We start from the raw sequence: 72,089 nt of genomic DNA, 5'->3' as shown, positions 1-72,089 counted from the left end.
TTGTGGCCTACCTCTTTGGCAAGCAAGTTGTGTGCGCAGCACCACACCTCAAAGGCATATTATCTATTAGAAACAGAAGGCTTTGTTTATTTTGTAAGATGTTAGAAATCTCTGTTTTCTCCATGACTTGACATTTTATGGCTGGGAGAGTTGCATATGAAGAAAGAAAAAGGCTGACCCAAGGAATCGAAGACAATTGAAGAGTGAGATAAGTTTTACTTCCAGAACTGAGGGAAGATCTACTGTAATCTATATACCCCACAAGGGTTGGGTTAATAACATGCTATCAAAAAACCGAGGCGAATCCCTACTTCGGCGGTGGTTCATACCGTACACCGCTTATCATCGATTCATGAACCAAACACCGTTTCATCCATTAACTATGTGTTCACGACATTGGGATTAAAGTGTTATGGTCATATTTACTATATTATTATTGTTACTATTACGAAAACAATACTACTGAAACGACACACCACTGTATTAAGAAACCTGGGCTTAATTTGTCTGAAGCGAACCGAAGGTGAGGCATAAAGCCTAAGGCCTATACGTACCGTTTTGTTGGAAGAGCCGTAACGCCTATGCTTTTGATATTTGATGATCGTTTGAACAATCGGTTTGTTTGTGTTTCACACTGAATTTAAAACGTAAAGGTAGAGCATGGTGATTGTGATACATGACAGGTTCGACGATATGTTTGGCCTGACCGAAATTGGAATCAAAATGCCAGAGTGTGGAGAGTCAGCCACCCTATCGCCGTAATGACATCAGACGTAATCACTTCACCCTGTCATGTGATCAGATCCTCAGCTCTGATTGGTATACGTTTGAGGGGAAATACATAGACGGACAAACATTGTTCTCGATGGCTTTGCCCTATTGGCTGCGCTGTAAAAATCTGTCACTGTTCTAACGTGTGAATCAGTGATGGGATTTTGCCTAAACTTGGTATAAGTGTATATTATGATGCAAAGATGAACTGATTCTATTTTAGCATCAAATGTCAGATGTGAGGTGATTTTGTGATTTTGGTGAGGTCAGAGGTCATGTAAGGTAAAAATGTGATACTTGAGAGCAGCTGAAAAACCACCTTCCGAGGCCATTTTACCCTGCAGAGCAGGCGTTGGCCTTTTTCGGGCACCATGGTCCCATTTTTGAAGCAATGTTTTACGGCCGGATGCCCTTCCTGCCACCAACCCTGTCAGTCGACTCTTGCGACACACAAGGAATTACCAGTGAACTTGTACTCATTTTGCCGACCTCGGAAAGATGACGGGCTGAGTCAACCCCCTTGGCGTTAATTCAGCGATCAACCGGGATTCGAACCCATGATCCTCAGATCCCAAGCTGGCACCCAAACCACTAAGCCAACACCAGGACTTGAGCGCAGCTGAATGGATTTAAATCAAACTTTGTACATGTATGTATTATGTTGCAATAATATGGGTGGAGGCATATCGGTCGATGTCATGACGTCGGAGAGTGTCGTTCTTGTTGTCATTAGCATTAATAAGACAAGCGTGGGACGCGTTGCTGACGTCGCCACTTTTTTTTTTTTTTTTGTATGCAAGATCGAGGCTCGTAAAAGAGCTGACATTAATCACACAAAGATAAACTGACACATAAAACACAAACTAAGGGGAGCGGGAGACAAGATTGGGAGAGAGGGGGAAGGACACAAACACAACATTTGAGAGCAGGGACATCGAGAGAAATGTGGGAGGGAGAGGGCTTGGGGGAAGGTGGGAGAGGTAGAAAACATATGGACACTGCAAGGACTTCCAGAAAGTAGTTGGAATTTCCCAAAAAAAAAAGAAGAAGTGGATCTGGGGTGAATTAGCGGGGGTAGAAAAGATCAAGGTTTAGGATGGGGGAAGATAAGAGATGGTGGTGAACAGCTGTTTTAAAGACCTGGAGGGAGGGGTGGGATTGAAGGGAGTGAGGGAATTTGTTCCAGAGGCGGGAGGAAAGAGGAATGAAAGAGTGAAAGTGAGCAGAGAGTCTTGATTTTGGCAGTTTAACCATAAGAGGGTTGCAAGCAGATCTTGTGCGACCTGTAGGAATATTTGGGGGACAGAGCCCAGAGAGAGCTGGGGGAGCGAGGCCGGAGAGGAGTCGGTAGAAGACAGAAAGTCCACCAACCTGCCTGCGGTGAGTAAGCGAAAGGCCCTCGGAGTTAGCTTCATCGCGGGAGATTCCAATGATTCTGAAAGCTTTGGTTTCAACATCGTGAAGCTGAGCGAGGTGAGAGGCAGGAGCACCGACCTGGAAGAGAACAGTATTCCATTGAGCTGCGAATGAAAGCCTTGTATGTGGTGAGGAGCTCAGGTGTGCCAAGGAAGGACTTGGCACGACGGAGGATGCCCAGTCGGCGACTGGCTTTGGAGGCCAGATTTGAAATGTGGAAAATGTGGCCTTGCAATTCAGTATAAACAAGTTCTGTGACTTTTAAGATAAAAACTGGGTTCGTGATGAAGACCAGATCGTGGCCCACTCCAATCAGCTTGGGAAGGAGGATTTGGATCACAGAGAGTACAATTCTCAGTGATTGTGGAGAATACAGTTATATCGTAAAGCATATGTGTACTGAATCAAATAGGATTGATTCCAGTGTCAAAAAAAAGAAAGTGTACATTCATTAGATTTCCCTCGGGAACAGCATTCCTTCAGTGTCATTGCCAAGTGATAATCTAGTTTTTCCCGTGGGATGCGACGTGCACAACCTTGTACAAACTCAACACTTATTAATAATAGCTTCAGAACTATTCTTACAGGCTTATACGCTTGCTAATAATTAAATGTTTGTTCTATGGACTAAATCATTTGATATGTGAGTTAACGTTTTAAATCCTTTTCAAAAGTATCATGAAATCCGAGATGGTCCTTTGGAGAAAAAATGTTTTGTGATTTTAATTATCAGCTCACCAGGTGTGGACAAAGTTAGGGAGGCTGGTCTGACCTTGACAAGTGTTCAGTGATAACAAGTTTGAGAAGTTGTCGAGTCGAAACTTAAGCCAAACTCTGGAACTGATCCGAGCAGGCAGGTTGCCCCAACAACCATTTGCCTTTAGACTAATTTATGACCTGTCAGTTCGAAAGCACTGAGTAAATAGTTGCTCGGCTAGAAAGTTCGATAGAACACAATTAAAGCTGATTACTATTTGTATTAATGGAGCTCAAACATGCAATTAAAACTTAAGGGTTTGCAACAACAGGTCGAGGCTCAAGTAAATCCATTCAATTACACAAATTACGTATGCAAACAATTAATTTTCTTCAACAGTTGCCATGAGATATCTTACAGTCGTTGATGTGAGCTGCCGAGCCTGGGTTTGAATCCCAACTCAGCTATGAACTGTCATTCCGGTGTTTCAATGGCCGTGTGATTCATCAATGTGTGTGCCGTCCCTCGGGTGGACGTAAAACTTTTCATCCTTATGCCGGAATTAGTTGGTGGACATTAAAGATCCCATGGTGTCCTTCACAAAGAGGAGGCAAACTATCGCTGGCACCCAAAGCACATTTCAAATTCGTGCCCGAGCTTCCTGAGCCGGAGTGGTGACGTTACCAGCATTGTGGCCAAGCATCTCCTCTGACGAGGCTATGGAACATGAATATGATGATGCTGATAATTATCGAGTTGATGTGAAATAATCATTTAAACATGGCTTTGTTATTCCTGTTTTATTTCAGAAGCATTGTTGTGAAGCTCTGTTTTTGCTTTTGTTTTCAGTTCAGGAAGTGGGAGATTATCTACAAAATTGGAGAAGGAAGTACTGGATTTGTTTACAAAGCAAAGAAAGTCAACTCAGCAAAAGTGGTACGAGCTTGTGGTACACGTACTCTGTCTTCATTTCACTTTTTGGGGGAGGGAACAGCACACGGGAGAGCGAGATAGAACACAGATGGCAGTGTAGAGGGACATGCCCGAGAGACACATGGAAGAAGGAAGAATGAGAGCTGAGGGATCAGGAAATTCTCCTGCATCTGAATGTGTGTTCTCTCTTTCTGATGAGATGAACGATGCTTTTTCTTTTGCACCTCAATGTTTTGTTCTTCTTCCAATTTCTACCACTCGACTAGATTCACTTGTGGTGTGTTGATGTAATCGTTTACCTCTTCCCCTTTTTATTTCCCGTCTGTGTGAAGTTGTTCCTTTCTCTCATTTAGCTCCAACGTTCACTTCAGTATAAACAGAAATAATAATTGTACATCACGACACACCAACATCATTTGTTCTACTCATTTTCCTGCATTGTAGCTGAGATTTTATAATACGATCTCTTGTCCCCTCTTTCAGGTTGCTTTGAAGAAGGCAAGATCTTTGAAATATTCAATGGAAGTAAGTTTGTGTTTATGTGGAGATGGTGGTGTTTTAACTGCTGAAGTAAGAACACAGTTAAACCCCTGAACTGTCCTGGCAGAAGTTTTGTCTGTGATACATCTTTGTCTCTTGGCCCCTGAGGCTGTGCGTCTCTGTGTGTGAGTTACAATCTTGTGGTTATTGTGATGATGTAACTTAACTTTTATCCAGCTGGTAGAAGGAATTTGTATGATTTTCTCTTTCTCTTTTCTTCTTTTTTAATTTTTATATATTTTTTGCAGCTCTGGCATGAAGCTTCGATATTGAACGTGCTAAATCACCCAAACATTAGTAAGTGTGGATTTCACTCAAACTTAATGAAGTTTGAATGTTATTTTATCAAAAGTATCATGATATATATGCTTAGAATGGAATACACCTCTTTCTATCAACTTCATTGACTTCAAGAAGGAATTCGATCGTGTTCATCGAGCAAGCCTGTGGAAGATGCTGAGATCTTATAGAATTCCACAGAAGATGATCACTCCAATAAGCAAATTCACTGATCACTTCGATGAACTCCATATGCAAAATATTTATTTATATATAAATAGACTCACAGCTGTAATTGCTGTCAAAGGTGTTTCCACCAAGTATTAGCTCAGGGGGGTGGACACTCATCCACATCTCAAGAGGGTGGTAGATGGGATGCTAGTTTAACCTCCCTCCGTGGGACGGCACAATTATTGAACCACCCTGCCTGTGAAACACCGGGATCATAGTTTATAGCTGGGCCGAGTTTCCAAATGGGCGAGACGGCCACGAGGCGAGTCTGTGTACATCGAGAGCTCCAGGCCATCGTGTCAGCCCCCTTTTGGATTGCTCGTTCTTAAATAGAAATATCGCTTGCACGCTATCATGTCCTGCATTGTCGTGGCGACCTATCCAGGATGATTCCTCCCACCACCTTCAGTGTTGTAGTCGAGTCCACCTGGTCTGATTCCGAATCTGAGTCTGAGTCCAAGCTGTCCGAGTCTAAGCAATCCGAGGCCAATTCCTGTTCTTTTTTTCTTGTGCTTTGGACCTGGCTCTGGTTACAAAGGACTCGGATGACAAATTTGGTGACTAGAAGCTATCTGTTTCGATTTTCCAACCTCCGAACTGGACCATGCACACTCGTGCAGGTAAAGTTGTTGTACTGTGCATTTCTTGGCACAAATGTCCCAGCTGAGGTATTTCATTTATTTTGCATCCTGCAAGTGCATGTAACCACTCGTTCTTCTCTGCAACATCCCCTGCACTCCGTGGTGACATTAAAAATTGATTTTGATGCCAGGAAATTTCTGAGGCCGAAATGGGATGGTTCTTCTTTATCATCTGAAGAAAATTGAAAATTACTTGCAATAAAATGATCACCATTAAAATTCCTATGTCAGAGAGAGTTGAATAACTCGTCTTAGAGAATAAATATACAAATTGAGATTGAAATGCAATTCTATTTACTTCAAAGGCCTCCAAAATTTACCTCAAATACCAAGAAGCACACTTGAGCCATTGAGTCTGGGTGCAGAACCTTGTACTTCACCGATAGCAGGGTAATGGATGAAAGAGGACGACGGTTGAAGGAATAATGAGCGAGAAGGGGGAAGAGGACACAGACGCTGAACAAGCCGAATAAGGATGGTTTTTAGCGAGGATGGGAATCGTTGTTGTTTCGTTTACAGCCTGTGGCTGTTGGTTGCATCATCTTCCAGAAGTGAAGCTGTGCTGCTGATGCGGTGCCTCTGTTACCAGTAGGCCGGTACTCATTTCGCAACTACGGAAGGATAACATGGTGAGTAAACCGTCCTGGTGGTATTTCAGGGGCATGATGTGGGCTCAATTTCAACACCAGAAGATCTTCAACCAATCACCTTCACGGTGAAGCCAACACCAAGCTTCATGAGGCCTGGTGATGGTGATTGACTATGTGAGGAAAGAACAACGAACTGCTGAGCGCAAGATGTAAAAGTAACAAAACAGGCACTCAAATTGTGTGGTGATGTGCCCACGATACGAACAAAAGTGGTCAACAACCGAAGAGAAGAAGAGTAACTGGAAACCGGATCCTCTTATCAGTTCTTTGCTTTTCTCTTTCATTTGCTTTTGTGTAATTAATAATGAGATTCCAACACACTGGAAATCAAATGTTCTCTGCCACCCGAATATTGTGTGTTTGCCAAATGTCTTGTTACCGGAATAATTATAATCAGTTCTTTGCCTGAACCTAAATCTACTCGATACCGATTGTGATCCGTACAAACACGACCCAGATAACTCCCCCCCCCATCCTCCCCCACCCCCACCTGCTGTTCCCATTTGTATACTGGTCTCAACACTTCCTGCACTGACCTGTGCTTATTTAATCGATGTACTTATGATTGGTGCGGTTCTGCCCAAATGTTTACAGTCAAGATCATGAATGGTGATGGCGAAAGGAGGATGTTGAGGCTCACCTGTTGACGACTTGTCATCACTCGCAATGTACATGTTTGTCATGTCGTTTAAAGGTGTTTGACTTTGGATGAGTTTTTCATGCCATATTAACTTGTGCTCCACCATCTTGTTTCCTTTCAGTGAAGTTGATCGACGTCCCAACGAAAGATCCATACAATGAACGCACAGTCCTCGTTATGGAGTATGTAGAAGCAGGTGAGGATTTTGATGTCATTTTGCTGAAAATCCACTGTTTGTGTCTGTCAAGTCAAGTTTTACTTTGGCAGCTAAATGATTTAGTCATTAGAAAACATGAATTATGATGTTCTGATTGTTGGACCATCTCATTCAGTTCTGACAAATCTCAGTTTCACCGTCACTCCGGCACAATTGTCAAAAACAACCAACTGATCTATTTTCCTGGTCAGACACAGGAAGTGAGTGGTTCGGTTTCTTGACTTTATAGGCTTCACCATCAGCCATGATGTGGATCACATATCAAAGCTGTCTTCCAAACTGAGCTGCGGTTTCCATCATTCCAAATAATTCCTTGAACTCACAGCCGACAAGGTGTCTGTGTTGGTCAATGGAGACGTCGTGAGAGCTTTATATTCCACAGGATCCAGTAAACCCGTTTGTGATTGTGCAACCTCTCATTTCGGGGAAGAGATGGCAGCATCACAAACTGATTTGGTTTCTGTTAAATAAGAAGCTCTCAACATTATTGTCATGTTATGTGATGAGGCTGAAACACATTGCCAGTTTCTCACGTGACAGACAGAGCGGCTCATCTCATTTATGCGGCCTGTCAAAAGATAGAGAGTCTTGGAAGATACTGATAAGTCTCCTACTCCTTCACTACACAAGTTCCTCCAGTAATCCCCTCCTGGTTAAACTCAAAGTGCACACTTTCCACACACACTTGATGGTTCCTCTTTTCTCCCATTTGTGTAACTGCCCTCTGGAAGCTGTTCAATCACATTCTCCCCTCCAAGAGTTATTGCAGGTGGTGCACCAACATCTCGTGTCACCCTCTATCCTTTCCTAAATATTTTGTCTTTGCCCATGAACCCTCTTATCATTCTATCCTTCACTTCCAGTGTCTTGTGTTAACCCCCTCCACCCCCTCCCCCACCCCCACTCTCTCTCTCCCTCCCTCTCTCTCTCTCTCTCTCTCTCTCTCTCCCTCTCTCTCTCTCTCTCTCTCTCTACCTCACCCACCCCCCCACCCCCATTCTCTCTCTCTCTCTCTACCTCACCCACCCCCCCACCCCCACTCTCTCTCTCCTTCCCTCTCTCTCTCTCTCTCTCTACCTCACCCACCCCCCACCCCCACTCTCTCTCTCTCTCTCTACCTCACCCACCCCTCTTCCTATTCATTTATTCCCCTACTTGTATCCAGCTGTGGCCCTCCATCACGTTGCTCTTCAATGACCTTTGAGTTTGCAAGCAAATTTTTATCTTTATCATTTTGTGTGTATTTTATCAATGAAACATTCAAATCTTCAAAAGCAAAATAACTTTTCCTCTCCTCCTGTTTTCTCAGAAATGCAAAATTCTTCACTCTGCAGACCTGGATAAAACCACAAACTGGTCAAACAAGTGGAACATGTCTTTCAATCCTGGCATATCTCACACTCTCACTTTGTCTCTCCAAAAATACCGCTACACAATCCTCCCATCTACTTGCTCAACAATCCTCTCAAATAAGTTCTGTCACTCAAGGTTTTAGGTCTCACTATCTGCCAAGATCTTTTTTGGCAAAACCACATTTCCAAGCTGGTCTCTAAAGCCAGTCACCGACTGGGCATCCTATGTCGTGAGAGGTCCTTTTTCGGCACCTCTGAGCTCCTCACCATGTTCAAAGCTTTCATCCGCAGCTCAATGGAATACTGCTCTCCCCTCTGGCCTGTGCTCCTGCCTCACACCTATCTCGGCTTCACGCTGTTGAATCCAAATGTTTCAGAATCATTGGTGTCTCCAGCGATGAAGCTGATTCTGAGGGCCTATCACTCGCTCACCGCAGGCAGGTTGGTGGTCTTTCTGTCTTCTATCGACTCTTCTCTGGCCTATCTCACCCAGCTCTGTTGGTGCTCTGCCCCCCAAATATTGCTGTAGGAGAGGCACAAGACCTGCCAGCAACCCTCTTCTGGTGAAACGACCAAAATCAAGACTCTCTGCTCACCTTCACTCTTTCATTCCTCTTTTCTTTCACCTCTGGAACGAACTCCCACACTCTATTCAATCCCACTTATCCCTCCAGGTCTTCAAAACAGGTGTTCACCACCATCTCTTGTCTTACCCCATCCAATACCTTGATCTTTTCTACCCCCGATAAAACACTCCAAATCGGACTCTTTGAATCTCTAACTTATTTCCTGTAATTCCTAGTAGTGTTCATTTGCGTTATACACGGTATCCTCACCCCTCTCCCCCCCCCACCCCCCATGCCTCCCTCCTCCCCCAGTCCTCTCCCTTCCACAGATCTACCGCCGTCCTTGTTCTCTGCTGTTTTTGCGCTTGTGTGCTTCCCTCTCCCCCTCTTGTCTCCCGCTCCCTTCATTGTATGTTTTATGTGTCTGTGCATATTTTCATGTTTTATGTGTTTGCTCTACACGAGCCTCGATTCTGTACACACACTTTTTTTATTTCATTGTTTTGCCCTTGTATGTTTCTGTCTGCTGTGTACAGGTTCACTCGCTTCCCAAATTCATTTTCTGAGGAGATTTACAGAAAGAAAGCTGTGGTTTCCCATGAAACAGGTGAGCAGAAGTTGGTTACCATTTGGAGCAGAGGTTGGAGCAGAAGTTGGTGAAATGCCCATGGTCCTCATTTCACCCTCATTGGAATGTTTATGTCGTGGTTTGAAATATGACAGAAATATGACAGAATTCTGCCTGACACTGCAATGAAAACCATTTTTGGTGCAACAAAACACTTGAGAGCACACACACACTTGGAAGAGGTAGAGCACACATAATGTGTGTGTGTGTCTTGCACAATGTGTGTCTTGGTAATGTGTGTCTTGTGTGTCTTGCACACACACACTTGGAAGCACACAAACACTTGAGAGCACACAACATTTAAGAGCAGGGAGATGTGTGGGAGGGAGAGGGCTTGGGGGGAGGAGGCGTGGGAGGGGGGTGGGGGGGGGGGGGGGGGTGGGAGAAGTATAAAACACAAGGACACCAAGGACTTCCAAGACAGAAGTTGGTATTTCAAAAAAGTGAAATTGGGGTGAAATTAGTGGGGATAGAAAAGATCAAGGTTTTGGATGGGGGAAGATAAGAGATGATGGTGAACAGCTGTTTAAAAGACCTGGAGGGTGGAGTGGGATTGAAGAGAGTGAGGGAGTTTGTTCCAGAGGCGGGAGAAAAGAGGAGTGAAGGTTAGCAGAGAGTCTTGATTTTGGCAGTTTAACCATAAGAGGGTTGCAGGCAGATCTTGTGCGACCTGTAGGAATATTTGCGGGACAAAGCCCAGAGAGAGCTGGGGGGGCAAGGCCAGAGAGGAGTCGGTATAAGACGGAAAGACCACCAACCTGCCTGCGGTGAGTGAGTGAGTGAGAGGCCCTTGGAGTTAGCTTCATCGCGGGAGTTTCCAATGATTCTGAATGCTTTGGTTTCAACAGCGTGAAGACAAGCTAGGTGTGAGGCAGGAGCACCAGCCCAGAGTGGAGAGCAGTATTCCATTGAGCTGCGGATGAAAGCCTTGTATGTGGTGAGGAGCTCAGGTGTGCCAAGGAAGGACTTCGCACGACGGAGGATGCCCAGTCGTCGACTGGCTTTGGAGGCCAGATTTGAAATGTGGTTTTCCCAGGAAAGATCATGGCAGATAGTGAGACCCAAAAGCTTGAATGACAGAACTTCTTGGAGAGGATTATTCAGAAAGTGGATGGGAGGGTTGTCCAGTCGGTCTTTTCGGAGAGACATCGTAAGAGTGTGAGATTTGTCAGGATTGAAAGACATGTTCCACTTGTTTGCCCAGTCTGTGATTTTGTCCAGGCCTGCAGAGAGTGAGGAGGCTGCAGACTGCCGATCTGAGGGATGAAGAATGGAGCGACAGAGAGTAGAGTCATCAGCAAAGAGATAGAGAGGATTTTCAAGAGAGTCAGAGAGATCATTGATGAAGACCAGAAAAAGCACAGGGCCCAGAACACTGCCTTGGGGAACTCCAGCCTGAAGAGGAAGAGTAGATGAGAGAAACCCATTCAGGGCCACACGTTGACGACGACTAGAGAGGAAGTCCGCCAGCCATGCGCGGAGATTTCCATGGATACCAAAAGAGGAGAGTTTGGTGAGCAGAGCGGGGTGCCAGACCGTATCGAAGGCACGTGATATGTCAAGGGAGACAGCTCTAATTTCCTGTTTGGCATTGAGGACCTCCATCCATTGTTGAGAAAGCAGAAGCAGCATGTCCAGAGTAGAGTGACCAGGTCTGAAACCAAATTGATGATCAGAGATCAAGCCATTGGAGAAGAGGAAAGATTTCATATCTGAAGCAATGATGGATTCCATGACTTTGCTGATAATTGGGAGAAGGCTGATTGGTCTGTAGTTTCTGGGATCTGTTTTTGCACCTTTTTGTGCAAAGCGGTGATGTTGGCAGATTTCCAAGCAGATGGCAGATGACTTTGAGCAAAAGAGAGGGTGAAGAGAACAGAGAGAGGGAGTGAAAGAGTGGAAGAGCAGGATTTTAGGACCCGTGGGCTGATGCCGTCAGGTCCAGTTGCAGAATCAGAGTCGAGGGTTGACAGAAACTTTTCCACCTTGTCAGGAGGAAAGGACACAGAGTCCAGGAGCAGCTGGGTACGACTGGGTACGGTGGGTACAGAGAGGGATGGGTTTGGGACACAAGATTTAGAGGCAAACACAGAGTTGAGGCATTCAGCTTTTTCACGTGCGGAGTCAGCCGTGTGGCCGTTTGAGGTGAGGGAGGGGATGGAGTGGGAACAAACACCAGAAACAGATTTGACCAGGCACCACCAGGATTTGGAAGAGGGAGACAGATAAGAGAGTTCTGTCCTGAGAACAGAGAGATATTGTTTCCTGGCTCTCCTGAGGTGTTGGTGGTGTTGCCAACCTTAACCCTGGTGTTAGGCTAGCGGCTAGGGTGCCAGCTGAGGATCCAAGGATCCTGGGTTCGAATCCCGGTCGATCGCTGAATTAACGCCAGGGGGGTTGACTCAGCCTGTCATCCTTCCGAGGTCGGCTAATTGAGTACCAGTTCACTGGTAATTCCCTGTTTGTCGTAAAAGGTGACAAAAAGGGTTGGCAGCAGGGAGGGCATCAGGCCGTAAAACATTGCTTCAAAAAGGGGACCGAAAAACAACAACAACCACGGTTCCCGAAAAAGGCCAACCCCCGCTTCGCGGGGGAAAATGGCCTCTAAACGGTTGGGTGGGGGGGGGGGGGGCTCTCCTGAGGGTGGACACACATTTGTTTCGGGCTTTGTGAAAGGAAATGAGATTTCCTTCCGTCTGATTTGCTTTCCAGGAGATGAAAGCAAGTTGTTTCTGGGCAATAGCATGCTGTTTTTGCTGTATGGGCAATAGCATGCTGTATGGGCAATAGCATGCAAAACATGCTGTTTTTCTTCATATTTAAAAGGCTCCTTTCAATTTCCTCTTCAACTAATTCCATTTCAAAAAAATATTCAATCTCCTTAAATTCTTTCTCACTACATGCTCTAAATTCTCATTCATTCCACCCCTCCTCCATCGTTCTTAAATGGATCGCTAACTTGAAAATCACAATAAACCCAATTTGTTATCAATGTTCATCTTTCATAAATCATCCACTTTCTAAACTCCCCCCTTGCCCCTCCCCTCCTAAACTCCCCCCTTGCCCCTCCCCTCCAAATCTCCCCCCTTGCCCATCCCTTCCTAAACTCCCCCCTTACCCCTCCCATTCAAAACTCCCCCCCAACCCCTCCCCTTCAAATCTCCCCCCCAACCATCCCTCCCAAATTCTCCATCCTCCCACCTCCTTCTCAAAGCTGCCTCCTCCCCACTTCCTCTCCCTTCTATCTCATACCTCCACCTCTCCCAACCTTCTACTTTCCTCTGCCCCCCCTCAAACAACCCCTCACTGTTCCTCATCCCATCACCATCACACCTTTCGTCCTCCTCATCCTTCCCTCTCTTGTAACTCTTCTGTAATCTCTGACACACTATCAACTGCTCTTCCTACCTCCTCCTCTCATCCTTCATCTTACCCAACCACTCCCCTCCCCTGTCCTGCACCCGATGCTCCCCCTCTCCCTTCATTAACGGTATGGTCCTCAAACATCCGAGGCTTTCGTTCAAACCTGATTGATCTCTCCATTCAGGTTGCTTCTGACAATCCAGACTTGATCTGCTTAACAGAAACTTTCCTCCTTCAAGAGTTCTCTGATTCCTTTATATCTCTTCCTGGTTACTCCCTCCTCCGGTATGATAGACCTGACCCTCGTCCTGGTGGTGGGGTGGCTATCTTTATCAAAAACTCTCTTCCTCACCCTCCTTGCACTGCCCTCTCTCCACCCCAACCCCAGGAGCACCTCTGGCTACGGCTTCCTCTCCGCTCCCACCTTTTGTTCATATGTGTTCTGTACCGTCCTCCAAACAGTGATGACTCCATTTACATTTCGCTGTCGGACAACATGGACCAAATTCTATCAAGTCATCCAAACTCTCTCTTCCTCATATGTGGCGACTTAAACTGTCATCATGCCAGCTGGCTGGGTGTGGGTTCCACTCTCACCAGCCATGGCACTTCAGCAAAGGACTTCTGCGACTCATTGGGACTGACACAATCTGTCAATTTCCCGACCCGGGTCTCAGTCAATGGAGTATCTTCTCTTCTGGACTTGGTAATGACTAACTTCCCTGCAAATGTCTGCTGCTCTTCTTCTGCTCCAATCGATTCTTCTGATCATGTGCTTGTTAAAGTGGACATCTCTCTGGCCATTCTCAGAGAGCCTCCTCAGCGCCGACGAGTCTGGCATTTCACTCAGGCTGACTGGCACAGTCTGCAAGCAGCCATCAATCATCTGGACCGGTCTCCCATCTCCACTGCCTCTGACATCAATTCTTCCTGGGAATTCTTCCAAAGCAAACTGCTCTCTCTCATGCTCAGATTGATCCCATCTCGTCTTCAGTTGTCTTACCCTTCCTCCCATCCATGGTACACTGAATCTTGTGGTGAGGCAGTTGCCCTGAAACAACTTGCCTTGACCTCTTGGAAGGCAAATCAAACTGAAGGCAATCTCAGTTCCTTCCACCAAGCTCGGAACAAGTGTGTGTCTGCCCTCAGGAGTGCCAGGAAGCACTATCTCTCCACACTCAAGATTGAACTCTCAAACCTGTCTCCTTCGTCCAAATCCTGGTGGCATCTGGTCAAATCTGTTTCTGGTGGTTGTTCCCCCTCCATCCTCTCCCTTACCTCAAATGGCTCCACAGTTGACACCGCACGTGACAAAGCCGAATGCCTCAACTCTGTGTTTGCCTCAAAATCTTGTGTCCCAAACCCATCTCTCTCTGTTCCCACCTTTCCCAGTCGAAATCAACTGCTCCTGGACTCTGTGTCCTTCTCTCCTGACAAGGTGGAGAAGTTTTTGTCAAACCTCGACTCTGATTCTGCAACTGGACCAGACGGCATCAGCCCACGGGTCCTAAAATCCTGCTCTGCCGTTCTATCTCACCCTCTCTCTGTTCTTTTCACCCTCTCTTTTGCTCACGGTCATCTGCCAGCATCTTGGAAATCAGCAAACATTACCGCTTTACACAAAAAAGGTGCAAAAACAGATCCTTGCAACTACAGACCTATCAGCCTGCTTCCAATTATCAGCAAAGTCATGGAAACCATCATTGCTTCGGAAATCAAATCCTTCCTCTTCTCCAATGGCTTGATCTCTGATCATCAATTTGGATTCAGACCAGGTCATTCTACTCTGGACATGTTGCTTCTGCTGTCTCCACAATGGATGGAGGTCCTCAATGCCAAACAGCAAATCAGAGCTGTCTCACTTGACATATCACATGCCTTCGATACGGTCTGGCACCCAGCTCTGCTCACCAAACTCTCCTCCTATGGTATCCATGGAAATCTCCACTCATGGCTTGTGGACTTCCTCTCTGGCCGAAGGCATCGTGTGGCCCTGAAAGGATTTCTCGCATCTCCCCTTCCTGTTCTGGGTGGAGTTCCCCAAGGTAGTGTTCTGGGCCCTGTGCTATTTCTGGTCTTCATCAATGATCTCTCTGACTCTCTGGAAAATCCTCTCTATCTCTTTGCTGATGACTCCACTATCTGCCGCTCCATTCCTCATCCCTCAAATCGGCAGTCTGCAGTCTCCTCACTCTCTGCAGACCTGGACAAAATCACAGACTGGTCAAACAAGTGGAACATGTCTTTCAATCCTGACAAATCTCACACTCTTACAATGTCTCTCCGAAAGGACCGACTGGAAAACCCTCCCATCTACTTTCTCAACGATCCTCTCCAAGAAGTTCTGTCGCTCAAGCTTTTGGGTCTCACTATCTGCCATGATCTTTCTTGGGAAAACCACATTTCCAAGCTGGCCTCCAAAGCCAGTCGCCGACTGGGCATCCTCCATCGTGCGAAGTCCTTCCTTGGCACACCTGAGCTCCTCACCACATACAAGGGTTTCATCCGCAGCTCAATGGAATATTGTTCCCACCTCCGGGCCGGTGCTCCTGCCTCACACCTAGCTCGGCTTCACGCTGTTGAAACCAAAGCTTTCAGAATCATTGGAATCTCCTGTGATGTAGCTGATTCTAAGGGCCTTTCACTCACTCACCGCAGGCAGGTTGGTGGTCTTTGTCTTCCACCGACTCCTCTCTGGCCTTGCTCCCCCAGCTCTCTCTGTGCTCTGTCCCCCCAATATTCCTTCAGGTCGCAAAAGATTCTAGGCTCTCTGCTCCTTCACTCTTTCATTCCCCTTTTCTCCCGCCTCTGGAACAAACTCCCCCACTCCCTGCAATCCCACTCCTCCCTCCAGGTCTTTAAAACAGCTGTTCACCGCCATCTCTTATCTTCCCCCATCCAAAACCTTGATCTTTTCTACCCCTGCTAATTCACCTCAGATACACTTTTTTTTGTGGAAATTCCAACTTCTTTCCTGGAAGTCCTTGCAGTGTTCATATGTTTTATACCTCTCCCCCTCCCACATTTCTCCCGATGTCCCTGCTCTCAAATGTTGTGTTTGTGTCCTTCCCCCTCTCTCCCCATCTTGTCTACCGCTCCCCTTATTTTTTGTGTTTTCTGTGTCGGTTTGACTTTTTGTGTGATTAATGTCAGCTCTTTCACGAGCCTCGATCTTATATACAAAAAAAAACAAAAACAACCTTGGTTGTTGCACCAGTGAGTACTTGTTTGGAATGTGCTTATTATGCAAATGTAAGTATTCGATTACGACGATTGTTTTGGATTCGGTCACAAATACACTTGTTTTGCTTCTTTGCAGATGTCACAAGATGAGACTGACTTCAATGTGGAAAACAGTCTAACAAACTTTGCAAGTGAAACATTGGTTTCCCTTCTGTTTGCGATGCTTCAGAAAGATCCAATGGAGAGGCTCACTATGACGGTGAGGGATTGATGCAGTTTTCATCTGCAGTGTTTTATTTGCATGAACAAGTATGTTCACACATGCTGGGGTAATTGACCTCCTGTTATTGTGGATCAAAATGCAATTGCTCACCAGTGGAGGTGTTTCCGGATCGTGTTTATATTTGATTCCAACACATCCATTGTTTTGCAGGAGATTGTGAACCACCCATGGTTCAAGGAAAATGACCTGGTTAATTATTTCAGGTAACCGGCACTCCTTTTGTTCTGTTTTTACATCTGCCATTGTCATTGTTTCTCTGCAACATGGAGTCTCATGGAAGAGCATCGCGAGAGAGAGCGTGAACTCATAATAGGGCAGCAGGTCAAGTCTTGAACAAAATAAACATGAACTTCCGTCCAGGTCACGCATCGCCACACTCTTAATTGCTTGAATCGTGCCATGTCTTTCCAGTTTATCAAAACTAAATGTTCGGATTGTCTCTCTACGTTTTCAGCTCTCCCACCATCGGTGAGCACAGGTTATGTTGTTTCACTCTTGTCTGTCTATTTGTTTATTTGTGTGCCGGATATCTCAAAGAGTTGTTGAGGGATTCAAAGAAATTTGGTGGAGAGGTGTTGTGAGTGTGTGACAAGGATGAAATGATGACATTTTGGTGAAGATTCGGATCTGAGATTTTAAAAAGTGATTCCTCACCATTGAGTAATAAGCTCAGGCTAAAACCAATATGGAGCAGAATTGATTCAAATTTGTTGAATATCGGAATCCCAATACAATATATTTTTTTAAGTTTCAGTGGTTTTTTTTTCTTCCAATGAGTGATAAGGCCAAAAACGATACATCTCATGATATTCCAGACGAGTTGTAACAAAACTAGGTGCATGATTTGCACAGGTGACAAAAACAAGCCAATTCGGTTTTGGTTCACGTCCGGAATCGGATCCGGCCTCTTGGTGGGATACAAAACGTAAACTGCTGAATCTTGCAGAGGTGTATTGGCTCTTCCGAATGCCCTTTCTAGTCTACTTATCTATTCTCCGCTAGTCTGTTTGTCTGTCCGTTCAGGAAGGGGCTTCAAATCAACTCATCACCGTTTTTAAGTGGTGAAACTGCTTCAACATATATGGCTATGTTCGTCAGTCAAAAATGAATAAGAAGAACCTCTAACCCACCCTTTTAAATTCTAAAGGTTCAAAAGGGTAATTTTAATTGGTTCTGAGGTGCAAATGTAAAGGTATCCAAAGGATAATTCCGATAGGTTCGAAAGGGTAATTCTAATGGGTTCTAAAGGCTTGTTCTACCTGGTTATTGAGGGTAATTTTTACGGATTTTGTGCGTTTCTCGGCTTTGCCAAATTCATATTTAAAATGGCCAACTGAACCGCTTCCTTTGGACTGGTGCGATGTTTTTATTAATTTTTTTATTTTTTATTTTTTTGAAAAAGTCAAACGTTTTCCGATTTTCTCGGGATTTGTTGTCGGCGAGTCTTAAACTTTGTCAGTGGCACTCAAAAATTATATCACAAAACAATCACATCATAAGAATATATCGTGGAACACCCCAAAATGCTTTAGCTTTGTAAGGCCTCAAAGCAAGGAACTTTTATACATTAATATAATCAACACCTGAGTCCCCACAAACACACCACTTTTACGGCGTATCCTGTGGGGCAAAGCCATTTGGAGCAGTGTTTGCCTGTCACTATGTATGTATGTCCTTCACAAAAGTACACCAATCAGAGCTGAGGATCTGGTCACATGACAGGGATGATGTGATGTGATTATGTCTGTGATGTCATTGCGGTGTATGACGGCTGACTCCACACAACGCCATTTTGATTTAAATGCCATTCAAGACGAACATATTTTTTAACCTGTCATATATCACAATCGCTATGCTCTACCTTTACATTTTTCTTTCTCTGTGAAACACAAGCAAACCGATTGTTTAAACGACCATCAAATATCGAATGCATAGGCTTTGCAGGTCTTCCAACGACAGTACGTATAGGCCTTAGGCTTCATCCCTTCATGGCTCGCCTTCAGGCTGTTCAGGACAAATTAGTCCAGGTTTCTTCATAAAGTCTCGTTTTCGTAATAATAATAATAACATTAATAAAAATGCTGCAGTAAATATTATTGTAACACAATATTATTATTATTATTATGATTATTATGATTTATTATTACAATAATATTCGTAATATTATTATTGTAACACAGTAAATGTTGTAACAAAATGATACAGTAAATATTATTGTAACACGGCAATCCCTTTGTCGTGAATGCAAAGTTACTGGATTGAAGCGCTGTATGGTTCACTGATGACTTAAAACATATGGCATAAATCAGTGTATCAGTACAGTCTCTTTACTTCCATGGTAACAGACAGCTTAGAGACTTAGTACTTCAAAAAAAATTAACACAAACATTATTTGCTAACTGGTATCGCTATCCAGGTCACACGATCCTCTTCAACTGAAGTATCAAACAAGTCCGGCTATGCCGCTGGGAGACTTTCGATCTTGTTTTCTTCTTCTCAGGAAACGCTTCTCCAAATATCCACATGTGCACCCACTCATGTCACCACAGCACCGATGCTGGTAACCGACACCAAAGGCCTGTGAGGCCTGAGAACCAACACGAAGAGAAAAAACAAAACCCATAAGAATTACCCTTTAGAACCCTGTAGAAGTATCCTTTATAAGCCTGCAGAATGACTCTTTGGAACTTTAGAACTCTCGGGGATTAAACACAGTCTGGAGAGCTCAGAGGTGAGTGTGGGAGCTTGGGACATGAAAGGGGAAAGAAAAAAGTGTGGTAAAAAAAAAAACTCTTTGGTGATCTTCACTCCCCTCTTTACCATGTGACATTTATTGGCTTCATTGTCAACTGTGTTTGAAGATACTTGCTAGGGCAGCGCAGTGCAGAGTGTGGTTTGCTGTCTGAATGTAGAAAACACAATGAACTGATGCAGTCTGATTATCACCTTCTCGACTGCATTTTTATTTTGACATTGTTTCTTATTTGTGACATTTATTTAACGACAGCTTCACAAAATCTTTATTTTCTGCAGGAATGCTGAGTCTAAATTATCAGATGAATCTGTTGAGGAAGAGACGCCAACTGGTGAGTTTTGAGAGTTAATATTTTCACTTTTTCAATTTGTCGGTGGTGGCTGCTTGTTCCTCATGACAGTGACACAAACAACTTTCCACTCATCACAGTAATCTTTCCCGTCCATGGTCCAAACTTTTTGTTTTGATCCTCCAGAAACGCCATGGCGGTGTTTCATCAGCTTCACTCGGTCACAGGTGTGACTGTAGTGCAGAGGCATCCAATGTGTAATAGTTGGCCAAGCTGAGCTGAGCATCACCTCAACCAATACAAAAAATACTGATTGGTAATATTGATGGAAAAGGAGGAAGGCAAGCTTTAAAATGAACAGACAAGAATAGATGAGGAAGTTAAAAATGCAGAAAAAACTTTTGAATGGTGTCCGTAAGAGGCAACCTCTGGATCGCAGATGGTACCAGATGATGTTGAGAGAGCAAATCAATTTCAATGAAAATGTAAAACGACATGATAAATGAGTTGGAGGAAAGAAGCAAGTAATAGGTTTAGGTTGGGAAGGGTTAATGCGGTTCATAGAGATCATGGTCAGGATGGATGACGGGAGATGGTGGTTAAACTGGGTGTCCCATCTGCCTACATTAGGTGGTGAGCGTTAAAGGTCACATGGTGTCCTTCGCGAAGAGTAGGCGAGCTATCTCTGGCACCCTGGAAAAATTCCAAATTCCTGCCATGACCAGCAGAGGGCATCAGTGGTATATCCTCCTACTCAGCCAATAATGCTTGCTACTCCACAGTCTTGTGCTAAATATGAACGTGGAAGAAGACTGCTTTGTCTGGTTCTAAAATATTGTTACAGACGCGGTTTTGGATGTTAGTTTACTGAGCGGTTTGGTATGACCGCGTCTGCACAGTTTACCCGATTCCACTCGAACGTTGGCCAAATCGCGCTATGCTAAATCAATTAAGGAAAGGACACAACGGCTGGGTTAGATGACATGACACCAGGGGTACAGTTCTCAAGACCTCCGGAGGAGGTTATAATATTTGTATGCGGAACGTTTCGATTACAAGGACAAGAGGGACAGCATAGGAAGGTAGGCACTTAGACACACTTATCTTATTCCCGACAGACCACAGATAAACGGGACAAGACTGACTCACACAGGGATTGATGGCAAGGAAGGGCAGGTAGTCGATGGACAGCACAAGGTGCACCTTGGCTCAGGGACAGGATCCACACGGTCCGGTCCAGATATGCGGGGAGGTATCGTCGCGCTGGAGGTGGCGTCTGGTTCTCTTCAAGCTGGGGGCGCATCTGACGTCACGTCCGGTAAGTGGCTGCGTATATCCAGCGGGGAGTGACACGCCCTCGGCTCATTAGCTCCGCCCCAGATGGAATCGGCCCGCCGCTTCTTATTGGGTGCGGGGGGGGGGGGGGTTACCGGGCTCCGCCCTTGATGAGGAGCTGGCAGTCAGCCCCTTCGTGGTAACCCCGTCGGAGCACATGGGCAATGGCGGCTAACCAAGCCGGAGGGAGGACGCACACTCCCCGCGCGCTGTTGTTGTAGTTGTTGTTGTTGTTGTAGTTTCATGAGGAAGATGGGAGGAGGTATGGGGAGGTCCTAAACTCACTACTGGTGCCATACAATCACATTCTGGTGCAACGAAGAGTCAGAATTAATGGAAACGAGTCCTTAACTGACATAGACTAAGAATAACTAGCAAGATGTCCTATAGTTGTCTACGTGAGATGCGGTGAACCTGGGCACGACATTTAATGGGGGAAAAAGGGGAAGGTCGGTTCTACAGAGTGTTGTTTACAGACAATGGGACTAGGGAATGGGGGATTGGGGATAGTTGGGGAGTATTGGGGAAATAGGGGAATATTTACAAGCGGATATGGATGGAGGCCAAATCCCATATCCGCAACAATATATATCCCTTCAATATCCATCTACAAACCTAAATGTTCCTTCTTCGTTGTTGTCCAACACTGTTTCAGATGCGTCTGTGTGTGTTTTTTCTCCATGAAGAGAATCCCCCCCCCCCCCCCCCCATTTATATGTTGTACTGTGTCCAACATGGCTGTACAGACGGAGCGAATTTACCTCTGATCTGCCCGGTCTGATTTACTTCTCATCCTGCCCATGCACATGAAGAGCCGGTCTTGCTCGGAAGGCCGTGTGTTGGATTATTTGGCGTTTTTGGTCCAACGAAGGGTTAATGCCAGAAATGTCAGCTTCCCCTCACTTCCAACTGTGGAAAGCATATCCTGATCAATGTACTTCCTGGTGAATCCATCCGTTTCATAAAATCAAATGCTGCTTCACAGGTCATGTGTTTGGTCACAAATGTGTGGTATCTCAGATGGACCTTGTGCTGGGTATTCTGTCTGGTAGCATTAGTTTGGAGACATTAAACATCTCTTGGTGTCTTTCATGAAGAGTTCTCAAGTCAACGCCGACACCCTGAGCAAACGACAAGTTTCTGACTTTACCCACGACAATCATGTCAGGCCAAGCCAATCAGTTCCTGAAAGACTTGGGCCAATTCTGCATGTTCTCAGCCCTTGACCTCTTACGAGAGGATATGGTATGTGAACATCTGGCTGGCAAAGAAGAAGACGAAGACTAATTTGTGAAAATGATGTCTAATTTGCACAGTGCAAACACGTCTGAACACGTGGTATTCTGTCCATTGATCTTTTTCTGTCACAATATATTTTTTATGTTAATTTTGCCTCTCCTTTCCAGGATCTTCTCTCTATCATGGTGAAGATGATGAGATCCTTGCAGTGATTACATTACTTGCAATGATGAGAGTCCTTGCGGTGATTACAGTACTCACAGTGTTGTGGATGAAGAGTACGATGTGGGGCAGGTCGTGGTAAGCAAGCCATTCGATTACCTTTTTGTAGTAATAGTTCGCTTTGCATCGGGGATGCGTTCTGAAAAGTGTGATGATTATCAAAACGTCCTGAATCAAAACAATTTTTTATGCCTCCACGGAATGTCCAAAGGTCAGAGGGCATGTCAGGTTAAAAAAAAATCTGTCACTGTTGTAACGTGTGAATCAGTGATGGGATTTTGCCTTAACTTGGTATAAGTGTACATTATGATGCAAAGATGAACTGATTATATTTTGGCATCAAATGTGAGAAGTGATGTGATTTTGTGCTTTTGGTGAGGTCAAAGGTCATGTCAGGTAAAAATGTGATACGTGAGAGCAGCAGAATAAATTTAAATCAAACTTGGTCCAAGTATGTATTATGTTGCAATAATGTGTGTGGAGGCATCTGTCGATGTCATGACGTCGAAGAATGTCGTTCTAGTTGACATTAGCATTAACAAGACAAGCGTGGGACGCGTTCCTGACGTCGCCACTTCCCGTATTGTATTTCACTTTTTACCGGTGATATTCCTCTTATTTTGATTAATGACAGCTGTATTCAAATGCACAAACATAGTTGTTCTGTCTACGATTTTGCAATCTCCCAATTTTGTACTTTGCAATGTATTATGGTGTTTCTATCAGTCTTGGCAGTTCTGAAAACGTTCGAGAATAAAAGGTATGGTTTATAAAGCGATCTAAGTGTGAGTTGAGGCGACACAAGTTTGGTAGTGGTGTAATTACGTTACGACATAATTGGTGGTATTGCTATATTAATTTATTATACCAATTATTTCCTCCTTTTTAGTTGTTATGAGATATCTTACAGCCGTTGATGTGAGCTGCCTATCCTGGGTTTGAATCCCAACCCAGCTATGAACTGTCATTCCGGTGTTTCATTGGCCGTGTGATTCATCAATGTGTGGTGCCATCCCTCGGATGGACGTTAAACTTTTCATCCTTATGCCGGAATTAGTTGGTGGACATTAAAGATCCCATGGTGTCCTTCACAAAGAGGAGGCAAACTATCGCTGGCACCCTAAGCACATTTCAATTTTGTGCCCGAGCTTCCTGAGCCGGAGTGGTGACATTACCAGCATTGTGGCCAAGCATCTGCTCTGACGAGGCTATGGAACATGAATATGATTATAATTATCGAGTTGATGTGAAATAATCATTTAAACATGGCTTTGTTATTTCTGTTTTATTTCAGACGCACTGTTGTGAAGCTCTGTTTGTGCTTTAGTTTTCAGTTCAGGAAGTGGGAGGTTATCTCCAAAATTGGAGAAGGAAGTACTGGATTTGTTTACAAAGCAAAGAATGCAACTCAGCAAAAGAGGTACGAGCTTGTGGTACACGTACTCTGTCTTCTTTTCACTTTTTGCGAGAGGGAACAGCACACGGGAGAGCGAGATAGAACACAGATGGCAGTGTGGAGGGACATGCCCGAGAGACACATGGAAGAAGGAAGAATGAGAGCTAAGGGATCAGGAAATTCTCCTGCATCTGAATGTGTCTTCTCTCTTTCTGATGAGATGAACAATGCTTTTTCTTTTGCATTGTCTTGACCCTCTTCCGAATCCAAGCGTTCTCCGAGCATTTTCCTACATGGCTCCTGTGCCTTTGCCACCTCTTTCTTTGCAGCCTTCTTGGCTACCTTATAACTTTCATGCTCTGCTGTTTCTGCTCCCGTAGCCTTCGCCTTCTGCCACCCCTTGAACTTCTTCCTCTTCTCGTCAATCCTCTTTCCACCTTCATCATCCCACCACCATGTTTCCGAGTGCCTCGGTGGTCCTTTTGTCCATCCACATACCTCACCAACGGCTCCCAACAGACTAGCTTTCATTGACATCTAACCACTTTCAAGCTCAACCACATCACCCTCTACCCTACTCAGCCTCTCTTTTAATGCCTCCCTTACTGTCACCTCTTTCAACCTCCACACCTTCATTCTCGGTCGGTACTTCACCCGCCGAGCTCTCCTCGCAACTTTCACCCTTATGTCGCAGACAACCAAGTGGTGCTGTGAAACAGCCTCCTCCCCCAGGATCACCTTTGTGTCCCGGAGGTGCCCCATATCTCGCCTACGCACCATCAGGTAGTCAACGGTTGTCGTCGACCCACCTGATGTGTATGTAACAAGCTTATTATCCTCTTTCTGGAACTGAGTATTACAAATCAACAAATCAGCTCCATCAGCAAACTCCAAAATCCTTTCACCTTCTCCATTTCTCACACCATATCTGTAACCCCCATGAATTCCCTCAAAACCATCCATACTCCTTCGCACATGTCCATTTCGGTCTCCTCCTACCACAACAACTTCCTCATCTTTCACGTTTTCCATCAGCTTCTCTATCGCACACCAGAACTTGTCCTTCTCTTCATCGCTCCGACCAACCTGCGGAGCTTATCCCGGAATGACGTTCACCGAGAGCTTTCCAATCGTCATTTTAACCATCATCAACCTATCACTCACTCTAGTCACACTCACCACACTGTCTACAAACTCCTCAGAAAACAGGACACCAACACCATTCATGCCCTCCAGGCACCTTTGCCACACAAACTTGTATTTCTGTCCCTGCCTACCCTTCACCATTCTCACACCACTTCCCTTCCATCTCGTCTCTTGCACACAACATATGTCCACTCTTCTTCTGACCAATACTTCCACCACTTCTCCTGATCTCCCTGTCATTGTCCCTACATTCCACCACCCTTCTGTTACAAAACTGAACTGAACAAATTCCCACCGCCCACCACAAATTCCCACAGAAGTGGCAAAACAGAATGCCCTAAAGAGTGAAAAACTCAATTTATTCAAAATCAACAATGACAAACATAACACAACATTACAAATCTTTGAACAGCTCTTTACAGATTTCCTTGTGATTTACAAACGAATTACTCTCTTTACAGAAACTACATTATATTTAGTGCCTCCGACGGTTTCGCCGATTCCACTGGATCAGAGAGAGCAGCTTGCAGCATACATCTTGCAGCATCAGCTTGAAGCAGTGCCATTTAATTTTTCCTTTATAAGTTGTTTTTCTGATAAGGAAGAGTAAAGCGTCATTTATTAGAACCATCGTGCTTTTTCAGGTACTTGCTAACTAACACACACACACACACACACACACACACACACACACACACACACACACACACACACACGCACACGCACCTCAAGAAAGTCCCTCATTCGTACAATTAAGTGAAAACTATCATTACTTGTATCTGCACACACAGAAAACAATATAATTCCATGTAGTTTGAATGTTTTAATATCACAATATCATGAAATCTGGAACAAAGACAAAGACATGCAGTACCGTAAAGTGTGGTGAAATTGAACACTTTTTTTGAAAGTTTTTTTTAAACAATTTTGAAGAACTTAAACAAAATAAATGTGTGGTCTTACTCGGTTTAAATCCCATCCAGAGTGTGACCTTTCCAACACCCCAATTTGATGATCATCAGATTTGGGGTTGATGGATATTCTTTTGATTTTCCCGGAATTCAAAGTCACGTCGTGCTTGGAGCATGTGAACACTTACCGATTCACCAGGTGTGAACGCCTCCCAAGTGAGGATATTCATCAAAGTCTTACCCTAATTAGAGGGGGCTGTGAACTCTTTAGAAGTTTTTAAAAACTATGTATGTTATTAAAACATTCATACATACGGACAGACAAACACTGTTCTCGACAGCTTTGCCCCATGGGAGAAAAATAGTTTCAATAATCTTATAATTAAACCCATTTTATTATCTGCAAATGTCAACAATAATGAAAAAAACCCAAAACAGTTATCAATCATCCACTCACCTGAAGCTTACGCCAAAGCCAGATGACTACAAAATCAAGGATCTTTGGAAAAACGATAACAAAAAAGAAAAAACCCCACAAGGAGGGATCTTTCCAAAAGGCAAATGTTGATTTTTGTGTCTCAGTGGTGTAGAACCACTCAACAAATGTTTTCTCCTGTTCAGGCAGACAACAAAACATGGGAATTAAAAGCAAACCTACATCGAGCGAAAAACAAGTGAAACTATATGATCCAACAACATATTTGTTGAAATTTGTAAAACATCTGAATCGAAAAAGAAACATAGGGGCAATGCATCTGGCACTCACCTGGAAGAATAAACAGTATACTGCACCGACTAAAGGTATTTTAAACCAATTTCAATGCTTGCTCAAAGACAGGACAGTATGTAGAATCATACTAAAACAATCATAAGACTTTAAACAAACAAACAAAAAATACCTATTTTCGGGGGCAACCCCCGACCCTCTCCCCAACCCCGTATACCTCCTCAGATCCCAATTTTTATTTTGCCTTGAACACACATTGGTACATCATGGATGATGAAGGTTGTGGTGAAGTTTCATCGAAATTGTGTGTGTAGGTTCTGAGAAAAAAGCAAATACCTGTTTTGGGGGCAACCCCCCCCCCCCCCCTCCTGTAGACCACATAAGACCCCGATTTTTTTTAATTCCAGGAATAAACTCTGTTACAACATGGGTGATGAAGGTTGTGGTTAAGTTTCATCGAAATTGTAATTGTAAGGTTGTGGTCAACACACATACAAAAGTCTTCCTTAAAAAGCATACCATCTGTGAGCAATTTTCTACAGACTTACCGGTGGATTGGAAAACATGCTGTTTATCCAATCCATCACTCCCTGCTTTGGTGGAGGCACAAACAGTTTCCCAAAGAAAATCGAGATCGATGCAACTGAAATCAACAGCATAAACAAAACAGCGCTTATATGGTAAAACGCAGTTCTTGAAGATTTCAAATTCTGCAAAACACACACCATTTCATACACACAACTGGAGCTCGCAATCACGATAGGTTAATGGTAATATCTGTTCATGATGTACATATCGAACATTTAAAATGTCACAACATTAATTTAACAACATCCAGTGTTCTCCATAAATAGTGCGGTATGCAGTGTAATTCCGTAGGATTTTTGTGCTAAAATTGTTTTGTTTTTTTTTGCTTTCTCTGAATGATTTTGAGTCAAATTATTGAAAAATGATTGGGTACAAATTTTCGGACCCCTGTTCCCCCTCTGGGGGGTCACTTTCCAAATTTGTGGCACACAAACAGACCCCACCCTTATCTCCGCTAATAATGAACCGATCTTCACAATCTGTGTCTTTTTAGGGGTTTTAAATGATACTGAGTCCATTTAGCACACAGCCAAAGTCAATGGAAGTGATTTTATGACCCCTTGACCCCCTCTGGGTGGTCCCTTTCCATTCCAGATCTAAATCCCATTGAACACATGTGGGGAGATCTGAAATAGCAGTTGGGAGAAGGCACCCTTCAAATCTGGGAGAACTGGAGCAGTTTGCACAAGAAGAGTGGGCCAAACTGCCAGTGGAGAGGTGTAGGAAGCTCATTGCTCATTCATGGCTATAGGAAGCGCTTGACTGCAGTTATTTTGTCCAAAGTCTATGCTACGAAATATTAAGTCTCGGGAGACAATAATTTTGTCCTTGCCATTTCTTTGTTTTTTCTGATTTAAAAGGATATATTAAGTTCTGAATCACAAACAAAGGTTCTGTTATATTAACAGTGAAATACAGAATTGCGGAGACCAAATACTTTTGTCAATTTCAACTTATTTTTGGAGAAAATTGTGAGTTATTTGAAAAAGGTGCAAGGGTGCCAATATTTTTGCTCAGCTCACAAGCCTCTCCTCAGTGAAAGACACATGAAAGCCCACTTGGAGTTTGCAAAAAAGCACCGGAAAGACTCTCAGACAGTGAGAAACAAGATTTTGTGGTCTGATGAAACCAAGATTGAACTGTTTGGCTTCCGTCTGACCACTCTGCCATAAAGCCCAGATCGATGGAGTGTTGCAGTGATGGTTGTCCTTCTGGAAGTTTCTCCCATCTCCACACAGGATCTCTGGAGCTCAGAAAGAGTGACCTCTGATTGCTCAGTTTGGCCGGGCGGCCAGCTCTCGGAAGAGTCATGGTTGTTCCAAACTTCTTCCATTTAAGAATTATGGAGGCCACTGTGCTCTTGGGAACCTTGAATGCAGCAGAATTTTTTTTTTTGTGGGCTTCCCCAGATCTGTGCCTCGACACAATCCTGTCTCTGATCTCTGCAGGCAGTTCCTTCGATCTCATGGCTTGGTTTTTGCTCTGATATGCATTGTCAGCTGTGAGACCTTACACAGACAGGTGTGTGCCTTTCCAAATCATGTCCAATCAATTGAATTTACCACAGGTGGACTCAAATCAAGGTCTAGAAACATCTCAAAGATGATCAAGAGAAATGGGAGGCACCAGAGCTAAATGTCGTGTCGCGCACACGCGTACATACACACACACACACACACACACACACACACACACACACACACAGACACACACACACACACACACACACACACACACACACACACACACACACACACACACACACACAGACGATGGATTTTTTTTCATATGATGATGATTTTTTTTTCAGGTTACAATTGTGGGTGAAGTCAGGCCAGCTGTCCAACCATGGGTATAGAGAAGACACACCACATAGACACTGGGGAGCCTCATGAGTGGAGGAGACCAACGGGTTGACCGTGTGCCTCGTGGTTGCATCAGGTTGATTGGCATCTGAAGGAGATTGGGATGGGCCAGGTGTCATCCTGGGGGATGGCCAGATGGAGGCCCCTGGAGTACCTTCGGAAAGTGGATGCGGAGACGCGCTGCTCCGGCGTTGCTCCCATACCTCACCTGACCTGACCTGACCTGACACTACATACACAGATTTATTCAATATATATTGTTATGTCGGGTGGGGTAGCAATATGTAGAGCCAGATAGATCTGTGTCGGTAACGTGCTTCGTCTGTCGCGGTAAGGAATCTACCCTGTAATAAGTTTCATGTGTAGGCGTTTTGTCGGGTAAGAGTATACTTGAGCATACAAGGATGTTCGAGTGGTAAGTAGCATTGGGATTAAAGAATAAAGCCCCTGCATGTCTCACCTGGTCAGCCAAACCTTTGTCCCATATGGCAATGCACACCTGTAGACACTTCGTTAGGATCTCCTTAGTGCAACATTAAATGACTCCCTTCCCTGACAGTGACTTTGAAAGACGAACAGGCAAGGAAACCAGGCCGGGGCACCGCCGATGATGGCTGCCGCCAATTACACCTCCGACAGGCCTAACCACATCGGGTGCCACGCGCTATCACCAGCTGCACCTACGAGCTATCACCACGCTACATGCTACGAGCTATCGCCACGCTACGGTCCTGTGATTGGTCGGCGCACAGGGCGCGAACTTCTACCCAACGAGTGCGAGAGGCACGAAGCTGGAAGGTTTGGTGGAAGTCGCTGGTTGGTAGCGCGCCAAGGCTGACGTCACCGAAAAGGTTATTTAAGAGAGCGCCGAACGCCATTTTTCAGTTGGTCTGGAGAGTCTCTTGCGGTTCGTGCTCTTGTTTGCGCAGCTAGTTTTTTTGGACATCCGGCGCCTCGTCTTGCGCAGCCCGAGTTGAGTTGAGTCATAGCCCGAGTGGAGTTCGCTTGCTTTTGGCACGTTTGCTTCAGGAGAGCCGACTGGGACGTGGCAGGCCGATCGTGTGAAGATCGACCTCGCTTGCAGCCGCTAGCCTGCATTGGACGTGCGGTGCTTTTCCTGCTGTGGGACCTTGTGGTGCTTGGTGCGGTGCTCGGTGCTTTGGAGCTTGGTGCACGGACCTCGTGAGCGGCGAGCGGCTTGGAGCGGGGCCTGGTGGTGCGTGAGCGGGGCCGACCGGGGCCGTGTTACACTGCAAGACGACAAGACCTGCCACGGCCTGCCACATCCCATTTTGTTTGTCTGGTTGATTTGTTTGTGAAATAAATGTTAGCTCTTTCACGAACCTCGATTCAGTATACAAAAGAAAAGAAAAGAAAAAAAAGACTGCACACTACATTACCCATTTACCCCAAACATGACGAACACATTAGGCCTGTAGGTTTCTGCTGATTATACACTGCCAGGATTTGGTGCATCACATTCCCATTGGCTTTGTTTGGGTCAAGTGTTATTTACAATTAGGGACCCCAAACATTTACAATGAGGGGCTTTAAATGTTCATTTCCCAATTGGCCGGTTACCCGATTTTGTCGCAGTTTGTGACTGCAGTGCGGTCATTCTTGTTTGTCTAACAAGTTGCAGAACAAATTATAAAACAGCATCATTGACTTACCGGAGGAAGCCGTTGCCAAATCCAACGAAGTGAATTAACTGTCCCGACCAGCAGCAAGAAACAGCAAATTGAATTCAAGCAAAAGGTGACGAATTGCGAGCAGCATGATGGAGCTTCCTGGCTTTTTGGAGTGAAAAACCAGTGAAAGATCGATTTCTCCTGTTCAAGCAGAACACAAAAAATGAGGAATATAAGACAAATGTAGTTCAAAGGGAGTGCACACATTGGAGGAGACCTGATCAATCTTTAAACCCATAAATAAAATCCTTTGGCAAAAGCAACCTCAAGTAGGCATTTCTTTTAACTGTCTACCAGTCTCTGACATCGACTGGGAGAAATTTTTGCCCACTCCTCGATGCAGAATTCTTTCAGCTGTGCAATGTTTGAGGGGTTTCTTGCATGCACAGCTCGTTTCAAATCCCCCCACAACATCTCGATGGGATTTAGATCCTGGCTTTGACTTGGCCATTCCAGAACCCTCCATTTCTTTCTTATCAGCCATTCCTTGGTGGATTTACTGGTATGTTTAGGGTCATTGTCATCTTGCAAGGTCCACCTTCGGTTGACCTTCAACTCTCCGACAGATGGCCTCACATTATTCTCAAGCACCCTCTGGTACAATGAAGAATTCATAGTGGATTCTATCATGGTGAGCTGCCGAGGCCCTGATGCAGCAAAGCTGCCCCGGCCCTGATGCAGCAAAGCTGCCCCAAACCATAATATTTCCACCACCATGCTTTACAGTTGGTATCAGGTTCTTGTGGTCAAATGCTTTCTTTGGTTTTCGCCAAACACCATCTTCTACGTCCCGTCTTCTACCGACTCCTCTCCGGCCTTGCTCCCCCAGCTCTCTCTGGGCTCTGTCCCCCAAATATTCCTGCAGGTCGCACAAGATCTGCCTGCAACCCTCTTATGGTTAAACTGCCAAAATCAAGACTCTCTGCTCACCTTCACTCCTTCATTCCTCTTTTCTCCCGCCTCTGGAACAAACTCCCTCACTCTCTTCAATCCCACTCCTCCCTCCAGGTCTTTAAAACGGCTGTTTCACCACCATCTCTTATCTTCCCCAATCCAAAACCTTGATCTTTTCTACCCCTGCTAATTTCACCCCAAATCCACTTTTTTGAGGTGACTTTTGACTTCTTTCCTGAAAGTCCTTGGTGTCCTTGCGTTTTATCCCTATCCTGCCTCCCCCCAGGCCCTCTCCCTCCAAAAACATCTCCCGATGTCCCTGCTCTCAAATGTTGTGTTTGTGTGCTTCCTCCCCTTCTCTCCCCATCTTGTCGACCACTCCCCTTATTATACTCTTTGTTTGCTTGTTTGTTTGTTTGATAAATGTTAGCTCTTTCACGAGCCTCGACTCTGTGCACAAAAAAAATGCCTTCTGGTACTGTGGCCAAATAGCTCTACCTTTGACTCATCTGTCCAGAGCACATTGTTCCAGAAGTGCTGGTCTTTGCCTAGGTGTTCATTGGCAAACTTTAGTCTTGCCGTGATGTTCTTTCTGGACAGCAAAGGTTTCCCTCTGGCACACCTCCCATGTCGATCAAATTTGTGCAGCCTCTTTCTACTGGTAGGCTCATGCACTTTGACATCAACAGTGGCAAGAGCTACCTGCAGGTCCCGTGATGACATTCTGGGGTTCTTCGAGACTTCTTTCAGCATCTTGCGGTCTGCTCTCGGGCTGAACTTGCTGGGGCGGCCTGGCCTGAACAAGTTGGCAGTTGTTTGGAATCTTCTCCACTTGTAGATGATCTTCCGGACAGTCGAATGATTGATTTCAAATAGTTTGGACATCTTTTAAAATCCCTTCCCAGACTCGTAGGCATCTATAACCTTCTTTCTGAAGGCATCAGAGAGCTCTTTTGATCTAGGCATGGTGACGCCGCACACTTCAACAACAAAGAGCAAACCAAACTAAATGTCTGAGGTTTAAATAAGACAGGTTCCTCCAAGATCCTCTCTAACGATGTTCTAATCATTTGCACCTGAGCTGGTGCACCAGATTCTAATTTTAGGTATTTGAAGTAGTGATAAATGTAGGGGTGTACATACTTACTTTTTCCACTTGCGAAATTTGCATTTATGTTCATTTAAATTATACAATGGACTACAAAATGTAAATGTTTCATGATATTTGTTGTAATATACCACCTTTATCTCTCAATATTGTTGAAATGAAGATCAAATAACGATGTTGAAATATGTTGAAAAAGTCAAAACTTTACATGGGGTGTCCTTACCTTTTCACGTGACTGCATATCTGTGCAAAGTCTGTCTTATCTTGTCCTGTGTTGACACTGAACTACTCCCTCAAACTTTTGTGAAATCGTACCAAACTTCTGGTATGCACATATCTCTCCCGGCGGTATGTCCAAAGGGTATTTGTTTGAAAATTTTTCCAAATTATTATTTATTTCTTTTTGGAATTTTTCCGGGAATTTTTTTTTTTTTACAACTTCAATTGTTTATAAAATGTGATATCACGTATATTACAAATACATTTGTGCAAAATAATTGTTTGAATTATGATTGGTTTAAACCATGACAAAACAGCAACTTATTATCATTAAATGGTGGTCATTTATCTGGATATCTACACATCTGGGCAGTGTCTGTGTTGTCACTTAGCGACTCCCTCAAACTTTTATTGACGTGGTTGTGAAGTGTTTTTAATAACGTGGTGGTGGTTTTGAATCACGTGGTAGTGAGGTATTTTGAATTATGTGGTGGTGAGGTATTTTGAATTATGTGGTGGTGGGGTGTTTTTAAATGACGTGGTGGTGAGGTGCTTTTAAATCACATGGTGGTGAGGTGTTTTGAATTACGTGGTGGTGAGGTGTTTTGAATTACGTGGTGGTGAGGTGTTTTGAATCACGTGGTGGTGAGGTATTTCGAATTATGTGGCGGTGAGGTGTTTTTCAATGATGTGGTGGTGAGGTGTTTTTAAATGACGTGGTGCTGAGGTGTTTTCAATTTCGTGGCTGTGGGGTGTTTTTATTACGTGTTTTATGGCTGTGAGGTGTTTTCAATTTCGTGGTGGTGGTGAGGTGTTTTTAACTCAACTGGACTATGTCCAGCTGAGTTTTTGTCAACACCCAGTGTCCGTCATCCGTCTGTCTGTCTGTCATCTGTCAACAATTCGAGGTCTACGCTCTAAAAGTCACAAATATTGATTAAATTTGATGAAACTTGTTATGCAGCATCTTTGAGACATAAACTAGTTTGGGATTGCATTTGGGCATTGCACGCCCAAAAATGGGCGCGGCAGGGTGGCCATATTGAAAAATCAATTTTTGGCAATCTGGTACTTCCTCATGTCGCTGGAAGGCTGAAACTTGGTGTGAAGACAGTATGTCACAAACGTCAACACATATATTACGGGGTTTGACGATGTCCGCAAAATGACCTCTTGTGACCTATGACTTGACTTGACCCATAAACATCAGTTTGGACGACGTCCAAGCTCTAAAAGTCACAAATACTGATCAAATTTGATAAAACCTTCAACGTTACTGTTCCTCTTTAGCACATATAAACTATATCGTTTGTGGTTCTGTTATGCATATTCTAACCATATTGATATAGACCAGTTGAATTCAGGTTCCCTGGAACCTCTAGTTATTACTTGATTTATGGCTGTGAGGTGTTTTAAATTACTTGGTGGTGAGGTGTTTTAAATTACTTGGTGGTGAGGTGTTTTACATTACTTGGTGGTGAGGTGTTTTACATTACTTGGTGGTGAGGTGTTTTACATTACTTGGTGGTGAGGTGTTTTAAATTACTTGGTGGTGAGGTGTTTTACATTACTTGGTGGTGAGGTGTTTTACATTACTTGGTGGTGAGGTGTTTTACATTACTTGGTGGTGAGGTGTTTTACATTACTTGGTGGTGAGGTGTTTTACATTACTTGGTGGTGAGGTGTTTTAAATTACTTGGTGGTGAGGTGTTTTAAATTACTTGGTGGTGAGGTGTTTTAAATTACTTGGTGGTGAGGTGTTTTAAATTACTTGGTGGTGAGGTGTTTTAAATTATGTGTGGTGAGGTGTTTTAAATTAGGTGGTGGGGGTGAGGTGTTTTAAATTACTTGGTGGTGAGGTGTTTTAAATTGTGTGGTGAGCTGCAATCGTCCCAAATTTCCAGTCTGCACCTACCCCTCCCCTAGATATGTGCTGAGGGGTTCTTTCTTGAAAAAAAAAAACATTCAACCTAAATCTTCAACCTAAATTGCCTATGAAAATGTAAAAATTTATTGCCTATAAACACACACTACGACACTTACATACAAACCTACACACACACAGAGACACATACACACTCACACATATACATTTAATTTAAAAAAATTATTGTATATACATTTTTATTTACCGACGATGTTATAAATCAAATGTTTATGTGAAGTAAAAAGTCGAAGAATTCAAGATTTGAGATTTCTTCACTAAAGCACAATATTACACGAATGCTAATATAGTATTTCCCTTGGAATAAGTTTCCCCCCCTGGAATCCTAAAATTTCCCCCGAGGGGGAAATTTTCCCCAGGTTGGGAAATGCTGGCCGAGGATAATACTTTTTGTTTTATGGGGCCTAAACGTGCGACCACCGATCGTAACGATTTTTTGTGAGTATTGCTGGATCCCCTGCAGTAAAATAGGCAGAATGCATCATACGTGTTTTACATTACCTCAGCGTAATTACAAACCATGAAAAAGGCGAATATTGTGGAGTCCATTGTGGATTGAGCGTCTAACCGTCCACCCGTGAGCCAGCGTCAGTCAACGTCCTCTCGCGAGACAGTCTTGGTCCCCGCCCTAAGGGCGGGGCTTCATTTGGGAACCGGAAATTCTTATTTAAACGATTTATATAAACATCCGTCAAATCAAATCAAAATCTAAACAGTATTTTTAGAATTTCAAAAAAACCACATCACTGTTCATATCGGTAAATATTATTCCATCGTGATATCAACTGTACGCGTTTCTACAGGAAAATTATTTAGGAAAAAAAAGGAATAATTCTGTCCCTCTTCTTCAGCTTCGAACTTCAGGACAGATGACATTGCTGATGAAGACAGATTATATCAGCCCCCCACCCCCCCCCCCCTCGCACGATTTTTATTTCCCAAGATGCGGCTTTTCAAGAAGACATCACAACGAAAGTACCGGACACGGGTTTTCACAACATTAAGTGAATTTTATCTTTTCATGTCGAATATTGTGTGCCAATCATCAATGTACGAACTCACCTCCTCACCTCGTTCGTGTAGTTTATTATTTATTAATGATGATCTCTGTGAGGTGCTCGAGGATGAGACACCTTGATTGTGTTCGCACTAAATACGAAGTTACTTCTCCGAGTCATTGGAAGTTGTGTGGGATTTTCGGTACGGAACGTGGTTTAAGCGAATTAACCACAAACCTCTTTCCAAACCCTGCAATCCATCGAAGAATCCGATTTTTCAATCCCTCATCAGAAACCCTCGTAATCCCAATCGGGGTAAAAGCAAAGTCGGTGGTGTTTTGGTGAGAACGTCCGCCGCGTGTGTGGGGACGTCGTGGGATCAAACCCTGGCCGAGTCATACCAAAGACTTTAAAGATGGTACGTGCTGCTTCCTCCTCACTTGTCGTTCAGCATTTAAAAGGACGAGTAGTGAGTACACCTGCTCACTGCGGGAGGGGCAGACAGGGTCCTTCCTCTTTGGGGTATTTAGATTACAGTCGATCGATGGTCGGGTCTCAAGAACATTGGGTGTGTGGTCATTTACCAAGTTTCTTGCGGAGAGATCGCCAAGTGGTTCAAGCATTCGAGCAAGCACTCCATTCAAAACCATTAAGGAACGGGTGGCTTGGCAAGCACTCGCTCGCTGCTTGGTAAATGGCTTCCCTCCCTTTCAGTTTCGTATCTAACAGCAGGAGCGAGTTTCAAAAGTTCACTACAAAAAACGCCACGGTATCGGCAGAAAGACTCATGTTATTAACCCAACCCTTGTGGGGTATATAGAGCACAGTAGATCTTCGCTCAGTTCTGGAAGTAAAACCTACCTCACGGATGTCGGGATTCCTCCAAATTTCTTAATTTAGTGTTATAAACAGCATTAGTGACTGTTTGAAAAGGCAAATCATACGTGTTTGTGGTTTATAATATTGTCATGGTGTGGCGGGCACAAGGGACAATAATTCCGCGCACCAGTGGGTGGCGCGAGCATCCAGGCGGGGAACGAAAACGCATACCCCGCCTTTCGACCGATCCGCCACGCCCGGGGACAAGGCTTGGCCTCGGGACATATATGCAGGCTCTAAGCCCGAGCCCGCCCAGTGCTGAAGTGCGAGCTCGTAATAAAGACTCTTTGTTTGTACCAACGCGTTGTGGCCTACCTCTCTGGCAATCGAGTCGTGTGTGCACAGCACCACACTGGTGACCCCGATTGGTTCAGCCGTTGCTGACCCCCGAACGCGCCATGGCTACCAACGCCGTCGCCGTCAAACTCCCCGAGTTTTGGGAAGTGCAAGCCGACATTTGGTTTGTGCAGGCCGAAGCTCAATTTCAGCTCCGAGGCATCACGGCGGACGAGACCCGGTACTACCACGTGGTCGCTGCCCTCAGGCCCGGCACTGCTGCCCGAGTCGTGTCCATCCTTCGGCGCCCGCCAGGCGACCACAAGTACGAGGCGCTCAAACGTCTCCTCCTCGCCACGTTCGGGCTCACAGAGGTCGAACGTGCCGACCGCCTCCTGGACTTTCCCGCCCTCGGCGACAAACGACCATCCGTCTGGATGGATTTCATGCTGTCCCTGCTTGGAGACCAGCGCCCGGATTTCTTATTCCGAGCACTTTTCCTACGCCAGCTACCTGCACAGGTGCACCTCGCGCTGGCCCGTCCCAAACTAATGAAACCCCACGCCCTGGCTGCAGAGGCCGACAAGTATTTCGCGGCCTGCGACACGCGGTCGGTGTACGGTGCTGCCGTAGTGGCTCCTGGTGTGGAGGCTCCAGCGCCCCCTGCTTCCCTCGTGGCCGCTGCTACGCCCCGCCCACTACCGCCGCCGCCACCACCACCACCGCCGACACGGCCACTGCGGGGGCCACCGCCACAAACCTGGTGCTACTACCATGCCAGGTTCGGCCGCAAGGCTAAAACGTGCCGCCCGCCGTGTTCTTTTGACAGGTCGGGAAACGACCGGCGCTCACTTGCGGCCATAAGCGTCGGCCATTCCGGCAGCCTCCTGTTCATCACGGACACCTTGTCTGGGCGTCGTTTTCTTTGCGACACAGGAGCGCAGGTAAGCATCCTCCCTGCCTCCACGTCCGACAAGCAAGCCGCGGGCCGGGGCCCCGCTTTGCTTGCCACCAACGGTACGCCCATCCGCACATTCGGGAAGCGTTGCCTCTCACTGCGGTTCGGAGGGCAGCGCTTTCAATGGTCGTTCGTGACCGCCAGCATGCCAATGGCCCTGCTGGGCGCGGACTTCCTATGTGCGCATGGGCTGTTGGTCGACGTTAAGCGCAGACGTCTCGTCCAGGCCGAAATCTTGAGCTCGCTCGCTTGTTCGCTGAGCGGCTCGTTGAGCGGCTCACCGAGCGGCTCACCGAGCGGCTTGCCAAGCGACTTGCTGAAGGGTTCAGTTAGTGCTGTTAGCTAGATTCAAAATCCCGTCTCGGAACCGTCTCGATAAATTTTCAATTTTCATAACGGGATCTCGGTTCGGCTCGGTTCCCGGCAAAGTAAAAAAAAATAAAAATAAAAAAATAAAAAATAAAAAATAAATAAATAAATAAATAAATAAATAAATAAAACACAAGGCTTCAAAAATAATGGAATTTCATTACAATATATAAACAACAAATTTCTGATGTTGAGTACTTAAATTCCGACTTAGCTTCCATTTACCGGGATGAAATAAAATACACCACCTCCATGCAGATGATCGGCCACCGATGGAACCGGGTTATCTCATTACAGTTTGTATTGTCGTGTAATTTCTTGCTCGGAATGTCAGAGAGAGGGAGAAAATGTTTCTGCCCAGGCATATTCGAGTCCCGGTTGGAGTTTCATTATCATTTTGTGAGTTGTGATCGCCAAGGGGCTCGCTGCCCCCCCCCCCCCCCCGTTCCCCTCCCCTCCCCCGCCCGGCAATGCCGGGTTCTTCTGCTAGTAAATTATAAAGCAGGCGGTGTAGTGATCACTCCCCCCCCCCCTCCTTATTTTAACTCTGTGACTAAAGTAAACGTAATCAACTTATCAGGCCTAAAGTGGAGATAAGATAACCAAAATACTTTCACATTCAAACCGTCAAACCAAACCCCGAGGGATTCTTACAATTTATAGATTTTGCGTTGCAATTAAACATAAACGTTCATCAAAAACTCAATTCATAAAACTACATAATGTATTGTACTTGTATTAATACATTGTGTGTAGAATAATCCGTTATAAACGTGTTTTTAATCTAAATAAACATCGTCCCTCCAATCACGGAGCCTCGAGCGAGTCCCTCGATATTAATGTGCTAAAGACCATAGCAACCACATTCCGTAACTCGTCTCCAAGGACGGACACGTGACCGCAGCGTAAGGCGGGGCGAGGCGGAGTGATACAGCGGAAGGATTCGACGGTTTAAAGGAAGCCGCGATGCGGGGGATTTTCATTGGGGCCTTCATCCTGATGTCGTTACTTCCGCCACCAAAGGTGGATGGAGGTTATGTTTTCACTCCTGTCTGTTTGTCCGTTTGTTTGTGAACACAATATCTCAAAAAGTTGTGGACGGATTCGGACGAACTTTTGTGGAGACGCAGCGTGTGTGACAAGGACGACATGATTAGATGTTGGTGAAGATCCGGATTCGGAATTCGGATTCGTTTGCAGTGCATTGTTTGTTGACGAGGGGAAAATCCTGGAACAGTGAGTTTACTTTATCTATCATCGTTTGTGTCAGTTCAGCTGCACTTGCAAAAAATGATGCTTGTGCAGAAGCAGAGTAATGAAAGCTAGGCTCAATAAATGCCTATATTATGGAAAATATCTGCAAGAAGTTGGAATTTTAACTGGGATTTTTTTACCGAGAAATTGCATCAGTCAATTTATCTCGGGACCGTCCCGAGACCGTCTCGAAAGCCGAAACCGCCGGGATTTCGTCCCGGACTCGGCTCGGTTGACAGCCCTAGGTTCAGTCCCGGCGAGTTTAGTTTGACCGCTTCCGGCAGCGGACGACTTTACCCGCCTCCTAGCCAGTTTCCCGGCCCTCACGCGGCCCACCTTCTCAGCGGTGGCCGTTAAACACGGGGTGGAGCACCATATACCCACGGTCAGGCCGCCGGTCTACGCCCGGGCACGCCGACTCGAACCCACGAAGCTCGCCGTGGCGAAGGCGGAGTTCGCCACGCTGGAACGGCTGGGTATCGTGCGGCGCTCAAACAGCGCTTGGGCCTCTCCGCTGCACATTGTGCCGAAGCCCCGCGGAGGATGGCCGCCGTGCGGTGACTACCGCCGGCTCAATGATGCCACCACCCCCGACCGCTACCCGGTCCCGCATATCCAGGACTTTTCCGCCCGGTTGGCAAACACGACCGTGTTTTCCAAGGTGGACCTCATCGGGGGCTACCACCAGGTCCCCGAACAACCGGGCGATGTCCCGAAGACGGCCGTCATCACCCCTTTCGGCCTCTTCGAGTTCCTGCGAATGCCTTTCGGGTTGAAGAATGCGGCCCAGGCGTTCCAATGGCTTATGGACAGCGTCTTGCGCGACTTACCTTTCCTCTAGGTCTACCTGGACGACATCCTAGTCGCGAGCGCGTCCCGGGAGGAGCCACCTGCTCCACCTCCGTACGCTTTTCGAACGCCTGGGACAGCATGGCCGAATCATCAACCCCGCAAAGTGCCGTTTCGGCGTCGCCACCATCGACTTCTTGGGGCACCGCATCACCAGGCACGGGGCCGTCCCTTTACCGGCCAAGGTGGAGGCGGTCAGGGATTTCCCGTGACCCCGCACGATCAAGGGGCTCCAGGAGTTCCTGGGCATGGTAAATTTTTACCACCGCTTCCTGCCCCACGTCGCCCAGCTCCTCCTCCCCCTGCACGAGGCCCTCCAGGGCAAGCCGGGCAAAGGTGACATCGCCTGGTCGGAGCGGATGGCCGCGGCGTTTGCGGGCGCAAAGCTGGCCCTGGCCAACGCCACCATGCTGGCGCACCCGGCGCCCGATGCGCCGATCTCCCTCAACACCGACGCGGTGGGCACGGTGCACGAGCAGTGGGTGCGTGGTGCTTGGCAACCGCTGGCATTTTTTAGCCGGCAGCTTCGCCCGCACGAACGCCGCTGCAGCACCTTTGACCACGAGCTGCTCGGGCTCCACCTGGCGGTCCGACACTTCCGCCATCTGCTGGAGGGCCGCCCGTTCACGGCTTTCGTCGACCACAAGCCCCTTGTGTTCGCGATGGTCAAGGTCGCCGAGCCATGGTCGGCACGGCAGCAGCGTCACCTCTCTGCCGTGTCCGAGTATACGACGGACATCCGTCACGTGGCGGGTAAAGACAACCCGGTGGCGGATTGCCTTTCCCGGTCCGTCGCGCACGCGGTCCACCTCGGGATCGACTATGCCCGGATGGCGGAGGACCAGACCGCCGACCTCGGCGTCCAGGCCTTGCGGACCGCCGTCACCGGCCTCCGCCTCACCGAGGTGCAGTTGGACGCCGCGGGCGTGGCCCTCCGGTGCGACGTCTCCCTCGGCCGGCCTCGCCCCATCGTGCCCGCTGGCTGGCAGCGCCCAGTGTTCGACGCCATCCACGGCCTGGCCCACCCGGGCACGAAGGCCTCCCAAAAGCTAGTCGCGGCGAAGTTTGTCTGGCATGGCCTCAGGAAGGACGTCCGTGACTGGGCCAGGACGTGCCTCGCATGCCAGCGCGCAAAGGTCCACTGCCACACCCAGGCCCCGTTGGCCCCGTTTGCGGTGCCCGAGCGTCGGTTCGACCACGTGCACGTCGACTTGGTGGGACCTCTGCCCCCCTCGCGGGGGTTCACCCACCTCCTCACCATGGTGGACCGCACCACACAGTGGCCGGAGGCCGTCCCATTGGTGGCGACATCTGCGGCTGATGTGGCGCAAGCCTTCATCGCCACTTGGGTTGCCCGGTTCGGTGCCCCCTCGGACATCTCGTCCGACCGCGGCCCGCAGTTCACCTCGGAGCTCTGGGCCGCTGTGGCGCAAGGGCTCGACGTAAAACTACAACGCACCACGGCCTACCACCCCCAGGCCAATGGCCTGTGTGAGCGCTTTCATCGCTCGATGAAGGCCACGCTCCGGGCCAGCCTCCGCGACGGCAGCTGGGCCGACAGGCTCCCCTGGGTCCTGCTGGGCCTCAGGATGGCACCCAAGGACGACCTGCGTGCGTCCTTGGCGGAGCTGGTCTTCGGGCAACCACTGTGGGTACCGGGCGAATTTATCCCCGACTCCACGGCTCCTTTGTCCGCGGCGCAACAGCGCTCCGCCCTTCAGGAAACTGCCCGGAGGTTCGCCCCGGTGCCGACGGCACACCACGGTTGCCCGTCTTCCCACGTCGCCCCGGAGCTTCGCACGGCGGAGTACGTCTTCGTCCGGCACGACGCCCGCCGGGCACCGCTACGGCCCCCGTACGACGGGCCCTTCCACGTGCTGGATACCGGGGACAAATATTTCACCGTCGACATCGGCGGTGCCCCGGATCACATCTCCGTGGACCGCCTCAAGCTGGCCCACCTCGATCTGGACCACCCCTCGCAAGCAGCTCTGCCTCCGCGTCGAGGCCGCCCCCCGGCGGTAGGACCCCCGGCACCCCCAGCGCCGCCGTCCCGCTACCCCCCAGCCCTGCACGCATCGCCAGGGGGTGTTTCGGCCGGGTCATCCGGCTTCCCCGCAAACTCACCCTTCAGGTGCGCGGGAATTCTGGGGGGGGCGTGTGTGGCGGGCACAAGGGACAATAATTCCATGCACCGGTGGGTGGCGCGAGCGTCCAAGCGGGGAACGAAAACGCATGCCCCGCCTTTCGACCGATCGGCCACGCCCAGGGGCAAGGCGTGGCCTCGGGACATATATGCGGGCTCGAAGGTCGAGCCCGCCCAGTGCTGAAGTGCGAGCTCTTAATGAAGACTCTTTGTTTGTACCAACGCATTGTGGCCAACTCTCTGGCAATCGAGTCGTGTGTGCACAGCACCACAATAGCTTGAAGAGGCCGTTGCTCCCACAAAAACGCCATGATAAGATATTTATAAACGTTGACTTGACAATTTTTATCAAGGAGGAAAAACACCTTGATGACGTGGGGTATTAATGGTATGCATATTGTTTTTTAATATCATTAATACGATGCTATTGAAGGAGCTGCGCTCCAACGCGAGTCGAAAGAATAGACGCGACCAAAGACGGAATTCGTCCGAGTTGCTTTATTGAAACAAAACAGCTCAGGTATTCTGACAAGCCCGTTTATCGGGCAGCAATATATATACACATTTATGCCGGGGCGTTTGCCCGGGAAAACCGAGACCGGGCATGCCCGGGTGTCAAGGGCGAGTCCTGGAAAGGCGAGTCTGGACATGCCCGGGCGTCCTGGAGGCGGCCTGGCAAGTCGAGGCTGGGCGTGCCCGAGCGCTCTGGGCGAGCCCTGGAAAGGCGAGAGCGGGCATGCCCGGACGCTCTGGGCGAGCCCTGGAAAGGCGAGTCTGGACATGCCCGGGCGTCCTGGATGCGGCCTGGCAAGTCGAGGCTGGGCGTGCCCGGGCGCTCTGGGCGAGCCCTGGAAAGGCGAGAGCGGGCATGCCCGGGAAAGACGAGACCGGGCGTGCCCGGGAGGTTCGGGCGTGCCCGGGAACAGCGAGTCCGGGCATGCCCAGGAGAGGCGCGTCTGGGCCCGTCCGGACGAGCCCGGCATGGCGATCGCGTCCTGGCAGGTGCAAGGCGATTGTGTACATTCAGCGGGAACCGCTACACTATTATTGTTCGTTTTGTTATTCGAAGTGGTCTTGGAAAAACGCCACGATAAAACTAACTTAATTTGGATGTACACCTCAACATGCAACCCTGTTGACTGCAATGGTGGGGAAAACCTGCTCGGGGGAGAAAACCCCTTGGGGAGGGGGCAAATTAATGTGCTACAACCTTCATTGTATAACCCTTCGTCATCCTGTCAAGTTTGGTTGAGATTGGATAAGTAACGACGGGATGTATCGGGGTCAAAAATTTATCAGACAGACAGACACCAAATGGCCTATTTTAGTATGATGAGAAATACGGGGCTCTTCTTGGGCATTGACAATTGTCGTCTGCCCCTCATCCCCCTTCGCACGTTTCTCCGTGCAAAGCGCTTTGCACGAGAAACTTTGCACGTTTCTCCCCCCCCCCCCCCCCCCCCCCCTTGCTTGTTGCCACAGCCACATCTGTGTTCCACCAAAAGAACAACAATTCAGCTTAATCCAGAGTGGCTTTTATTGTGCGAGCAGCAAGCACAACGCCGCTTCCCGCCAACCTGGAAGTGACGTGTACATCCATATCCGCTTGTTATATGTTGTCGACGGTGAGGTATCGATGTTGCATACATCACGCCAACATTTCGGTGAATTTATCAGTTTATTAACCCATGAGCAAAGTGCAAAGCACAGTTAATGAGTTGGTTCACCATGTCTGTCTATGATCGAGGAGCAAACTTGATTTCAATTTCATTTGATATTTTGAACACGACGACAAGAATGGGAACATGAAACGGCAGATTAACAGAAGTTTGACTCTGGAATTGGTACGGAATCTCGTCCGGAGCGCACAGAGGAGTAAGGTAATTGTGTTAGTCTGTCTGCCTGTCTGTCAGGAGAATTAAATTGAAAATCATTTCAAACATGAAACTTCTTGTTTTAGTAACCTCATAAAAATCACAAACACCAGGCACAAATGGTGAATTAAACGTGTTAAATAATCATAAACAAATACAATCATAAACACTCTTTATGGTGGGGACAAATCCATGTCCGCCATTATAAACACCATATGTGGAGGAAGACCTTCAGTGTTCAGGCTGTTGGTGGTCCTATGTTTGGCAGCGAGTGCCCCGGAAGCATTGATGGAAAGGGAGTGGCAATCATATGTGGGAAACTTGCATGCTCAATCAGGGTCGCTCAGATGGCAGAGCACTGGTACTGTTTTCCAGAGGACCTGGGTTCGATTTCCGTTCTCGGCATGTAATTTTCCCACATATATCAATTTTATTATTTAATCCTGTTCATCAAGCTAACATTTCAATCTTTTTCAAGATATTTCAAGATATTTGAAATATCTCAAAAACTTGTGGATTGATGCGAACGAAATTTTGTGGAGAGCCAGTGTGTGTGAGCATGACGAAATTATTAGATTTTGGTGAAGATCCGGATTCGGATCCGGCAAGGTGAATTTTGAAAGTGAATCTTCACCATTGAGAGGTATGGCCAAAAACGATACATAGCAGGATATCTTAAAAAGTTATGGATGATTTCTGACATGGACGAGTTATGACAAAACTAGGTGCATAAATTGGCAAGAACAAGCTGATGATATTTTGGTTCAGGTCTGGATCCAGATACAACCTACCGGTGGGATACAAAACGTAAACTGTTCACCTGGCGGTGGTATGCTCTCTACTGAGTGCTGTTCTAGTTGATATTATGTGATGTTTAGTGGAGGGGACAGTGTGGGGTCAGTTGTTGAAATGTAGAATGTATTATATGATATCTGGTTCAGCACATTTGTATTCAGTTGTAGATTTAAGTGTTCTGTTCTTTTTCAGGGAGCCAAATATGAATGAGTCTCCTGCTTCACAAGACGTTCCAAACCAGCTTTCGCATGTGAACCAGTCATCACCATCCACCAAACCAAAGAAACCTACTCTTTGGAAAAGTCTGAAGTAAATGAATTTTTTTTTTTTTCTGTTGACTTTTTTAAACTTGTTTTTGGATAAATAAATAAATGCAGAAGAAACTGACTTTTCAATCCTTTTCAACTTAGGCACAAGTTCATCAAACATGATCAGAAGAAGAAGCCTTGTCGTGACACTGAGCATATCTTGTAAGTACAACAAACAACAGCAGGCATTTTAAGGCCATTTTCCCTGCGAGAGCGGGGGTTCGCCTTTTTTTTTTTTTTTGTATACAGAGTCGAGGCTCGTGAAAGAGCCAACATTTATCAAACAAACAAATCAAACAAGCTAGCAAACAAAGTATATAAAAAGGGGAGCGGTCGACAAGATGGGGAGAGAAGGGGAGGAAGCACACAAACACAACATTTGAGAGCAGGGACATCGGGAGATGTGTGGGAGGGAGAGGGCCTGGGGGGCGGCAGGATAGGTATAAAACGCAAGGACACCAAGGACTTCCAGGAAAGAAGTCAAAGGTCACCTCAAAAAAGTGGATTTGGGGTGAAATTAGCGGGGGTAGAAAAGATCAAGGTTTTGGATTGGGGAAGATAAGAGATGGTGGTGAACATCCGTTTTAAAGACCTGGAGGGAGGAGTGGGATTGAAGAGAGTGAGGGAGTTTGTTCCAGAGGCGGGAGAAAAGAGGAATGAAGGAGTGAAAGTGAGCAGAGAGTCTTGATTTTGGCAGTTTAACCATAAGAGGGTTGCAGGCAGATCTTGTGCGACCTGTAGGAATATTTGGGGGACAGAGCCCAGAGAGAGCTGGGGGAGCAAGGCCGGAGAGGAGTCGGTAGAAGACGGAAAGACCACCAACCTGCCTGCGGTGAGTAAGTGAAAGGCCCTCAGAGATAGGCTCATCGCGGGAGATTCCAATGATTCTGAACGCTTTGGTTTCAACAGCGTGAAGACGAGCTAGCTGTGAGGCAGGAGCACCAGCCCAGAGGGGAGAGCAGTACTCCAGTGAGCTGCGGATGAAAACCTTGTATGTGTTGAGGAGCTCAGGTGTGCCAAGGAAGGACTTCGCACGACGGAGGATGCCCAGACAGCGACTGGCTTTGGCCTTGCGGGGCCCATGACAATCTTCTCCATTTTGCCCACCTTTTGCCAAGTCTTTCTCGGTCTTCCCCATCCTCTACTTACTTCCACATTCATTTCCGTCAATCTTCTCAACCAGTCACTTTCCACTCCCTCAACACATGACCAAACCATATCAACCTGTTTCTCTTCACAGCATCCATCACAGGCTCTATTCCCATCATCTTTCGCAATTCATAATTTGTCTTCCTCTCTCTCAACGATACTCCCCACATCCACCGAACCATTCACCTTTCCAGCCTTCGTTGCTGCTCTACGTTCATTACCCATGTCTCGCTCCCATAAATCATAACGCTTCTCACACATGCAGCATACACCTTTCTCTTCAGCTTCAACAATACTCCCCTCCTCGTCAGCACGCAACTCAGTTCCCGAAACGTCTTCCATGCACAACTCACTCTCGCAACTGTCGCCGAGTCTGATCCACCTTCTCCATTCAGCATGTCTCATAGGTAGCAAAATGTTTTCACACCTTCCACCTTCATGCGGTCTCCAAGATCCAACTCAACATTTCCTCCATCTGCAGCTCCCTCTGTGCCAACCCCCACACTTGAATGGAGCTGCCACACTAATGACCTTCTCAGACCACTACATTTTCGATGAACCCACTCAGCGCACATTGTACATTGAATGGAGTTCACTCCGACACCCTTCCTGGACACAGCACATTGCCACTTCCCAGTTCTTTCCACCTCACCACATGCTTTACCACTTGCCATCACCTTCATCTTTCCGATATTCACCTCAAGACCTTTCGCCTCCATACATTCCTTCCACTTGTTCATCTTTTCCTTCAATCCATCCATACTCTCCGCAATCAACACCAGATTATCTGCATGCAACAACTCCCACGGTAAACGATTCTTTACGGATGGCATACCTTGTAAGTAAGAGAAAATATCCCTTCAGAAAAATATCCCTTCTGATCGCCACAATAGAAATGGTATTCCTTTAAGGAAATTGGAGCTAACACTGCCGTATTTCGTGTCATCTTTTATCTGCTTGGATGTCTGCACCTTCGTCAGGCAACCTTGCTGCTTGTACTGTATACGTTGCCAGCAAAAATCACTTCCATTTTGCTGTGAAGCTGTGTTGGATGCTTTAGTTTGAACCTGCACTTAAAATGAACAATCAAACACTTTGAATGATTCTCACTCAGGTTGCAACATACTAGAATGCGCATTATCAAGTTGTTTAAACTTTCTTCATGCAAGAAGAAGATTGTTTGTCATACCGGATACCGATACCACCAGGTGGGACTATACGATACACATTTTCAGAGAAAAAATTGGGGTGTCCTCCCCATCCTGAACCCACTCCCACAGATATGCTACCCAGAAAGAAACCACACTTGGGGTACCCTTAGGCAACATGCAAACTTTGAGTATTTTTTTTCGTTTTTGAAGAATATTTATTTTAAAAACTATTTTCCCAAAACAAGGCTGAAAGCCACAACATGAAAAGAGCTACAAGGAGAAAGAAGAGAAAAAACTGGCAAAACCTTCACCTCATCCTGAAATACGGAAACCTCTTCACAGGACCACTGTGCAGAAGGGAGGGAGTGTCTCGGCCAATGGAAAAATTAATTTTCCTACCCCCAATGGGTGTCTTTCAAGAGACCCCATCTCCTTACTGGAAGGGCGTTGGCTCCTGAAGGGAGCTCATCCACCCTTTGTCAGGTGTTCTTTTTAGTCCTGGCAGGGTGTCACAGTCACCCTCCCCACTAGTAAAGCCAGTGATTAGTGTCAGTTTAGTCACTAATGATGACGGTCCTTGTGCTGATCCCTCAGGTACGCCATTACTTGCATCCTTCCAGGCAGACACCTTCCCATTCACAGCCACTCTTCGGTTCCTATCACTCATTCAGTTAGTTCTTTGTTTAAACTTCTGAAAGTTTAGATGCACTGCATGCACAGCACTTCCCTCATGCATCCAATCTGCACTTTCAAAGTCAGTGATTGCTAATGTGGAGGATTGCTGGAAGTGAGTACTGAATTTGAAATAGGAATTTTGATGAAATGTTGGGTTGTTTCGACTCTCCATGAAAGCACTTGCCTCTTTGAGGTGCAGATGAATCTTCTATAGTATACTGCACGTGCCTGTGGAAAACGTCATTTGCAGGCAGGTTTAACGGACATCCGAAGATTGGCACACACATTGATGAATCACGCTGTCTGTGAATTACCAGGATGAGCAACGGTACCCGCCCTATGGGCGGGGCTTCAATTGGGAAGCCCAAATGAAAAGGCAAAATATCAGAAATTGAATGCTTTTTTTTATTTTAAACGATTCATTTAAACATCCATTAAATCATATCACATGCAAATCATCAAAATCTAAACAGGACATGGTGTCCATTTTGAAAAAAGATTGAATACTGCAAAACGGAAGCGGCCACTGCACGTCTTCCTCAGTCGCACGTTTATGTGTGAAGAGTGCGCGCCGAGTCTGTAACACGGAAGCGGCCACTGCACCTATTTCTCAGTCGCTTTGCACACGCTGCTGTGTTACTTCGGAGCCGCACTTTTATATAGGAAGAGTTTGTCAGGAGTCAGACTACTCTCTCCTGGTACGTAGAATAAATAGTATTTGTAGAATTTCAACAAAAGCCACATCACTGTTCATATCGGTAAATATTATTCCATCGTGTTTGGAAAAACTGGAAAATTGGAAAACTTGGAAAAACAATACAGCCTATTTTACTCCCAGGTGTCTCAGGAATACCCACCCAAAATATCGTTGCGATCGGATGAGCCGTTTTTGCGGTACCTTTGAATGGACGGACGGACGGATGGACGGACAATTGGTGAATTATAGTAAGATGACAGTATATTGCTGAGCCGGGATTATATCCCAGGCTGGACAGCTCAGAGGTGAGTGTGGGAGTTTGGGACATGAAAGGGTAAAGAAAAAAGTGTGGTTAAAAAAAACATACACTTTGGTTATCTTCACCCATGTGACATTTCTTGGCTTCATTGTCAACTGTGTTTGAAGATACTTGGTGGGGCAGCACAGTGCAGGGTATGGTTTGCTGTCTGAATGTAGAAAACACAATGAACTGATGCAGTCTGATTATCACCTTCCCCACTGCATTTTTATTGTTACATTGTTTCTTATTTATGACATTTATTTCACGACAGCTTCACAAAATCTTTATTTTCTGCAGGAATGCTGAGTCTAAATTATCAGATGTATCTGTTGAGGAAGAGACGCTAACTGGTGAGTTTTGAGAGTTAATATTTTCACAAAATAAATTATTATCTCATTTGCAAGTACAAGAAGAGAGACCTGAAAATGTTTCTTGTTGTTTTGTTTGTTCTTCAATTTGTCGGTGGTGGCTGCTTGTTCCTCATGACAGTGACACAAACAACTTTACTCTCATCACAGTAATCTTTCCCATACGTGCTCCAAACTTTTTGTTTTGATCTTCCAGTAACGCCATGGTGGTGTTTCAACAGCTTCACTCGGTCACAGGTGTAACTGTAGTGCAGAGGCATCTGATGTGTAATAGTTGGCCAAGCTGAGCTGAGCATCACCTCAACCAATACAAAAAAATACTGATTGGTAATATTGATGGAAGAGGAGGAAGGCAAGCATTAAAATGAACAGACAAGAATAGATGAGGAAGTTAAAAATGCAGAATCAACTTTTGAATGGTGATCCGGAAGAGGCAACCTCTGGATCGCAGATGGTACCAGATGATGGTGAGAGAGCAAATCAATTTCAATGAAAATGTAAAACGACATGATAAATGAGTTGGAGGAAAGAAGCAAGTAATAGGTTCAGGTTGGGAAGGGTTAATGCGGTTCATAGAGATCATGGTCAGGATGGATGGATGACGTGAGATGGTGGTTAAACTGGGTGTCCCATCTGCCAACATTAGGTGGTGAGTGTTAAAGATCACATGGTGTCCTTCGTGAAGTGTAGGCGAAATATCTCTGGCACCATTTACAAATTCCAAATTCCTGCCATGACCAGCAGAGGGCATCAGCTGTATATTCTCCTTCTCAGCCAATGATGCTTGCTACTCCACAGTCTTGTGCTAAATATGAATGTGGAAGAAGACTACTTTGTCTGGTTCTAAAATATATATCCCTTCAATATCCATCTACAAACCTAAATTTTCCTTCTTCGTTGTTGTCCAACACTGTTTCAGATGCATCTGTGTGTGTTTTTTCTCCACCATTATTCGTTTATTCTTTTCCTGAAGAGAATCCCCCCCCCCCCCTTCCCATTTATATGTTGTACTGTGTCCAACATGGCTGTACAGACGAAGCGAATTTACCTCTGATCTGTCCGGTCCGATTTACTTCTCATCCTATCCATGCACTGTCGAATAAAGAGCTAGTCTTGCTCGTAAGGCCCTGTGTTGGACTATATTTCGATTTTTTGGTCCGACGAAGAGTTAATGCCAGAAATGTCAGCTTCCCCTCACTTCCAACTGTGGAAAGCATATCCTGATCAATGTACTTCCTGGTGATTCCATCCGTTTCATAAAATCAAATGGTGCTTCACAGGTCGTGTGTTTGGTCACAAATGTGTGGTACCTCAGATGGATCTTGTGCTGGGTATTCTGTCTGGTAGCATTAGTTTGGAGACATTAAACATCTCTTGGTGTCTTTCATGAAGAGTTCTCAAGTTAACGCCGGCACCCTGAGCAAACTACAAATTCCTGACTTTACCAACTACAATCATGTCAGGCCAAGCCAACCAGTTCCTGAAAGACTTGGGCCAATTCTGCATGTTCTCAGCCCTTGACCTCTTACAAGAGGATATGGCATGTGAACACCTGGCTAGCAAAGAAGAAGACGAAGACTAATTTGTGAAATTGATGTCTAATTTGCACAGTGCACACACGTCTGAACACGTGATATTCTGTCCATTGATCTTTTTCTGTCACAATATATGTTTTATGTTAATTTTGCCTCTTCTTTCCAGGATCTTCTCTCCATCATGGTGAAGATGATGAGATCCTTGCAGTGATTACAGTACTTGCAATGATGAGAGTCCTTGCAGTGATTACAGTACTCACAGTGTTGTGGATGAAGAGTACGATGTGGGGCAGGTCGTGGTAAGCAAGCCATTCGATTACCTTTTTGCAGTAATAGTTCGCTTTGCATCGGGGATGCGTTCTGAAAAGTGTGATGATTATCAAAACGTCCTGAATCAAAACAATTTTTTATGCCTCCACGGAATGTCCAAAGGGCAGAGGGCATGTCAGGTAAAAAAGAATCTGTCACTGTTCTGACGTGTGAATCAGTGATGGGATTTTGCCTAAACTTGGTATAAGTGTACATTATGATGCAAAGATGAACTGATTATATTTTGGCATCAAATGTGAGAAGTGAGGTGATTTTGTGATTTTGGTGAGGTCAAAGGTCATGTTAGGTAAAAATGTGATACTTGAGAGCAGCAGAATAAATTTAAATCAAACTTGGTACAAGTATGTATTATGTTGCAATAATGTGTGTGGAGGCATCAGTCGATGTCATGACGTCGAAGAATGTCGTTCTAGTTGACATTAGCATTAACAAGACAAGCGTGGGACGCGTTCCTGACGTCGCCACTTCCCGTATTGTATTTCACTTTTTACCGGTGATATTCCTCTTATTTTGATTAACTAGGGCATGCCCGTACTATATATAAGCTAGGACGTGCCCGTACGTGGGTGCCCGTTCCTTGCCAAAAAAAAAAAAAAAAAAAATTTGTGTAGGGGTGTGTGTGTGTAAATATCCTAGGGCGTGCCCGTACGTGGGTGCAAAAAAACATGCGTGCAAACAACAACAACAAAAAAAAACTTTGAAACCACGTGGCAGTAACGACCACAGAACCCCCCCCCCCCTCTATTTACATGAATGGTTTGGTCCATTCGCAACGACCACAGAACCCCCCCCTCTATTTACATGCAATGGTTTGGTCCAAAGCGAACGGTTTGGTCCATTCGATGTGATTCGATGTGAATGGTTTGGTCCATTCGCAACGACCACAGAACCCCCCCCTCTATTTACATGAATGGTTTGGTCCATTCGCAAAGCCAAAGCGAACGACCACAGAACCCCCCCCTCTATTTACATGCAATGGTTTGGTCCAAAGCGAACGGTTTGGTCCATTCGATGTGATTCGATGATTCGATGTGAATGGTTTGGTCCATTCGCAACGACCACAGAACCCCCCCCCCTCTATTTACATGAATGGTTTGGTCCATTCGCAAAGCCAAAGCGAACGACCACAGAACCCCCCCCTCTATTTACATGAATGGTTTGGTCCATTCGCAAAGCCAAAGCGAACGACCACAGAACCCCCCCCCCCCCCCTCTATTTACATGAATGGTTTGGTCCATTCGCAACGCCAAAGCGAACGGCGAACGGCTAAATCGCCATAGCTCGGTAAGTACTTGTCCGATTAATTTCAAACCTTGAAAAGGCACATCCTCGGGTCCCCAGCAATATACCTGGCAAGTTTAAAGTATATCGGACCCGTGGTTGTCGAGAAACAGCGGTCACAGACACACAGACACACAGACACACAGAGATTACTGGAATTATAGATAGATGACAGCTGTATTCAAATGCACAAACATACAGTTGTTCTGTCTACGATTTTGCAATCTCCCAATTTTGTACTTTGCGATGTATTATGTCGTTTCTATCAGTCTTGGCAGTTCTGAAAACGTTCGAGAATAAAAGGTATGGTTTATAAAGCGATCTAAGTGTGAGTTGAGGCGACGCAAGTTTGGTAGTGGTGTAATTACGTTACGACATAATTGGTGGTATTGCTATATTAATTTATTATACCAATTATTTCCTCCTTTTTAGTTCCCATGAGATATCTTACAGTCGTTGATGTGAGCTGCCTATCCTGGGTTTGAATCCCAACCCAGCTATGAACTGTCATTCGGGTGTTTCATTGGCCATGTGATTCATCAATGTGAGTGCCGTCCCTCGGATGGACGTAAAACTTTTCGTCCTTATGCCGGAATTAGTTGGTGGACATTAAAGATCCCATGGTGTCCTTCACAAAGAGGAGGCAAACTATCGCTGGCACCCGAAGCACATTTCAAATTTGTACCCGAGCTTCCTGAGCCGGAGTGGTGACATTACCAGCATTGTGGCCAAGCATCTCCTCTGACGAGGCTATGGAACATGAATATGATGATGATTGATGATGATAATTATCGAGTTGATGTGAAATAATCATTTAAACATTGCTTTGTTATTTCTGTTTTATTTCAGAAGCATTGTTGTGAAGCTCTGTTTTTGCTTTTGTTTTCAGTTCAGGATGTGGGAGGTTATCTACAAAATTGGAGAAGGAAGAACTGGATTTGTTTACAAAGCAAAGAAAGTCAACTCAGCAAAAGTGGTACGAGCTTGTGGTATATGTACTCTGTCTTCATTTCACTTTTTGCGAGAGGGAACAGCACATGGGAGAGCGAGATAGAACACAGATGGCAGTGTGTTGGGACATGACCGAGAGACACATGGAAGAAGGAAGGATGAAAGCTGAGGGATCAGGAAATTCTCCTGCATCTGAATGTGTGTTCTCTCTTTCTGATGAGATGAACAATGCTTTTTCTTTTGCACCTCAATGTTTTGTTCTTCTTCCAATTTCTACCACTCGACTAGATTCACTTGTGGTGTGTTGATGTAATCGTTTACCTCTTCCCCTTTTTATTTCCCGTCTGTGTGAAGTTGTTCCTTTCTCTCATTTAGCTCCAACGTTCACTTCAGTATAAACAGAAATAATAATTGTACATCACGACACACCAACATCATTTGTTCTACTCATTTTCCTGCATTGTAGCTGAGATTTTATAATATGATCTCTTGTCCCCTCTTTCAGGTTGCTTTGAAGAAGGCAAGATCTTTGAAATATTCAATGGAAGTAAGTTTGTGTTTATGTGGAGATGGTGGTGTTTTAACTGCTGAAGTAAGAACACAGTTAAACCCCTGAACTGTCCTGGCAGAAGTTTTGTCTGTGATACAGCTTTGTCTCTTGGCCCCTGAGGCTGTGCGTCTCTGTGTGTGAGTTACAATCTTGTGGTTATTGTGATGATGTGACTTAACTTTTATCCAGCTTGTAGAAGGAATTTGCATGATTTTCTCTTTCTCTTTTCTCCTTCTTTTTTCATTTTTTTTGCAGCTCTGGCGTGAAGCTTCGACATTGAACGCACTAAATCACCCAAACATTAGTAAGTGTGGATTTCACTCAAACTTAATGAAGCTTGAATGTTATTTCATCAAAAGTATAATGATATATATGCTAAGAATGGAATACACCTTTCTCTCAACTTCATTGACTTCAAGAAGGAATTTGATCGTGTTCATAGAGCAAGCCTGTGGAAGATGCTGAGATCTTATAGAATTCCACAGAAGATGATCACTCCAATAAGCAAATTCACTGATCACTTCTATGAACTCCATATGCAAAATATTTATTCACATGTAAATAGCCTCACAGCTGTAATTGCTGTTAAAGGTGTTTCCACCAAGTATTAGCTCAGGGGGGTGGACACTCATCCACATCTCAAGAGGGTGGTAGATGGGATGCTAGTTTAACCTCCCTCCGTGGGACGGCACAATTATTGAACCACCCTGCCTGTGAAACACCGGGATCATAGTTTATAGCTGGGCCGAGTTTCCAACTGGGCGAGACGGCCACGAGGTGAGTCTGCGTACATCCATAGCTCCAGGCCATCGTGTCAGCCCCCTTTTGGATTGCTCCTTCTTAAATAAAAAATATCCCTTGCACGTTATCATATCCTGCGTTGTCATCGCAACCTATCCAGGATGATTCCTCCCACCACCTTCAGTGTTGTAGTCGGTCTGAATTCCGAATCTCAGTCTGAGTCCAAGCTGTCCGAGTCCAAGTCCTGTTCTTTTTTTCTTGTGCTTTGGACCTGCCTATGGTTACTGAGGACTCGGATGACAAATTTGGTGACGAGAAGCTCTCTGTTTCGATTTTCCAATCTTCAAACTGGAAGATGCACACTCGTGCAGGTAAAATTGTTGTGCTGTGTATTTCTTGGCACCCGGTGTGTACCCCGGTTTAGAATAGGTACACCGTATGCCTGCGTGTCCTAAGAGGCGACTAAAAGGGTTGGCGTCAGGAAGAGCATCCGGCCACAAAAACATTGCCTCAAAAAGAGAAACATGACAATTACAACTACATATGGGCAGGGTACAGCCCGAAGTACCCCGTGGGGGACCCCACTCCCTCTCGTCAAAACTCAAGGTGGGGAACCCGATCGAAGCAAGGGTGGAAATCACTCCATTTATGACGACGAAACGTCTGATGCCCGACGTGGAGATCGGTTTCTGAGGTTTGGGACATGAAATGTAGGGACAATGACAGGGAGATCAGGAGAAGTGTTGGAAGTATTGGTCAGAAGAAGTGTGGACATATGTTGTGTGCAGGAGGCGAGATGGAAGGGAAGTGGTGTGACAATGGTGAAGGGCAGGCAGGGACAGAAATACAAGTTTGTGTGGCATGGGTGCCCAGAAGGTGTGAATGGTGTTGATGTCCTGTTTTCTGAGGAGTTTGTAGAGTGTGGTGAGTGTGACTAGAGTGAGTGAAAGGTTGATGATGGTGAAAATGATGACTGGAAAGCTCTTGGTGAACGTCATCTCGGGATATGCTCCGCAGGTTGGTCGGAGTGATGAAGAGAAGGAGACGTTCTGGTGTGCGATAGAGAAGCTGATGGAAAACGTGAAAGATAAGGAAGTTGTTGTGGTAGGAGGAGACATAAATGGACATGTGGGAAGGAGTATGGACGGTTTTGAGGGAGTTCATGGGGGTTACAGATATGGTGTGAGAAATGGAGAAGGTGAAAGGATTTTGGAGTTTGCTGATGGAGCTGATTTGTTGATTTGTAATACTCAGTTCCAGAAAGAGGATAATAAGCTTGTTACAGACACGTCAAGTGGGTCGACGACAACCGTTGACTACCTGATGGTGCGAAGGCGAGATAGGGGGCACCTCCGGGACAAAAGGTGATCCCGGGGGAGGAGGATGTTTCATAATACCACATGGTTGTCTGCGACATAAGGGTGAAAGGTGCGAGGAGAGCTCGGCGGGTGAAGTACCAACCAAGAACGAAGGTGTGGAGGTTGAAAGAGGTGACAGTGAGGGAGGCATTAAAAGAGAGGCTGAGTATGATCGAGGATGATGTGATTGAGCTTGAAAGTGGTTGGATGTCAATGAAAGATAGTCTGTTGGGAGCCGTTGGTGATGTATGTGGATGGACAAAAGGACCACTGAGGGACTCGGAAACATTGTGGTGGGATGATGAAGTTGGAAAGAAGATTGATGAGAAGAGGAAGAAGTTCAAGGAGTGGCAGAAGGCGAAGGGTATGGGGGCAGAAAAGGCAGAGCATGAAAGTTGTAAGGCAGCCAAGAAGGCAGCAAAGAAAGAGACAGCAATGTTGCAGGAGGCATGTAGGAAAATGTTCGGAGAACGCTTGGATTTGGAAGAGGGTCAGAGAGCGGTATTCAGCATTGCAAAGCAGATAGCGAAAGAGAGGTGTGATGTGATGGAGTTGAGCTGCTTGAAGGATGAAGTGGGACAAATCGTTGTGGACCCAGATGGAATTAAAGGAAGATGGAAGAGATATATGGAAATACTGTTGAATGCAGAGAATGAATGGGATGGCAACATAGACAGTAACCCAGTTTTAGGACCGGCAGAGAAGATAACCCGCGAATGAAATTGAGGAAGTGATAAAAGCAATGAAGAGACGTAAAGCGGGAGGGCCGACGGGAATTGTGGGAGATATGTTGAAGGCAGCGGGAATTTGGGGTGTGAAGAGAATGACAGAGATCTGCAATCTGGTGGTAAAAGAAGGCCGCATTCCAGTGGATTGGGAACTGAGTACCCTCGTCCCTACATACAATGGGAAAGGTGGCCCTATGGACTGTGGCTCGTATCGAGCGATAAAGTTATTGGAGCATGGAATGAAGGTATTGGAAAGGGTCTTGGAGAGGAGGATAAGGAAGAAAGTGAAGATTGACGAAATGCAGTTTGGATTTATGCCAAGAAGAGGAACGACAGACGCGCTTTTTATTGTGAGGCAGTTGCAGGAGAAGTACATGGATAAGAGGAAGAAGTTGTTTCTTGGGTTTGTTGATCTGGAGAAAGCATTTGATCGGGCTCCACGTGAAGTAGTGACATGGGCATTGAGGAAGTTAGGAGTGGAGGAATGGTTGATCAGAGTAGTGATGGCAATGTGCAAAAGAGCGCACACAGCTGTAAGGACGAAGGACGTGAACAGTGGTGAGTTTGAGGTGAAGGTGGGAGTGCATCAGGGGTCGGTACAAAGTCCACTACTATTTGTAGCTGTGATGGAGGTGCTGGCTCGGAACGTAAAGGAGGGTTTACCGTGGGAGTTGTTGTTTGCAGATGATCTGGTGTTGATTGTGGAGAGTATGGATGGACTGAAGGAGAAGATGAACAAGTGGAAGGAATGTATGGAGGCGAAAGGTCTTGAGGTGAATATCGGAAAGACGAAGGTGATGGCAAGTGGTAAAGCATGTGGTGAGGTGGAACGAACTGGGAAGTGGCCATGTGCTGTGTCCAGGAAGGGTGTCGGAGTGAACTCCATTCAATGTACAATGTGCGCTGAGTGGGTTCATCTAAAATGTAGTGGTCTGAGAAGGTCATTAGTGTGGCAGCTCCATTCAAGTGTGAGGTTGGCACAGAGGGAGCTGCAGATGGAGGAAATGTTGAGTTGGATCTTGGAGACCGCATGAAGGTGGAAGGTGTGAAAACATTTTGCTACCTATGAGACATGCTGAACGGAGAAGGTGGATCAGACTCGGCGACGGTTGCGAGAGTGAGATGTGTATGGAAGAAGTTTTGGGAACTGAGTGGCGTGCTGACGAGGAGGGGAGAATTGTTGAAGCTGAAGAGAAAGGTGTATGCTGCATGTGTGAGAAGCGTTATGATTTATGGGAGCGAGACATGGGTAATGAACGTAGAGCAGCAACGAAGGCTGGAAAGGTGAATGGTTCAGTGGATGTGGGGAGTATCGTTGAGAGAGAGGAAGACAAATTATGAATTGCGAAAGATGATGGGAATAGAGCCTGTGATGGATGCTGTGAAGAGAAACAGTTTGAGATGGTTTGGTCATGTGTTGAGGGAGGATGAAAGTGACTGGTTGAGAGGAGTGACGGAAATGAATGTGGAAGGAAGTAGAGGATGGGGAACACCGAGAAAGACTTGGTAAAAGGTGGGCAAAATGGAGAAGATTGTCATAAGGCCCGCAAGGCTAACCCCTGCTCTAGCAGGGAAAATGGCCTTAAAATGCCTGCTGTTGTTTGTTGTACTTTCAAGGTATGCTCAGTGTCACGACAAGGCTTCTTCTTCTGATCATGTTTCTTCTTCTTCCATCAGCACCCCTTTCGGCCTCTTCGAGTTCCTGCGAATGCCTTTCGGGTTGAAGAATGCGGCTCAGGCGTTCCAAGCACGGGGCCGTCCCTTTACCGCCCAAGGTGGAGGCGGTCAGGGATTTCCCGCGACCACGCACGATCAAGGGGCTCCAGGAGTTCCTGGGCATGGTAAATTTTTACCACCGCTTCGTGCCCCACGTCGCCCAGCTCCTCTGCCCCCTGCACGAGGCCCTCCGGGGCAAGCCGGGCAAAGGTGACATCGCCTGGTCGGAGCCGATGGCCGCGGCGTTTGCGGGCGCAAAGCTGGCCCTGGCCAACGCTACCATGCTGGTGCACCCGGCGCCCGATGCGCCGATCGCCCTCACCACCGACATGTCGGACTACGTGGTGCACGAGCAGTGGGTGCGTGGTGTGTAGTGAAATTATACCAAGGTGAACCCAGGGTGTGCTCGCTACAGAAGGGGCGTCTATAAGACCCGGGACAACCGGGGCGCGCGGACACTCCAGCGGAACTCACTGTGACATAGTCCTGTAGTTTGAATGGTATGTACGCCCCTAAATGCTGCGCTGACTGTCCTCTCTGTTGGACCATTGCTATATTGAATCGACCATAGCTCATGAAATACTCTGATTTTAATGCCTGTTGCATGCATGTATTCTTACAGGATGTACTACAGATCTAAATGATATTAAACCTACCCAGAGGTCAAGTCGTGTCTGAGCTTGATTTTCACGACATGGTGCTTGGCAACCGCTGGCGTTTTTTAGCCGGCAGCTTCGCCCGCACGAACGCCGCTACAGCACCTTCGACCGCAAGCTGCTCGGGCTCCACCTGGCGGTCCGACACTTCCGCCATCTGCTGGAGGGCCGCCCGTTCACGGCTTTCGTCGACCACAAGCCCCTTGTGTCCGCGATGGCCAAGGTCGCTGAGTCATGGTCGGCATGGCAGCAGCGTCACCTCTCTGCCGTGTCCGAGTACATGACGGACATCCGTCACGTGGCGGGTAAAGACAACCCGGTGGCGGATTGCCTTTCCCGGTCCGTCGCGCACGCGGTCCACCTCGGGATCGACTATGCCCGGATGGCGGAGGACCAGACCACCGACCCCGGCATCCAGGCCTTGCGGACCACCGTCACGGGCCTCCGCATCACTGAGGTGCCGTTCGATGCCGCAGGCGCGGCCCTCCTGTGCGACGTCTCCCTCGGCCGGCCTGGCCCCATCGTGACCGCTGGCTGGCAGCGCCCAGTGTTCGACGCCATGCACGGCCTGTCCCACCCGGGCACGAAGGCCTCCCAGAAGCTCGTCGTGGCGAAGTTAGTCTGGCATGGGCTCAGGAAGGACGTCCGCGACTGGGCCAGGACGTGCCTCGCGTGCCAGCGCGCAAAGGTCCACTGCCACACCCAGGCCCCGTTGGCCCCGTTTGCGGTGCCCGAGCATCGGTTCGACCACGTGCACGTCGACTTGGTGGGACCTCTGCCCCCCTCGCGGGGGTTCACCCACCTCCTCACCATGGTGGACCGCACCACACGGTGGCCGGAGGCCATCCCATTGGCGGCGACGTCTGCGGCTGAAGTGGCGCAAGCCTTCATCGCCACTTGGGTTGCCCGGTTCGGTGCCCCCTCGGACATCTCGTCCGACCGCGGCCCCCAGTTCACCTCGGAGCTCTGGGCCACGGTGGCGCAAGGGCTCGGCGTGAAACTACACCGCACCACGGCCCACCACACCGAGGCCAATGGCCTGTGCGAGCGCTTTCATCTCTCGATGAAGGCCGCGTTCCGGGCCAGCCTCCGCGACGGCAGCTGGGCCGACAGGCTCCCCTGGGTCCTGCTGGGCCTCAGGACGGCGCCCAAGGACGACCTGCGCGCGTCCTCGGCGGAGCTGGTCTTCGGGCAACCACTGCGGGTACCGGGCGAATTTATCCCCGACTCCACAGCTCCTCGGTCCGCGGCGCAACAGCGCTCCGCCCTTCAGGAGACCGCCCGGAGGTTCGCCCTGGTGCCGACGGCACACCACGGTTGCCCGTCTTCCCACGTCGCCCCGGAGCTTTGCACGGCGGAGTACGTCTTCATCCGGCACGACGCCCACCGGGCACCGCTATGGCCCCCGTACGACGGGCCCTTCCACGTGCTGGAGACCAAGGACAAATATTTCACCATCGACATCGGCGGTGCCCCGGATCGCATCTCCGTGGACCGCCTCAAGCCGGCCCACCTCGATCTGGACCACCCCCCGCAAGCAGCTCTGCCTCCGCGTCGAGGCCGCCCCCTGGCGGTCAGACCCCCGGCACCCCCCAGCCCCGCCATCCCGCTACCCCCCAGCCCTGCACGCATCGCCAGGGGGCGTTTCGGCCGGGTCATCCGGCTTCCCCGCAAACTCACCCTTCAGGTGCGTGGGAATTCTGGGGGGGCGCGTGTGGTGGGCACAAGGGACAATAATTCCGTGCACCAGTGGGTGGCGCGAGCGTCCAGGCGGGGAACGAAAGCGCATGCCCCGCCTTTCGACCGATCGGCCATGCCCGGGGACAAGGCGTGGCCTCGGGACATATATGCGGGCTCTAATCTCGAGCCCGCTCAGTGCTGAAGTGCGAGCTCTGAATAAAGACTCTTTGTTTGTACCAACGCGTTGTGGCCTACCTCTCTGGCAATCGAGTCGTGTGTGCGCAGCACCACAATTTAACACGTTTAATTCACCATTTGTGCCTGGTGTTTGTGATTTTTATGAGATTACTAAAACAAGAAGTTTCATGTTTGGAAAGATTTTCAATTTAATTCTTCTGACAGACAGGCAGACAGACTAACACAATTACCTTACTCCCCTGTGCGCTCCGGACGAGAATCCGTACCAATTCCAGAGTCAAACTTCTGCTAATCTGCCGTTTCATGTTCCCATTCGTGTCGTTGTGTTCAAAATATCAAATGAAATTGAAATCAAGTTTGCTCCTCGATCATAGACAGACATGGTGAACCAACTCATTAACTGTGCTTTGCACTTTGCTCATGGGTTAATAAACTGATGAATTCACCGAAATGATGGTGTGATGTATGCAACATCTATACCTCACCGTCGACAACATAGAACAAGCAACAAGCGGATATGGATGTACACGTCACTTCCAGGTTGGCGGGACCGGAAGCGGCGTTGTGCTTGCTGCTCGCACAATAAAAGCCCCTCTGAATTGGTGTTCTTTTGGTGGAACAACACAGACGGGGCTGTGGCGACGAGCAAGAGTGGGGGTGGGGGGGGGGGGCGGTTGCGAGATCGTGCGTCGGCGGGGGAGAAACGTGCAAAAGGGGATGAGGGGCGGACGTCAATTGTCAATGCCCATGAAGAGCCCCGTATTTCTCATCATCCTAAAATAGGCCATTTGGTGTCTGTCTGTCTGATAAATTTTTGACCCCGAAACATCGTGTCGTTACTTATCCAATCTCAACCAAACTTGACAGGATGACGAAGGGTTACACAATGAAGGTTGTAGCACATTAATTCCCCCCCCCCCCCCCCCATGGGGTTTTCTCCCCCGAGCAGGTTTTCCCCACCATTGCAGTCAATGGGGTTGCATGTTGAGGTGTATATCCAAATTAAGTTAGCTTTATCGTGGCGTTTTTCCAAGACCACTTCGAATAACAAAACTAACAATAATAGCATCGTATTAATGTTATTAAAAAACAATATTCATTCCATTAATACCCCACATCATGAAGGTGTTTTTCCTCCTTGATAAAAATTGTCAAGTCAACGTTTATAAATATCTTATCATGGCGTTTTCGTGTGAGCAACGGCCTCTTCAAGCTATAACAATATTATAAACCACAAACACGTATGATTTGCTTGTTTAAACAGTCACTAATGCTGTTTATAACACTAAATTAAGAAATTTGGAGGAATCCCGACATCCATGAGGGAAGTTTTGCTTATAGAATTGAGCGAAGATCTACTGTGTTCTATATACCCCACAAGGGTGGGTTAATAACATGAGTCTTTCTGCCGATACCGTGGCGTTTTTTGTAGTGAACTTTTGAAACTCGCTCCTGTTGTGTGATACGAAACTGAAAGGGAGGAAGCCATTCACCAAGCAGCGAGCGAGTGCTTGCCAAGCCACCCGTTCCTTAATGGTTTTGAATGGAGGGCTTGCTCGAATGCTTGAACCACTTGGCGATCTCTCCGCAAGAAACTTGGTAAATGACCACACACCCAATGTTCTTGAGACCCGACCATCGATCGACTGTAATCTAAATACCCCAAAGAGGAAGGACCCTGTCTGCCCCTCCCGCAGTGAGCAGGTGTACTCGTCCTTTTAAATGCTGAACGACAAGTGAGGAGGAAGCAGCACGTACCATCTTTAAAGTCTTTGGTATGACTCGGCCAGGGTTTGATCCCACGACATCCCCACACACGCGGCGGACGTTCTCACCAAAACACCACCGACTTTGCTTTTACCCCGATTGGGATTACGAGGGTTTCTGATGAGGGATTGAAAAATCGGATTCTTCGATGGATTGCAGGGTTTGGAAAGAGGTTTGTGGTTAATTCGCTTAAACCACGTTCCGGACCGAAAATCCCACACAACTTCCAATGACTCGGAGAAGTAACTTCGTATTTAGTGCGAACACAATCAAGGTGTCTCATCCTCGAGCACCTCACAGAGATCATCATTAATAAATAATAAACTACACGAACGAGGTGAGGAGGTGAGTTCGTACATTGATGATTGGCACACAATATTCGACATGAAAAGATAAAATTCACTTAATGTTGTGAAAACCCGTGTCCGGTACTTTCGTTGTGATGTCTTCTTGAAAAGCCGCATCTTGGGAAATAAAAATCGTGCGAGGGGGGGGGGGGGTGGGGGGCTGATATCATCTGTCTTCATCAGCAATGTCATCTGTCCTGAAGTTCGAAGCTGAAGAAGAGGGACAGAATTATTCCTTTTTTTTCCTAAATAATTTTCCTGTAGAAACGCGTACAGTTGATATCACGATGGAATAATATTTACCGATATGAACAGTGATGTGGTTTTTTTGAAATTCTAAAAATACTGTTTAGATTTTGATTTGATTTGACGGATGTTTATATAAATCTTTTAAATAAGAATTTCCGGTTCCCAAATGAAGCCCCGCCCTTAGGGCGGGGACCAAGACTGTCTCGCGAGAGGACGTTGCCGTTGACTGACGCTGGCTCACGGGTGGACGGTTAGACGCTCAATCCACAATGGACTCCACAATATTCGCCTTTTTCATGGTTTGTAATTACGCTGAGGTAATGTAAAACACGTATGATGCATTCTGCCTATTTTACTGCAGGGGATCCAGCAATACTCACAAAAAATCGTTACGATCGGTGGTCGCACGTTTAGGCCCCATAAAAAAAAAGTATTATCCTCGGCCAGCATTTCCCAACCTGGGGAAAATTTCAGGATTCCAGGGGGGAAATTTATTCCAAGGGAAATACAATATTAGCATTCGTGTAATATTGTGCTTTAGTGAATAAATCTCAAATCTTGAATTCTTCGACTTTTTACTTAACATAAACATTTAGTAACCCTAAATTAGCCATATATTAGCCAATCTGTGAAAAAATTTAAAAGAAGCTAGTTTCAACTGATTTTGGTGGGTATGGGTATGGACAACTTCCAAAAAAAAGTAAGGAGGGATAGGGGTTGGGGAAACCTTTTTATTAGAGGTCAAAGGTCATTGACCTCTGCCTAAATCATATAAAATTGTATTTCAGCAACAAAATATGGTATATAGATGATCTTGGTGTCAAAATGCACAGGATTACGAAAGAAGATGACATAAGATAATTATTGACCCTTGGGACCAAATCCTGACCTCTGAAAATGAGGTCAAAGGTCAAAAAAGCTGTTTTATCACTAAAATGTCATATTTATAACAGGAAAATTACCATCTATCTATAATTCCAGTAATCTCTGTGTGTATGTTTGTATGTATGTATGTATGTATGTTTGTCTGTGACCGCTGTTTCTCGACAACTACCGGTCCGATATACTTGAAACATGCCAGGTATATTGCTGGGGACCCGAGGATGTGCCTTTTCAAGGTTTCATATTAATCGGAGAAGTAGTTACCGAGCTATGTCCAAAAAACGATTCAACCAATCAGAGAGCAGCGAGCTATCACGTGTGCCGAACGTGGCGAACAGACTCTGCCTCGGACGGCACATTTGAGAGCGTATTCATTTATTTCACGTTGGCAAACTATGTTGGCGTTCAACTATGTTTTAAAACTAATTAAAACTAATTTGCGATTCATCGTAACTGCGATATGCGACCTTCCGGACAGTGAAGACTGCACTTCCGGCAGCCAATCACAGAACGCGTTGTTGCGTAGGCGTGGCCGATGTGAGAGCGAGCCGAGCCGAGCGCGTGCGCCATTACGGTTCGTAATTCGATTTCTTCCGGAGAAAATAATAATTTCTCGATTTCTTATGCGCATTATTTCTCCCAATTCAGTCAGAGCGAAGGGCGGAAGCGAAGAGCGTTGTTTTTTTTGTTTACGGGCGTACGGGCGGGGTAGAGCGTACGGGTAGCGTTTATTTTTTTTTTTGGCAAGGAACGGGCACCCACGTACGGGCATGCCCTAGTATTATATAAAAATGAGCAAAAAAAAAACCGAAGAGGTTAATTTCAACTTACGTGGTCGATATGGGGGTTATTATTTATTCCAAGAGCAGAGGGGGAGGGGGAAATTACCTTTCTTGGGATCAAATGTCATTGACCCTAGACTAAAACACTATATTGTAGCGGCTACCGCTGGGTTTTCACAATCGCCTTGCACCTATCAAGGACGCGGAGCGATCACCATGCCGGGCTCGTCCAGGACGCCCGGGCAGGCCCGCGCTCAACTTGCCAGGCCTCGGTCGGGACGCCCGGGCATGCCCGGGCAGGCTCGCCCTCAACTTGCCAGGCCGCAGCCAGGACGCTGGGCCACGCCCCCTCTAGCCTTTCCTGGGCAAGCGCTCCGGGATAATATGTATATATATATTGCTGCCCGATAAACGGTCTTTTCAGAGTGCCTGAGTGTTTGGTTTGATTAAAGCAACTCAGATGAATTCCAGCTTTTTGTCGCGTCCATTCTTCCAATCGACGTGGGAGCCCCAGCTCCTTCATTGGTGACCTACCGACATGGACACGGCAGTCGCCCTTAAACTGCCTACCTTCTGGGAGGCTCACGCGGCGGTTTGGTTCGCACAGGCGGATTCCCTGTTCGCCCTGCGAGGCATCACGGCCGACGACACCCGCTTCCACCATGTGGTAGCAGCGCTCGGTTCGGCCACCGCGGCCCGTGCCCTGAGCCTCCTCGAGAGCCCGCCAGCCGCTGACAAATACGGCGCGATTAAGAAGCTTCTCCTCGACGCTTTCACCCTCCCATTGGCGGAACGCGCACGGCGCCTGCTCGACCTGCCCGAGCTCGGCGACACGCGCCCTTCCGAGCGAATGGACTACATGCTTTCACTGCTCGGCGAGCACTCTCCGGCATTCCTGTTCCGGGAGCTGTTCCTCCGTCAGCTGCCTAACCCGGTACGCCTTGCCCTGGCAAGCACGACGATCACAGATCCCCGGGCCCTTGCCAGAGAAGCCGACAAGATCTCCGCCGCAGGACAGCGCATCGCAGCGGCGACATGGGACCCACCGCCGTCCGACGCAACACCCATGGCGCCCGAGCACCCGGCACGGTCGACGACCGAACTGCTGACGCAATTGGCGGCCGCTACACCGAGCCGACCACCTCCAGCACGACGACCGGGGCCTCCACCTGACCAAGCGTGGTGTTACTATCATGCCAGGTTCGGACAGAAGGCCCGGACATGCCGACCCCCGTGCACCTTCGGCAGGCCGGGAAACGGCCGGGCCGGCGTTCATTACCAGCCATGAGCGCCGGCCACACGGGCAACTTACTGTTCATCACGGATAAAGCGTCCGGACGGCGCTTCCTGTGCGACACCGGCGCCCAACTGAGCGTCATACCCACCTCTGACCAGGACAGGCAATCCGCGGTTTGCGGCCCCTCCTTGGTTGCGGCCAACGGATCGACCATCCGCACCTTCGGCCCGCGCAACGTCACCCTCTGCTTCGGCGGCCAACGCTTTGCTTGGACGTTTGTAACCGCAAACGTGCCCATGGCTCTGCTAGGCGCCGACTTCCTCTGCGCACACGGACTGGTGGTGGACGTCCAACGGCGTCGTTTAATCAACGCCGAAACCTTCAGCTCCCTGGTATGCACATTGAGCAGCTCCGCGCCGACCGAGCTGGCATGCGCCGTCCCGGCGGCAAACGAGTTTGCTCGCCTGCTCACGGAGTTCCCGGCCCTCACGCGGCCGACGTTTTCGGCCGTCGCAGTACGGCATGGGATCGAGCACCACATACCAACCACGGGCCCGCCGGTCTACGCCAGGGCCCGCCGCCTCGACCCAGCCAAGCTCGCCGTGGCGAAGGCCGAATTCGACGCGTTGGAGCACCTCGGCATCGTGCGGCGCTCCGATAGTGCGTGGGCCTCGCCACTGCACATCGTGCCAAAGCCGGGGGGTGGATGGCACCCGTGTGGCGACTACCGCCGTCTCAATGACGCTACCACCCCCGACAGGTACCCGATCCCGCATATCCAAGACTTCTCCGCCCGTCTGGCGGGACGGGTCATTTTTTCGAAAATTGATCTCATACGGGGATATCACCAGGTACCTGTCAGGGCGGCCGACGTCCCTAAAACGGCAGTCATCACGCCGTTCGGCTTATTCGAATTCTTGCGGATGCCGTTTGGTCTCAAGAACGCGGCTCAGGCGTTCCAGCGCTTGATGGACGGCGTGCTGCGTGACCTGCCGTTCCTTTTCGTTTACCTGGACGACATCCTCGTCGCCAGCACGTCCCGGGCCGAGCACCTCCTCCACCTCCGAACACTGTTCGGGCGCCTCAGCGAGCACGACCTCATCGTCAACCCGGCCAAATGCCACTTCGGCACGACGGCCGTTGATTTTTTGGGCCACCACATCACCAAGAACGGGGCCGTGCCGCTGCCAACCAAGGTCGAGGCCATCACCACGTTCCCGCGTCCCGCACCATAAAGGCCCTGCAGGAATTCCTGGGAATGGTGAATTTTTATCACCGCTTCATGCCCCGCGCTGCTCAACTCATGCGGCCCCTCTACGAAGCCCTCCGGGGCAAGCCGGCCAAGCATGACATCGCCTGGTCCGCAGCAATGGATGCGGCCTTCCAAAGCTCAAAGCGGGCCCTCGCCGACGCAACACTGCTCGCTCACCCGGTGCTCAACGCTCCCATCGCCCTCACCACGGATGCCTCCGACTACGCGGTGGGCGCCGTACATGAGCAATGGGTGAACGGGGTTTGGCAGCCACTCGCTTTTTTTCAGCCGGCAGCTCCGGCCGAACGAGCTCAAATACAGCACGTTTGACCGGGAGCTCCTCGGTCTACACCTGGCCGTCCGCCATTTCCGCCACCTCCTGGAGGGCCGACCTTTCACGGCGTTCGTCGACCACAAGCCGTTGGTTTACGCCATGGCCAAGGTCACGGAGCCGTGGTCGGCCCGCCAACAGCGCCACCTCTCCGCCGTGTCGGAGTTTACCACGGACATCCGGCACGTCGCTGGCAAAAACAACGCCATGGCCGACTGTCTTTCCCGGGCCAGCGCGAACGCGGTCCACCTGGGCGTTGACTTTGCGCTTATCGCGGCGGACCAAACCACCGACACCACGGTGCAAGCCCTCCGGGCGGCGGACACGGGCCTCCGCCTGGCCGACATCCCCTTCGCGGACACTGTCCTGCTCTGCGACGTCTCCCAAGGCCAGCCTCGCCCCATCGTGCCCGTCACCTGGCAACGCCGCATCTTCGCCTCCCTCCACGGCCTTTCCCACCCGGGCCGGAAAGCTTCCCAGAAGCTGGTGTCGGCGCGATTCGTCTGGCACGGCCTTCGTCGGGACGTCTGCGATTGGACCAGCACCTGCACGGCCTGCCAACGGGCCAAGGTCCACCGACACACCCAGGCCCCGCTGGCACCTTTCACCGTGCCCGAACGACGTTTCGACCACGTCAACGTGGATCTGGTGGGCCCCCTCCCCCCGTCACGGGGGTTCACACACCTGCTCACCATGGTGGACAGGACCACCAGGTGGCCGGAGGCCGTTCCCCTCGTCTCCACCACCACCGCCGACGTGGCGCAGGCTTTCATCGCCACCTGGGTCGCCCGCTTCGGCGCACTGGCGGACATCTCGTCAGACCGCGGACCACAGTTCACCTCCGAGCTATGGGACGCGGTCGCCCGCAACCTGGGGGTCAAGCTCCACCGTACTACGGCCTACCACCCCCAAGCAAACGGGTTGTGCGAGCGATTCCACCGCTCCATGAAGGCCGCGCTCATGGCCGGCCTTCAAGACGGCGGTTGGGCCGACCGGCTGCCGTGGGTCCTTTTGGGCCTCCGCACGGCCCCCAAGGAGGACCTCCAGGCATCCACCGCCGAGCTTGTCTATGGCCAGGCGCTACGCGTCCCGGGCGAATTCGTGCCCGACGCTACCAGTCCCTGGTCCGCAGCTCACCAGCGCTCGGACCTCCAGGAGGCCGCCCGACGGTTTGCCCCCGTGCCAACATCCCACCACGGTGACCCCCAGTCCTACGTCCCCCCAGCACTTCGCACAGCGGAGTATGTTTTTGTGCGTCACGACGCACATCGGGGGCCACTCCGGCCGCCGTACGACGGGCCCTTCCGGGTGCTGCGAAGGGACGACAAGTCGTTCATCATCGACATCGGCACCATCCACTCCACTCCACTCCACAGTTTCCACCATACTCACTCCACGACCATCCATTCCAATACTCCACACAACTATTCTCCATTCACCTGTAGTTGCACACCTGTGCAATCACCTGGTGCCACCTGCACCCTCCTTCCTTCCTGGACCATTTGGTCAACAAAACACACATCACCATCACTCACTCATACACTGCTCCATACACCTGTTCAGTTGTCAAACACACGGCATCATCTCATCTAACTACTCCCCTCTGGAACTTGCGCTTCCCAGTCGTCCCTTTAAACTATTGCGCTCCCTCGTCATTATCATCCACACTAATCTACCTGCGTCCCCACTACAGGTATCATTGTCACTACCTAATCTTACCGTTACCTAAGGTCATCTTCTCTAGGTCCCTACACACAATATCCTAACCCTCCCGGGCTAGTTTTCACTGCCATAAACCCCATAAGACTAGTGCTCCTTTGCCCCCGTTGTGAGAGATGGCAGAGTTGCCATCCCACCACATCGGGTATCTCTCACTACCAATTTTGCTCTCCAAATTCCAACCAATCAAAAATTTGCCAATCATCTGCCAATCATTCTACCAATCATCAAATTTTGCTTTGCAATTTCGGGTCCAAACCACCATCATCATCACCCGTCTACTCACTAGATCCTCTCGGTGCGCCAATTCGTTTCCAAAGCTCTGCTTCGTAAAGCCGAGCAATGGATGCGGGTGGTTCGTTGCCAGCGGATGGGTCCGTCTGGCATTCGGTGCAGGGAAGGCGGTCTACTCGGCCCGAGATTCCACGCACCATCGGGGCACGGGACCGTCCGATGCCCCAATCTCGGCCGGCCGGAGCGCGGCAACCACAAGGCGTCGCTGTGTCGGCCCTTCCAACCGGACCGCCCGCTCCGCCTGGCGGAGCTCGGACGCGACCGTTCCGAGCGAGGCCCAGCGTGGATCGCGTACGGCGGTTCTTTCGAAACCGCCGTGGTTCGGATCCCCGCTGGTCCTCGCGGCACGCGAAGCCCGGCACGTACCGAGGGCTCGCTTCGGCTAAACGTCGTCCTAACCGCTAATCCGGTTACCGTCGATGCTTCACCTGCATGCTCACACGCATACGCGACCCCTTTCACTCTCACCGAGCTCGGTGCTCCAACGCCGCCCGTACACCCCGCGTACTTCGTTATTGCACTCGTTCTTTCGCTCACAGACTTGGTCACACACCTGACCACCGCACACCTTTGCACACACTCGTCGTTCGCACACCTCACCGACACACCTCTTCGCGCCCCCTCCTCGGTCACCTCCTCTGTGACAACCACAGGTGTGCTCTCACTTGCACACCCAATCAAGTGCCTCATTACCAACTCCAGCGTGCATTCCCATACGCGTTCTACCATTCCAAGTGTGCTTCCTTCCATTCCAGGTGTACATCCTCTCTCACCTGCCACAACCAACTCACGCTCCGTGTCACTCTCACTACTTTCACCTCCACACTCGGTCGTGCATTCACCCTTACTCTTGACAGCGCACTCTTTCCTCATGCACCCGTCCGTTACACACCTTTTTCGCGCATCCTCTTGCGCACACTCTCCCGTTACACCCTCCGTAACACTCACCACAGGCGTGCATGCTTCCGTTACATCCCTTGTAACACTCCCCACGACGCGCATCCATGTGCCCCCTCGCACACGCGCTACGACCAACTCACTCTCGACAGCACACTCACTCCTCGGCGCGCACCTTTTCCTCACACACCCCAGAGTCGGACATTCTCGCACACCTCCTCTGTCCATACACTCCGTACCTGTCGCACACTTCACCAGCGGCCTCTCACGAACACCCGGGTCTACAACAACCCCCAAGCCGACTGAAGCTCCCCTCACACCATATACATTTCCGAATATATCGCCACTCACCTTGGCACCTCGTCTCCGCACCTCCTCTGCCACCTGCAAACTCTTTATCTGGTTAGCGAGCACATCATCACGATTTGAGCACCGACCTTGTACATATTCCATTACTTCCTCCTTTATCTCCCTCTTAGTTTCCCTCCGTCTCTTCTTAATTTCACTCACCCCCTCTTCCACTTCCTCTAGCTTTTGCTTCACCTCTTTTATTTCCCGGTGCGTCTCCTCAATTTCGTCCTCTAACGCTACCTTGACCGTTTCTTTGTGCGTCCTCACCTCCCGGTCCCTTGTCTCCATTACTTCTGTCACCTCGTCCAACCTCGTTGTCAGTCCCTCACGTACCATCTGACATTCCCTCTTCGTCGCTATCAAGTCGTCTTTTAGTTCTTTTTGTGTCGCCTTTAACCCTCCGAGTACCGCAATGTTCCTTTGTACCTGCTCCGCTAACTCTGTCTGTCCCACCGTCAGCTGTTCCACCTCCTGCGTCAGGTCCTCTATG

General features: G+C 47.9%; 2 protein-coding genes across 3 annotated transcripts; both read left to right on the top strand.

The window, feature by feature from the left end:
- The first annotated feature begins 16,130 nt into the window (after nt 1-16,130).
- On the top strand, nt 16,131-54,694 carry LOC144892163 (uncharacterized). Its single transcript, XM_078777417.1, has 12 exons — nt 16,131-16,366; nt 16,541-16,593; nt 19,424-19,476; nt 22,176-22,308; nt 45,311-45,427; nt 45,529-45,588; nt 49,697-49,749; nt 51,469-51,601; nt 53,803-54,062; nt 54,370-54,411; nt 54,494-54,551; nt 54,670-54,694. Exons 1-12 carry the CDS (start codon nt 16,244-16,246, stop codon nt 54,692-54,694), a joined length of 1,110 nt encoding a protein of 369 aa, XP_078633543.1. The 5' UTR covers nt 16,131-16,243.
- On the top strand, nt 54,346-61,527 carry LOC144892062 (uncharacterized). 2 transcript variants are annotated; one of them, XM_078777226.1, is made up of 4 exons: nt 54,346-54,411; nt 54,670-54,718; nt 58,919-59,457; nt 59,580-61,527. In XM_078777226.1, exon 4 carries the CDS (start codon nt 59,828-59,830, stop codon nt 61,493-61,495), a length of 1,668 nt encoding a protein of 555 aa, XP_078633352.1. In that variant the 5' UTR covers nt 54,346-54,411; nt 54,670-54,718; nt 58,919-59,457; nt 59,580-59,827; the 3' UTR covers nt 61,496-61,527. The 2 variants fall into 2 exon arrangements, with proteins under 2 accessions (XP_078633352.1, XP_078633351.1); XM_078777225.1 differs by having other exon boundaries at nt 58,919-61,527.
- Nucleotides 61,528-72,089: the final 10,562 nt, after the last annotated feature.

This window comes from Myxine glutinosa, chromosome 5, assembly GCF_964187855.1.
Source record: "Myxine glutinosa chromosome 5, kmMyxGlut1.1, whole genome shotgun sequence".
NCBI classification, from domain to species: Eukaryota; Metazoa; Chordata; class Myxini; order Myxiniformes; family Myxinidae; genus Myxine; species Myxine glutinosa.
This window is presented reverse-complemented; position numbering and strand designations above follow the sequence as displayed.

Coding starts and splice junctions, on each gene's coding strand:
- LOC144892163 (XM_078777417.1), top strand. CDS start 16,244: ATGTCACAAGATGAGACTGACTTCAATGTGGAAAACAGTCTAACAAAC. Junction 45,589..49,696: donor CGTGACACTGAGCATATCTT/GTAAGTACAACA, acceptor TATTTTCTGCAG/GAATGCTGAGTCTAAATTAT. Junction 54,412..54,493: donor CTTTGAAATATTCAATGGAA/GTAAGTTTGTGT, acceptor CTGTCCTGGCAG/AAGTTTTGTCTGTGATACAG.
- LOC144892062 (XM_078777226.1), top strand. CDS start 59,828: ATGGCCAAGGTCGCTGAGTCATGGTCGGCATGGCAGCAGCGTCACCTC.